Consider the following 67,449-nt stretch of genomic DNA (forward strand, 5'->3'; position numbering starts at 1 on the left):
GGGTTCTCCTGGCCTCAGGGTGGACCTTGCACCCTCGCTCTGTACCTTGTCGCAAATCCCTAAGGCGAGGGCCGCCTCAGGGACAGAGTCTTCAGCCTGAACCCAGGTCCTGGGACAAGGGACGCAGGTGTCCCAAGCCGGCATCTCAAGCCAGCATGTTTCCCGGGCCAGCTGCCGGCCGCCTGTGCCTCCTGAGCCCGCTGTGTGAGCAGAGAGCCCACCACAGCTCTGCTCTCCCTCCCTACCCTTTCTCTCGCCTCCTCTCTGGCTGTAGCCATATTCCTTTTTCTGCCTGTGCCGCTGTGCTGGTACAGAATGAACACTCGGAATCTTAAGGCCCAGGATAAATGCCACTCCTTCCAGGAAGCCCCCTGGGATTTTTTCCAGACCCTTCTTCCTTTTAAGCTCTCAGCCACTTGCTGCCCGTGCCGTGGAACCTTCTAGTGGACGTGGCTGTTCCGTGGCTGTTTCCCTTCCCTTGGGGGAGGGGAGGGTGGTGTCTGATTCGCATCTGAGGCCAGCACAAGGCCCACGACCAGGAAAGAATGGCCGATGGATGTGACTGGCTGCTGCAAGGGCAGTAGGGGGGCTGCTAGCAGGCGGCGGGGGTGGGGGTGGGGGAAGAGTGTGGAGCTCAGAACGGGGCAAACGGCTTCGTCGTCGTATGGGGAAGGGGCCGGGACTGGAGTATGGTGGGACCGTCAGGTGGTACCAGCTGCAGAGGAAAAAGCTGCTGGGCTGTGGCGGCCAGAATCCATCCCATAATCAGACCTGCAACTGCCTGGGGAACCCTCAGCTCGGTCCCTGGGCAAGTGCTGGGGAAGCAGATAAGCCCGCATCAGGCCTGAGTTCCCGAGAAGCTGCGGAGGGGGCTGTGGAGGAAGTGGTTCCCCGGAGTTAGGCCCCCTGCAGCGAGGGAGCAGCGGGGGGGGGGGTGGGGGGGTGGGGGGGTGGGGGGGAGGGCAGCAGCAGAGGACCGACCCCCCGGGTTGGGGAGGCAGGGGTCTGTCAAAGCGGAAAAGCTGGGAGCAGTAGTTGGAAGCCACAGACAGGAACTAACTCCCTGGAGGGCTAGACTGTGGGGGACCCCTCGCAGCCCACTACCCACCGCGGGCCTGCGCTCCTCCACCCGCCCCCTTGGGGGCCTGATCTTAGAGGACCTTGTTCAGACGGGAACCAGGCCCCGTAAACGCAAGGGTCTGGCCCAAGGTCACGCCGCGAGCTAAGGATGCACTTGGCACCTGCAGCACAGACTTGTGCGCTCCCGTTGCTCACTGATCTCCGTGCCATGCGCACTCCCGCTCGCCATCCGCCCCGGGGTCCCCGGGACCCGCGTCACCGCCTCCCCGCACGCTCCCTACCCCGCCCCTCGGGATCCTTTAAGAGGCGGGGTTTGGCCGCCAGCCCCGAGGCCCGGGCAAAAGCCTGGGACTTTACTCCGGCGGCGACGGCGGTGGCGGCGGCGAGCGAGTCCCTGCTCCATCAGCTGCCGCAACCGCCGCGCCCCGAGCCGGAGCCACGATGAGCGGCAGGGTGGGCGATTTGAGCCCCAAACAGCAGGAGGCTCTGGCCAAAGTGAGTCCTCCACCCTGGCCCGGGGCGGGGATGCCGGCCAGCGGGGCAGGGGCTGGGAGCGGGAGGCGGAGGGGGCCGGCAGCCAGGCGAGGGGGGGGCGCACATGGCACCTGGCGCCCTGCCCCGGCCCGCCTAGGGGGCGCCGGGGAAGTTTGGCCGCCCCCGCCCCGGCCCCGGCCCCCCAGCCCCGGGAGCTGCCACCTGGGAAGCAGTGGTTGCTTGGAAGCCCTGGGAGGCAGCTGAGGGCACAAAGGCAACGTTTATCCTCGGGGGGCTGGCAGGGACTCGGGCCCCGGGGGCAGGGGCAGGGCCTCGGCTTCTCTCCCACTTCCGGGAGGTTTTCCTCTTGAGAAGAGGGCCCTGGACAGCTCCTCAGGAGGCCTGCGTAGCTCTTGGTGGGGCACCAGGTGGCTGTGCGTGCGACCTTGGCCAAACCCCTGTCCAGCTCTTTGCATCTTGCCGGCCTGAAAGCCAGGAGGGAGGACCAGGTGATGCTAAAGACAGCGGCTTCACGCGCAAAGTGGAGGATCCCTCCTCCCCCACGCCAGCCCCGTGACTCCCTGGGTTTGGGGTTAGTGGGAGCAGACACCAGCCCTCCCCTGTCTATCTTGCAACTCAGCTCCAGCCTGGCTCAGGACTTACTTGGGTGCACCTGCTGTTGCCTTAGCAGCGCCTTAGCACCTGGGCAGAAATTCTAGGGCTGGCCACCCCGCTCTGCACTGCCTTGAATCTCTCTCTGTCTTTGGGAGAAGGGAGACTGGCCCGTTGTCTGCCCCAGAGTCAACTGGGTCGGGCCCAGGTTCTGGAGGCTCCGTGGCTGGGCAACTTTCCATTGTGGGAAAGGATGGGGGGTGGCGGCGCCGGTGGTGGCGGCTGTCTCCTGCCGTGGCAGCAGTGGGCAGGGCCTGGCCCTGGGAAGGCTTTGTCCCAGGCCAGGCCTCCCCCATGCCAGGGAGGCTGGAAAGGGCGGCCTCAGAGTTTACTGCTGACCCGCAGGGGAAGTCGGGCAGAGAAGGGATTAAGTGGTGATTAAACCGCAAACCAGGGGCCCAGTGGGGTCCTTGGTGCCTGTGGTTTGGATGAAAACTTTTCCCTGGGAGCTGCTTTCCGGGGCCGGGTCCCTGCTGACCTAGGCAAGGGGCAGAGGTGGCCGGTTCCCATTGGTCCCCTCCCGAGCTGTCCTGTAGGTCAGTGACCCGGGAAAGGTGAGTGGCTGGGACATGGAGCCTGCTGCACTACAGGGACGGGGAGAGGCTGGAGGTGGGAGTGGCCGGCCTGCCGGGTCATTGTCCACCTGCCTTGTTTGTCACCACCTGCTTGTGCCTCCTGGGACCGTTCCCTCTCTCTGGACCCCTGGCCTCCCTTCCTTCGCCCACTGCCTGTGAAGTTCTTGGAGCCCACCCTGGAAGCCACTGTGCTATGCAGCCACGCGAGAGCGCCCTCCTCCTGCTTTCTGGTCCCCTCCCCCCGCACACTGGTCACCTGCCAGCCCAGCGGTGTGTGTGTGTGTGTGTGTAAGACCACCGTGAGAAGACCCTGGACTCTGGACTCAGGCAGGCCCCAGTCTGCATCCCAGCTCTGCTGGTTACTGTTCGACCTTGGACTTGTGACTCAGCCTCTCTGAGCTTTCACTCCTTCATGTCTAAAATGGGGACAGGGGTACCCCTAGGGGCTCCGAGTGAGGAGTGAGTCCAGGGCCGAGATCAGCGCTGGGCACGCGGGCAGCGCTTGGAACCCAGAGTGCCTGCTGTGACAGCTGGCTGGCGCGCAGCGGCCTGCCCACTGCACTGGGCTGTGAACGCGCGGGCCACAAGGCAGGAGCAGAGTCTCTCTCCCTTCCCTCCTCTTCTCCAGCGAGATAGGGTGGGCCACGCCACACACGGTGTCTGCAGAGTGGAATCGGGCTGGAGAGGGGTCCAGCCCAGGGGCCCCCGCTCACCCAGCTGCCTCTCCCTACAGTTTCGAGAGAACGTCCAGGATGTGTTGCCCACCCTGCCGAATCCAGATGACTACTTTCTCCTGCGCTGGCTCCGAGGTGAGGGAGGAGGGGCTGCCGGGGGCGGGCTGGGGCGGGGGGCTTGTTCTGGGGCACAGAATGCCACCCCCTGAAGCCCCTGCTCGTGGCGACGTCAGCCCAGGAGGCGTTCAGCAAGAGAAAACCTCAACCCTCTTATTGGAGACTCCGAGAGGTGAAGTGACTTGCTCCAGGTCACACAGCGAGCAAGTCCTTCCTGTCCACTCCAGAAATCTGCTGTGCTGATGGGCTTGGGGGAGCTGGCTGGGGAGTAGCCAGTCCAAGAAAGGCCCCAGCCGTGTGGGAAGTCAGAGCCTGGGAGAGGCCGGCCCTGTGCCTGCCCTGCTGGGGTGGCCACTCCCCTGCGGCCAGCAGCAGCCCACTGGACAAGTGGGCAGTGTGCATAGGGCAGGGGTGGCTCAGGGCGGGCTCAGCCCAGCTTGGGCTGACAAGGCTCTGCCGCCACCAGGCTCCTGGGCCCTGAGCTCTTGTTCCAGCTCTGCACCGGTGTGGCTGTGGCACCCGCTAGGGGCCGGGCTCCTCCCCCGAGAGAGCAGGCTGACACGGGCTGAGAGCTCTGTCTGTGACCGGGAAGCCCACACGTTTCTGTGAGCACCAGGGTCGCGCTCAACCCGGTCCCCCAACTCCTGAAAAACCCTTTCATCCTTTCCCTTCTTCTCTCCGGTGAGTCAAGTCAATGCCAGCCTCCCCGGTTCTTCTGACACACTTTCATTGCTTATTTCCTTTGTAGACGCTTTATTGCCAGGCATCGAAATCCTAAAAAAAATGTCCCTTAGATGAACAGAGCTTTGTAGTGATGTAGAATCCTACCCCCAAACATTAAGGGGTAAATCCTGCTCTTATTAATGATTTACGGACATGGACACACACACACACACATACAACATGCATGCACACACTTACATATACACATGTACTCACACACACTCACTTATACACACATACATGCACACACATATACACACAAACACGCATACACACTCACATTCACACACTCACATATACACACATGCACACATTCACTTATGCACACATACACACATACATTCACAAATACACACATGCACACATTCACATATGCACACATACACGCTCACACACCTGCAAACACACATGCACACACTTACACACTCATATATATACACACATACTCATATACACACATGCACACACTCACATATGCACACATACACACACACCTGCAAACACACATATACACACTCACACACCTGCAAACACACATGCACACACATACACACATATATATACACATACACTCATGTACACACATGCACACATACACACATGCACACATACACACTCACATATACACACACTCATACACATACACACACACACTCACATACACACACATTCACACACATTCACACCCCCCCAGGAGTCTTGGAGCAGGTGACGAGACATGTTTTCTTTCCCGAAACTGAATGCAGATAGCCAGCTCCTGACCGACTGCCAAGAACCACCTGAGGGCTGGCGCCTCTCGGAGAGCCCTGCGGGGCCTCCCGTCCCTCTGAGAGTGTCACTTGTCCTCTTCCTCCTGTTCCCCAGCCCCGCCTGCCCAGCCTGCCCAGCCTGCCCAGCGAGGGGGCGGCCGTGGAGTGGGTCCAGGCGGCAGGCAGTTCTAGCCCAGCATTTGCTGAAGGGCTGGAGCAAGAAGCCAGTGGGTGGAGAGAGGAGGTAGGCCGTGGCCTCCTTAAAGGGCCAGGCGAGATACACACACGCCAGCTAGCAGGATGCTGTCAGGGCAGGCTGTGTGGTCTCAGAGAGCTGATCTACCCCCTAACTCCTGAGTCCTGGGGTCACCCCTCTTTCCATAAGGCTTAATGGTTTACCCAATACACTGGGTATACTCCCAGGAATAGCAAACATCACCCCATTTGTCAGATGAGAAAACTGAGGCCTTGGGCAGGGGGCCTACCTGAAGGCACAGAGTGCCAAGCAGAATCGGGGGTGGGGGAGGTGTGCAGAAAGCCTGGGACTCCCGACTCAGGGGCAGCGTGCCTCCCAGTGGCCCACAGATCCCTCCTGGGAAGCCACGCGGCTCGGCTGCAGACCCAGTCCCCTCTGCATTCATTGGGCTTGTGTCTCAGGTCTCCCGGGCAGGAGCTCAGGCCTGCTCGGCCTTGTGATGAATTTCAATGAGGGTTTCTCTTTTGGTTTTTCAAAGTAGCAACAACAGCCACAGAAACCCTTTTCTGTTACTCTCTGATTCTGGAGGGGTCATTTGCAGATCCCCCGACCTGGGTGGGGACTTGGAGGTTCAGTGGGGTTTTTTTTTGCACTGCCCCCCACACCTCCACTGGGCACTGAGGGTGGGTACCCAAGCCCTCGCTGTCTCTCCCTGGGCCCCCCGGCGAGGAGGATCAGAGAGCAGCAGGATGAAGCAAGCCCGTGGTGGAGATGTGTGGACTTGTGATACTCCACGAGGTGCCTGAGCTGCCCCTGAACGTGGCAGCAGGGGCTCCTGGAGACGCCTGGCTCAGCAGGCACCTGGGGACATGGAGCAGGGTGATGCCAGGAGCAGGTGGCACCTCGGGCTGGCAAGGCAGAGCCCTGTGGATGTTCAGCCCCCGCCCCCCCACACCCCAGCAGATAAAGGTTAACTGGACAGCTTCCCCAAGATAAGAGGGCTCGTAATTCACCACCACTCCTGTTCCCTGGGAAGATAAGGATACTCCTTATGCAAGGGGGTTGCCCCTGGCCCAATGCCCCCACCTTAAGAGCATGCTGCCTTGTGTGCCTAGCTTACTCCATGATTGGCTCAGAGGTGTGCAGCGTCTTGTCCAAGGTCAAACAGAGAAGGTGGGGGAGCCAGGATGCAAACCCAGGTCATGTTCCTCCATAAGCTGCCCCATGCTGGCACGGTGGCTGTGAAGGGTGGTATCAGGAGGAGCTTCCTAAGGCAAGGGCGGCTGCTCAGCTCTGCCAGCCTGGGTCCAGCACCTACGATGGGCATGGCGCGGGTCAAAGCTCTTAATGCGCTCTCCGGTCCCAAGGGAGAAGATCAGATTGCCCGATGGTGGCATCAGGGGACGTGCCCAACCGCTCCTGAGGAGCGATGATCAAAGGACCGGCAACAGTCCGGAGGGCAGTGTGCAGTCTGGCCCGGGTTCCAGGCCTATCAGCAGATCTAGATGTCAATCAGACCCACAGAGGACGTACAGCCGGGAGGGACAGGTCAGAGGGCGGATGACAAATTGGTCAGAATCTAGATCTCCGAATGTCTTGAGAGGGTGGAATGAAACCCTCCTGTAACATGATGAAATTTGATAGGGATGGATGGATGGAGGCTCCCGCCTCCCCAGGTAGGGGCCGGAGGCTTAGCAGCTGCACAGGTGAAAAGGATTTGGGGTTTTTGGTTGACTGTGTTAAGGGTGTGACTGTTGCTAAGAGAGTTCTTGGGCTTTAGTGGCAAAGGCAGGCAGCACCTGGTGCTGGGCGGGGCTCTGCACCACACTCTGCAAGGGGCACTGGCTAACTGGGAACCATCCAGATGGAGGTTGTTTGGAAGGGACGAGAGGGTGGATGGTGGCAAGTGGCTGCAGACTCCAGAGGATGACCTGCACGGTGGGAGGGGAGACTCCCGGTGGCTAAGAATTGGTCCCAGTCGCTGAGGGATTGTAACGTGGCTTAGTATCTCTGGGCGGGGGTGGGGGATCTCAGCTCAATATACCCAATAGAACGGTAAGTGGGGGGCAGGTGTTGTGGCTCAGCCCGCTGTGTTGTTGCATGGGATGCCCGCGTCCCATATTGGAAGGCTAGTTCAAGTCCCACCTGCTCTGCTTCCCAGCCGTCTTCTTGCTCATGCGCCTGGGAAGGCTGCAGATGATGGCTCAAGTACTTAGGTCCCTGCCACCCATGTGGGGCACCTGGATGGAGTTCCTGGCTCAGCCCTGGCTGTTGCTATCATCTGAGGCGTGTATCAGTGGATGGAAGATCTCTCTCTCTGTGCCAGCTGCACCCCGATAACAGGGCAGCCGTGTTCATCTTTGAACTGTGGGTCAGTTTTTTAGGACTGATGTTAGTGCAGGAGATAAAGTTTGGCCGTGTAGTGGGGGATGGCCAAATGATAAGAGGGTCCAGGGTTCGCATTCCCTGAGATGAGATAAGACCCTTCACTTGCCTGTAGCCACTGGGTTGAAGTTACAATGTTGCCTCCAAGCGCCTGGAACCTTGACCTGCTGCACCCACAAAGCCCTGGGCCAGGGGCAGGTCCTCCCATCAGCTCCCACCTGTGGGCTGGTGTGTGTGGCCGGCAGCTCCGGGGACAGGGAGCTCTCCCCACCCTGAGACACTCACCCCACCCCATGCTGGACTTGCCCTGACTATGTTTCCTTGTTTCAGCGAGAGGCTTCGACCTGCAGAAGTCCGAGGCCATGCTGCGGAAGGTGAGCGCCGTGTGTCTGCAGCTCCCACTGTCGGCTCAGTTCCTCCCCGTGAGGATCGCGCCTTGCTTGGACTTCCTGGCCTGCTTCTGCCTACCTTGACCGCAGCCCTTGGCTTATACAACGTGCCTGAGTATTAAGTCACCACTGTTGTGCCTTGCCCCTCTGGGCCCAGGTGCGTTCCCTCCCCTGCAGACACGGAGCTGTCACTGCGCTGGGCCAGCCGGAAGTGATAAGCTCTCAAACCTTCTTCCTGCCTCTCGCCTTCCCGTGAACACGGTGGTCAGGGGCTCTGTCCGTGCTGTCGCTTACGTGCTAGATGCCTGTGGAGGCCCCACCCCTCCTCCTGCTCTTTAAATGTCCCGATGGTGTCTTTGCAGCACGTGGAGTTCCGAAAGCAAAAGGACATTGACAACATCTTTAGCTGGCAGCCTCCAGAGGTGAGGACAAATTCTCCCATCCCCACCCCCGCAACTTGTGTCCACTGGGACCCATGGAGGAAAGGTGTGGCAGTGGTGTCTGAGCCCAGGTGGCTCTCAGAGTGGGTACGCCTGGGCACCCAGGGGAAGGAGAGGATGAGGGGCCTGGAAGAAGGTCCTGTGATCTGGGGAAGGCCTGGATGAGCCGGGCGTGCTGAGCAGGTGCCTCCCCTGCATCTCTGCCCAGGTGGTCCAGCAGTACCTGTCGGGGGGCATGTGTGGCTACGACCTGGAGGGCTGCCCGGTCTGGTACGACATCATCGGCCCTCTGGATGCCAAGGGGCTGCTGTTCTCAGCCACCAAGCAGGACCTGCTCAAGACCAAGATGCGGGACTGCGAGCTGCTTCTGCAGGAGTGCGCCCGCCAGACCACTAAGGTGAGCGCGGCTGGGACTGAGCCACCTGCCCGCCATGGCAGAGGTGATCAGACAAGAGGGGGCTGTCACATGGAGATCCAGCCGATCATTCAGGAGCGGGGCTGTCGTATGGGGATCCAGGGGATCAGACAAGAGGGGGCTGTCACGTGGGGATCCAGCCAATCAGATAGGAGGGGGCTGTCATGTGGGATCCAGCCAATCAGACAGGAGGGGGGCTGTCATGTGGGATCCAGGGGATCAGACAGGAGCGGGGCTGTCACGTGGGATCTAGGCGATCAGACAGGAGGGGGCTGTCACGTGGGGATCCAGGAGATCAGACAGGAGGGGGCTGTCATGTGGGGATCCAGGAGATCAGACAGGAGGGGGCTGTCACGTGGGATCTAGGGGATCAGACAGGAGGGGGCTGTCATGTGGGGATCCAGGAGATCAGACAGGAGGGGGCTGTCACGTGGGGATCCAGGGGGTCAGACAGGAGCAGGACTGTCATGTGGGGATCCAGGAGATCAGACAGGAGGGGGCTGTCACGTGGGATCTAGGGGATCAGACAGGAGGGGGCTGTCATGTGGGGATCCAGGGGATCAGACAGGAGGGGGCTGTCATGTGGGATCTAGGCGATCAGACAGGAGCAGGGCTGTCATGTGGGGATCCAGGAGATCAGACAGGAGGGGGCTGTCACGTGGGATCTAGGCGATCAGACAGGAGCAGGGCTGTCATGTGGGGATCCAGGGGATCAGACAGGAGGGGGCTGTCATGTGGGGATCCAGGGGATCGGACAGGAGCAGGGCTGTCACGTGGGGATCCAGGAGATCAGACAGGAGGGGGCTGTCACGTGGGGATCCAGGGGATCAGACAGGAGCAGGGCTGTCATGTGGGGATCCAGGAGATCAGACAGGAGCAGGGCTGTCATGTGGGGATCCAGGAGATCAGACAGGAGGGGGCTGTCATGTGGGATCCAGGGGATCAGACAGGAGGGGGCTGTCATATGGGGATCCAGGAGATCAGACAGGAGGGGGCTGTCACCTGGGCATCCACGGGATCAGACAAGAGTGGGGCTGTCACGTGGGTATCGAAGCACAGCTGAGGCCCGGGGTTTTTGGGTTTTATAGATCGGGGGCAATTTCAGAGTTTTGGAAGCTGACATCCTGTTGCTAGATTTTTATTTTGCCAAGTAAAGACTTAAAAAATGTTGCTATTTTTACTGTAATTAACACCCAAAATTATAGGAATGGCATTATCTCAGAGTAAAAGGCAGTCCTTAAATTTTTTTTTTTTAAAGATTTTTCATTTACTTGAAAGGCAGAGCGATAGAAAGAGGAAGAGAGATCTTCCACACAAGCTCCCCACATGCCTGCAGTAGCCAGGGCTGGGCCAAGCTGAAGCCAGGAGCCTGGAGCTTCATCTGGATCTCCCACAAGGATGGCAGGGGCCCAAGTATTTGGGCCATTTCCACTGCCTTAGCAGGAAGCTACATGGGAAGCAGAGTAGCTGGGGCTTGAACTTGGTGCTGTGATACGCACCAGTTCCTTCCTCCGCTGAGCCACACACCTGTTCCAAGGCAGTCCTTTGGCTGCAGTACATTGAACTTCATTAAAAAAAAAAAAAAAACTCACTGGGGCCGGCACTCTGGTGCAGTGGGTTGACGCCCTGGCCTGAAGCACCGGCATCCCATATGGGCACCGGTTCTAGTCCTAGCTGCTCCTCTTCCGATCCAGCTCTCTGCTATGGCCTGGGAAAGCAGTAGAAGATGGCCCAAGTCCTTGGGCCCCTCACCCATGTGGGAGACCCGGAAGAATCTCCTGGCTTCTGGCTTTGGATCGGCACCACTCCGGCCGTTGCGGCCATCTGGGGAGTGAACCAGCGGATGGAAGACCTCTCTCTCTGTCTCTACCTCTCTCTGTAACTCTGTCTTTAAAAAAAAAAAAAACTCACTATGTTATTATTACTCCCCTGATTTATCTGGGGCCAGTGTAACGTTTGTCATGGGCCAAGCCATCCTTGGACAAGTGTTTGGGTACCCTTGACGTGGCAAACTCAGATTCCAGGCCACAGAAGTTCAGGACAGCTGGTTCCATGACTGAGACAAAGACCGAGGAGGGAGCTGGAGCTGCCAGCCCGGCCGTCTCTGCTCTCTCCCTTCAGAAGTTGCAAAGATCAAGTGGAAGGATGTGACCAAGTTCAGGAACGTTTCCACAGTGTCGGCGGCAAATGCTCCCAGAGCAGCCACTGCATGCAGATGCCCTGGGCTGGGTGTGTGTGTGTGTGTGTGTGTGTGCAGGAAGCATTGGCATGGCAGCCCCTTTCAGGGCACAGCACCTGAGCGGGATGCGGCTGCACGTGGCTGAGTCCATGGGAGGCCACCAGGCCAACCTGAGGAACGGCAGGGACCTGAGCGGTCACGTGGTTTTCTGGATGAGCACGGGCCAGGCCACGGCTCCAGCCAGGGTGATGATCTTGGTTTGGAAAACCCTAGGCCCAACCCTGGCCACCTCTGGTTGCCCCAAGGGAGCGAGGCACCACCAGCATTCTCCCTGAAACGGGGTGCCCCATGTGACTCCCTCTGCTCTGTGGTCCCGGCAGTTGGGAAGGAAGGTGGAGACCATCACCATGATTTACGACTGCGAGGGGCTCGGCCTCAGGCATCTCTGGAAGCCTGCGGTGGAAGCCTATGGAGAGGTGAGAGAGGGTGAGAGAGGGTGCGGAGGGCGCGGGAGACAGAGCCGAGGGGGAGGGGAGCCGGCCTCCTCCGCAGGGGTGAGGCCAGACGGGGCGGATTCTGGAAGGCGGGGCGGATTCTGGAAGGCGGAGTCCCTAGCATCAGAGCCGTTCCGTTTCCACAGTTCCTCTGCATGTTCGAGGAAAATTATCCTGAGACACTGAAGCGCCTCTTTGTTGTCAAAGGTGGGTCAGGGATGATGTCATGCAGGTCGGGGATGATGTCATGCAGGTGGGGGGGGGAGGCGGGGCCAGACATAGGACTGGGTGGGGCCGATTCGGGAGAGGAGAAGCGAGTGAGCCGGGGAGGGGCCTAAGCGTGTGTCCAGGAAAGGGACCCTTGACACCTGCCAGGAAGGGAGCCCGTAGCTGTCCCACTGCACTGCCTGAGGAGCTGGGCGTCACAGGGGCACACAGCCTGGGCTGCCCATGGGAGCCCCGTGGCGCGCGGGGCCCCACCCAGCTGGGAGTGCTTTGGAGAAGGGGGTCGTGGACCGAACCGTCTGGGCACGCTGAGCACTGACCCTTGGTCTCGGTTCCAGCTCCCAAGCTGTTTCCTGTGGCCTACAACCTCATCAAGCCCTTCCTGAGCGAGGACACTCGCAAGAAGATCATGGTCCTGGGAGGTGAGGGCCGCAGGATGGGGCGGATGCACGTGGGGCTGGCTGCAGAGGCCACGGCCACTGCCTGGCGGCTGCCTCGGCTCATCTGGTGGTGGTGGGCGGGGCTCTGGCCTGGCTGTTTTCCTAGGAACTCTTTCTCTCAGACACTCATTATTTATTTATTTTTTTAAAGACTTATTTATTCATTTAAAAAGCAGAGTGACAGAGAGGGAGAGAGAAACAGAGACAGAGAGAGGGCCACACTGGCCCAGGCTTAAGCCAGGAACCTGGAACTCTGTCTGGGTCTCCCTATGGGTGGCAGGGGCCTGAGCACTTGGGCCATCTTCTGCAGCTTTTCCCAGGTGCATCTGCAGGGAGCTGGATGGGAAGTGGAGCAGCCGGGACTCGAACTGGCACTCACATGGGATGCCGGCATTGGCTTTACCTACTGTGCCACAGTACCAAGCCCCTCTCAGACACACTTGAAGCAATCACTGGGCTCCCCGTGACAGATTCAAAGATGATGGAAACACCCGTCCTTGCCCTCAAAGAGCTTATAGCATTGACAGGGGCGAGAGAAACCACACAGCAAACTAGACGTGGCACAGAGACAAATTGGACATGGCACAGAGAGGTGCCCTAGAGATCAGTCAAAGAACAAGGTTGCTTTAGTTTGGAGGCATGTAGGAGGGGCTACCCTGGACGAGTGCCTGCTGTGGGCCAGGCCCTGCACCGGGAGCCAAGGCTGCAAAGATGAAGACTTGGAGTCCCTGGGGAAGCTCTTGGCCTCTCAGGGGAAGGGAGACACAGAGGGCTGTCTAGCAGCTGGCTATGGTAAGTGCAAGAGAGGGGAGCCCACAAGGGGCCTGGGAGCCCAAGCAGGGGCACCCACCCCCCGTTCCCGACCTGAGCTAGGGAGGTGATGCCTCCCAGAGCTGCCTGCCGCAGAGTGCCAGCCAGCCAGGCAGGTGAGATGGAGCAAGGCAGGAAGCTGCCTGGCAGAAGGAGCAACGTTGAGCCAAGACCTTACCCAGCACGGCACAGGCGGTTGTTACGGAAAGTGAGGCAGGGCATGGCAGGAGACGAGGCTGGGGAGAGGGAGCCAGGGGGGCACGGAACCCTAGACTCCCTGGTGAGGAGCTGGGACATGACTCTGCAGGCCGCCGGGCACCAGGGAGGAGAGCTCTGGGCAGGGGAGCCCCGCGATCAGGTTGTACACTGAGCAACACTGTGTTGGCAGGGTTGGGAAGGGCAGGTGCCAGTGTGCAGACCGTTGCCACAGTTGATGCAAGGGGCATTGTCAGCCTGAACCGGAGCAGTGGCAAAAGGGATTGGGGAGAGGACGGACTTAGCCAGCACTGTGGAGCAGTAGGTGGGGCGCTGCCTGCGACGCCAGCATGTGAGCCCAGGATAAAGCCCTGGCTGCTCCACTTCTGATCCAGCTCCCTGCTAATGTGCCTGGGAAAGCAACAGAGGACAGCCTGAGTGCTTGGGCCCCTGCACCCTCATGGGAAACCAGGATGGAGTTCCTGGCTCGTGGCTTCGACCTGGCCCAGCCCTGGCTATTACGGCCATTTGGGGAGTGAACCAGCAAATGGAAGCTTGCGCTCTCTCTCTCTCTCTCGCTCTCTCTCTCTCTGACTTTACCTTTCAAATAAGTAAGTCAACCTTGTTTATTTGAAAGGCAGAGTTATGGGGTGAGAGTGTGCATGCACATGAGAGAGAAAAACAAATCTTCATCCGCTGGTTCATTCCCCATATGGCTGCAACAGCCAGAGCTGAGCCAGGCTGAAGCCAGGAGTCTCTCCCAGGTCTCCCATGTAGGTGCAGGGGCCCAAGCACTTGGGCCATCCTCTGCTGCTTTTCCAGGCTCATTAGCAGGGAGCTGGATCAGAACTGGAGCAGCCAGGACTCAAACCGGTCCCCATAAGGGATGCTGGCACTGCAGTCAGTGGCTTAACTTGCTGTGCCACTCCACCAGCCCCAATCTTTTTTTTTTTAAAGATTTATTTAGGAAGTAAAATAGCAGAACTCAGTCAACCAGATGTGGAGGGAGAAAGAGAAATCTAGGAGTCCTTGGTGTCTGGCACAAGCGGTTGAGTAGGTGGCGGTGTGGTTAGACACTGGGAAAGACTTGTGGAAGAGTAAACTTGAAGTAAACTTGAAGTTGACTTTGAGGAGTTTGAGATATACAGAGTTTTGGGAACACTTGAGGCAGCAGCTTACGAGAGAATGCCAGCGTGGAGATCACATTTGTCAAAGGCAGCAGCTGAAACCTGGAGAGAGAAGACTGATTGTGGAAGCACAGAGCCTGGACCCCAGGGGCTATCCAAGTTCAAGGGCAGGCGGAGCAAGAGGAGCCCACCGGGGAGTCTGGGAAGTGGTTAGTGAGGCTGGCAGAGTAGCTGTCAGTGGGGATTGGATATGTAGGGGAGCGGGAAGAATGCCAGGCCACGGGGGAAGGTGTGACTCAAAAGGGAGCCACAGGATGTGCAGTACCAAGGCCGGCCCCGGGGCAGGCGGGGAGGAGTTCCATTTTGCTGGGGCAGGAAGTGGAGTGGTAGGAGTAAGGGCTGGAAAAGTAGACAGGGCCAGGTTCCTGCGGGGTTTGATGCCACCTATGGAGTTGAACTTGGGGTGATGAGGACTCGGGAAGCTTCTGAATGACACGCTCCCCACTGTGTGCCAGGGAGACCCTGGGAGTGGAGAGAGGGGTCATCACCAACGCATGGGGCTCCTGGCTTCTAGAAGCTTCTAGAACCAGCTCTGGTGGCAGCAGGTTCTCCTTGCTACCTCAGCTACTCTCTCTGTAAGATGGGAAGAACACTCCTGGCCTTATCCCAAGTCTGCAACTGAGCCAAAGGCGTCTGTGGCTTTTGGTTTTTCTGTGCCTGCCACCCACCACGTGCATGATGGGAGGTTTGGTTGCTGGGCAGCAGAGCTACAGGGGAGGTTCGGTCTGTTCTCCCACCCACACCTAAAAAACTCTTTCAACCAAACCCGCCTCCAGGGAGGTGGGGGGCAGGGAGGTACAGGATCTTCAATGCAGGAGCGAGGAAATTCACTCCAGGCTGATCATTGGCGCTTAGTGGTGCCAGTGAAGTCACCCCAAGACCATAAACACACACTGTGTTCCCAGGAGTCACTTGGTCGCAGGACCATAAAAAAGCAAGGCTGGCACCTTCTGTCTGGGGATGCAGCCAGCCCAGCACAGGACACGGGGTTGCGTCCTGGGGCTCAGAGCCACTGCCTCTAATGGAGCTAAGACGGCCAGTGTGGCAAAGGGAGCTGGTATCAAGATACTGCATTTGGCCGATGTTTCTTTAGGCACCTGGACTGGTGGAGAAGTGGTTCTTGGTTCTCAGCTCTGGCTGTGCCAGAGTCAAACTCTGCTGGTCGGGAAAGAAAAAAGAAAAAAATGAGAGGGACCACAGGAAGCTGAGTGGGACCACAGGAAGCGAAGCGGCTAAAAGCAACAGGGGCAGAAGTAGAAGCTGCGGCCGGGCTGACGCCAAGGGAACCCTTTTAAAGGGTTGCTCTGCAGTGATGCGTTTGCTCAGTAAGTCACAGCTGAGCACGGCCAGGTGTGGGGCAACGTGGGAGTGAGACACACACACAGATTTGGGGCCATTTGTGATGCCGGCATCCCATATCAGGGCGCCTGCTCAGAGTCCTGGCTGCTCCACTTCCCATCCAGCTCCCCACTAACGTGCCTGGGAAAGCAGCGGAGGATGGCCCAAGTGCTTGGGCTCCTGCCACCCATGTGGGAGACCTGGATGGAGTTCCAGGCTCCTGGCTTCGACCTGGCCCAGCCCTGGCTGTTGGGGCCATTTGAGGAGGGAACCAGCAGATAGAAGACCTTTGTCTCTCCCTCTCCCTGTCTCTCTTTCACTCTGCAAAGACAGGCACAGCCCTGCCCTCACCAAGTGCAGCCTAAGCAGGATGGGTGATATTGATTCAGGCCTCTGAACACGCTGTTTCCTCTGCATACTGCCCCCCTCCCCCACTTCTGCTTGTGCTTCTGTATTTGTCTCGCCTTCCTAGGGGACTAAACTCACGCATGCCCGGCCCTTGGCCCTTGGTGACGCCTGCTGCCGTGTACCGAGTTCATGTCACATCCACCATAACCCTCTGGAGCAGGAGGTTCTAGGCTCAGTAGCTCAGCTGGTTGGAGGAATGAGGACAGGAACCCAGACCCCCCTGGTGCTTAGTCTAGGGCAGGGCTGTCCCCTGGGTGGTCTAGGGCAGGGCTGTCCCCTGGGTGATGACGACTCCTGAATTCTCTGCAGCTCTCTCTCATATGCTCCTAATGCTTCTTTTTTGGCAGAGGGGCGTGGGGAGAGGAGCAGGGACAGGTGTTTCTGCCTCGTTAGTGTAGACCAACCGGGGCTGTGCGATCTTGCCTGGCAGTGACACGTGCCTGGCCTTCCCTGTCTTGTCAGCAAACTGGAAGGAGGTTTTACTGAAATACATCAGTCCCGACCAGGTGCCTGTGGAGTACGGGGGCACCATGACCGACCCTGATGGAGACCCCAAGTGCAAGTCCAAGGTAGGGGCTGCCGGGGGGACCAGAGGCGAATGGGGGAGGCCTGGCTCACATGCACCTTCCAACTCACCCCGTTGCGGCTCCTCTCGCAGATCAAGTACGGGGGTGACATCCCCAAGAAATACTACGTGCGCGACCAGGTGAAGCAGCAGTACGAACACAGCGTGCACATTTCCCGCGGCTCCTCCCACCAAGTGGAGTATGAGATCCTCTTTCCCGGCTGTGTGCTCAGGTGAGGGGCCCGGGGGCCCATGCCGGGAGGTGCGAGCCTTCCACTCGCAGGTGCGGGAACATGCACAGGGCACGCCGAGAGAGGAGCCTGCCCGAACAGGTGCATATCCCCTGCAGGTGGCAGTTTATGTCCGAAGGGGCGGATGTTGGTTTTGGGATTTTCCTGAAGACCAAGATGGGGGAGCGGCAGCGAGCCGGGGAGATGACGGAGGTGCTGCCCAACCAGAGGTACAACTCCCACCTGGTGCCTGAGGACGGGACCCTCACCTGCAGCGAGCCCGGCATCTGTAAGTATCCCCCTGTCTGTCTTGGCCGTGCCTTTATGCACCTGTCCTGCTTTCTGCCCCGGAGGCCCTGTCCCTGCGTGGATTTAGACTCTCAGAAGCCGAGCTGCCCAGTGGGGAGACCTAGACTTTGGAGAGGTGGAATGACTTGTTCCAGGTGACCCAGCTGCCTTATGGCAGGATGGGACTCCCAGGTGTCGGTGAGTCCCAGTCCTGAGGCACCGCTGGGGCTCAGAACGTGTGCTTTTCCCAGCCCAGGTGTAACTGGGTCTGTGGCGATGGCCACGTGTGTCTTAGGGACGCTCCTTGTGCATGGGATCAGAGAGGCGGAACTGGCTGGGTGGGGGGCAGGGACCACACTTGGCCCCGCCCCTCTGTGTTTCACCCAGGTCCAGCTTGAGCAGAGAGAATGGGCACATCCTGTGACCGGGCCATTTTATCTCCGGAGAGTGAGAGTGGCAACTAGATATCTGCAGTGGCCTTTGACCTCGGTGGACTTGGCAGTGCCGAGGAAAATTCCCTTTGCCTCAGCAGTTCTCCTTGTGGAAATTTATCCTACAGAAATAGCGACATAGATATGGAAAGCCCGAGGGACACAGGTGTTCCTAACAGCCCGGCGAGCTGGCAGGAAACTACATGGCCATAATAAGGCCTTGTTAAGTGCTTCGGTCATCCATACAAGGGGACATCCTATGCCCATGAAAGAAAATGACATGTAAAGTATCTGACGCGTGTCCAACAAAAGAAACACAAAACATAGGCACTCGCTTTGGTGCAAAAGAGAAAGAAAAAGAATTCTGGGCCCCTGTGCTAGCTGTTACAGTGCTTTATCTCTTGGGTGCTTCTGGAGGGCTTTTATGTTCAACATGATTTCTGGAAATCTATTTTACTGTGATCATGAACTATATTTATACACACACACGCACATGCACACGCGTGCACACACACACACACACTCCTTCCCTGAAATCAAATCTTCAGCTTTCTTTCTATTTGAGCCAAGGGCTTTGTATGGAAAACCAGTGAAAGCAAGCGCCATCTCATCAGATCTCAGGACTTTTTTTTTTCCTTTTCCTTTTGATGATTTCTTTTTGTTTTATTTGAAAGGCAGACAGAGATGGAAAGAGCTTTTGTCTGTGGGTTCATTTCCCAAATGCCTGCAACGGCCAAAGCCAGGGGCCGGGAACTGGATCCAGGTCTCCACGTGGGAAGCAGGGATTTCCGAGGGCTTGAGCCATCACCTGCCGCCTCTCAGGGCGTGCGCTAGGAGGAAGCTGGAACTGGGAAGTGGAGCCGGGACTCAAAGCCAGGCTCTCCGATGTGGGATGTGGGCATTTTAACTGCTGAGCCACACAGCTAACCAGCTGCATGGCTTTAGGCAGCTGACGCCACCTCCCGGAGTTTCAGCTTGCTGATTGCTGGAGCGAGGTAGCCCTGATGGTTTAACGTGATAAGGTCTGTGTGGCCCGTAGCACAATGCCTGGCAGAGAGCAACCGCTGGCTACTTCACGGCCACCACGGTTAGGGCAGGTGGGCGAGAAGCCCCGAGCCCACACTCCCACAGCAGCATCTGCAGGAGATCCAAGGCCGTCTCACAGACGTCTGGGGCTCTGTGAGTGTCCACAGCGTCCCCGCCACCTCCCTCACGTCCCAGGCAGCCTTCAGTCCCTGCTGCCCCCTTCTTACAGACGGGAACTCGTGGTGCCGTATGGCTCCTCGGGGAGGAAAGGGGAGGGGAGGGCAGTATTTTTGTTAGTGAGCAGCCGGGTCCCTGGGGAGAAGGCGTTTGCTGTGAGCTTTGGCAAGAGCCAGGCTTAGCACCAGCCCAGACACTGTCACCCACACAGGAGAATGTGCACTGTACACAGGACCTTGGATTTCTTTGTTTTTTAGACAGGGAAGCTGGAGTTTAGAGCAGGGATGTTATCTTTCAGTGGCTTCTGTAGACATCCCAAGATGGAACACGCCAGAAATTCCTGGAGTCCTGGCCCAGGATCTCTTGGCTGCAGGCTGTCCTAGTGACAATCAGAAAGTCTGTCCTTGATGTGACAGAGGAAAGAGTGGACCCCAGCCCAGGGGAGTCCTGGAGGCAGTCAGGGAGCCCCAGCCCATCTTCCAGCTTCGCCCGTTGAAGGACACAGCCCACAAAGGCGCCGCGAACCTTTTGTCGCGTTTTTTTTTTGTTTTTGTTTTTTTTTTTGACAGGCAGAGTGGACAGTGAGAGAGAGAGACAGAGAAAAAGGTCTTTCTTTGCCGTTGGTTCACCCTCCAATGGCTGCCGTGGTCAGCATGCTGTGGCCGGCACACCGCGCGGATCCAAAGGCAGGATCCAGGTGCTTCTCCTGGTCTCCCATGGGGTGCAGGGCCCAAGGACTTGGGCCATCCTCCACTGCACTCCCTGGCCACAGCAGAGAGCTGGCCTGGAAGAGGGGCAACCGGGACAGAATCTGGTGCCCCAACCGGGATTAGAACCCGGTGTGCCGGCGCCGCAAGGCGGAGGATTAGCCTAGTGAGCCGTGGCGCCGGCTCGGCACCGCGAACCTTTTAGCATCGCCAGGCGTGGGTCTGTAAATCCCACATTAATTTTAGCTCCTCTTGGACCATCCCCTCACCTGCCTGCAGGGCTGTGGCTATGATCTGCTTCTTTCCCATTCCCAGGAGGAACGGGGTCTGGCCATGGTGTCTGATCCCCTTTCCCAGGTGTCAAGACAAAGAGGTGGGATCAGCCGTGGTCTGGGATTGCGGCTCAGGTTCAGAGCCCAGAGAATCCAGCATTAGGTTGCAAGCTCACCTGTGTGAGGGCGGTGCCCTCGGAGAAGCAGGAGACCCGTGGCAAAGAGAAATGTGATCGCCCCGTGGAGGGATTAGACCTCTGGGCCGGTCTCCAATGCCAAGAGCACATGAACCCTCCCTGGGCTCCCCCTGTCCACGTCCAAGGGTACTGAGTCACTGGGGAGGTGGACCAGATTCTGAAACGAAGGAATCAGAGAATAGATCTGCCTTTTGCCCACAGGAGTGACCAAGGTGGAACAGAAGACCTCCACCACCACAGGGAGCTTACACGGGGTGGCCGGCAGTGCAGGGTGGAGAGAGCCCTCCCGGAGTCGGCCGTGCCCGCGTCCTGAGCAAGTGTCTCTACATCTTAGGGTAGGGAATGTCCGGCCCTGCCGAGGCCACCGCCGGCAGGAAGTTCAATAAATCTATAGCAGGCTTATTTTTAAGTTGATCACTTTGCATGGCCCGCAAGTGATGTTATAAATATCCTAACGGCCCTTGGCAGAAAAATGTACCCTGCAGCAAATAATCAGATTTGGCTTTTCTTCTCCTTAAAGGGAAAGAAGAGGAGTAGAGCCTGAGATCCTTTTTTTTTTTTTTTTTCCCCCAAGATTTATTTTTATTTATTGGAAAGGCAGAGTTACAGAGAGAGGGAGAGACAGAGATCTTCCTCCCCTGATTCACTCTCCAAATGGCCTCAATGGCCAGGGCTGGGCCAGACTGAAGCCAGGAGCCAGGAGCTTCTTCCAGGTCTCTTAGCTGGATCACAGGGGCCCAAGCTCTTGGGCCATCCTCCGCTGCTTTCCCAGGTGTATTAGCAGGGAGCTGGATTGGAAGTGGAGGAGCTGGGACTTGAACCAACGCCCACATGGGATGCCAGCATAGCTTTACCTGCTATGCCACAGTGCCAGCCTGAGACAGGACTCTTAATCTGGCATCCACAAAATTCCTAGAGCAGTGGTCTCAACCCTAAATACCAAACGCTCTCCTTTTATAACAAATAGTGTCCAATATCCCCTTTACTGTGCGAGGGGGAATTCACCACAATATAACCCATCTACACACATAATTTCAACGTCAATTATGATTTCTTTGTAATATGAAAGTGAAATTAAGTTGACTGAGAATATATGTTTTTTAGAGATTTACTTATCTGAAAGGCATAGTAACAGAGAGGGAAGACAGAAATCTTTGATCTGTTGGTTCACTCCCTAAATGGCTGTGACAATGGGAGCTGGGCCAGGCCAAAGCCTGGAGCCAGGAGCTTCTTTCCTTTGGATCTTCTACATGGGTGGCGTGGGCCCAAGGGCTTGGGCTACCCTCTGCTGCTTTCCCAGGCACGTTAGCAGGAAGCTGGGGGAGAAACAGAGCAGCTAGAACTTGAATTGGCACTCTAGTACTCTAGTATGGAATGCCGGCATTGTAGGCAGCGGCTTAACCTGCTGGGCCACAATGCCAGCCCCTAGGATATATAAATATATATTTCAATGTATAAAGGAGGGGCTGGGAGAAAATTAAAATTAATAAATATGTTTTTTGAATAAGGGAAAAAATGTATAAAGGAGGGGCGAGATTACAGCAACTCCCCTTCCCCTTCAGAATGGAACCCCGGCCCCAGGGAACCTGACATTGTGTGTTTTGATCATTTCCTCCTGGGAGGCGGTTACCTAACAAGAGGTGAAGGAGCCTACACCTGGGGGTCTCTGGGGGCGCTGAGAGTGGCTGATTAGCATCTGAATGAAGCCTGCAGACCCTGGAGCTGCACGCACCTTGGGCCCGGGCCTCCAACCCAGGGGCAGAGAGCACAGTGGGGGTACTTAGTCCAGGGAGCTCAAGACCTCTCTAGCGGCATGGCGGCCTCTGGCTGCTCAGACCCTGTCATCCAGGGCAGAGGGGACGCCTCACTCTTTCTGGGGGCGCGGGTGGGGGTGGGGGTGGAGGAGCACCCATGAGTCCTGGAAGACTGGGAGAAAACAGGTGACTGATGCTCACTTCCCACCAGGTCTGAAAGATGCATTCTGTCAAGGGACGGGAAAGGAGAGAGGCTATGTTTTAGGATTAAACACAGACTTTTGTGTCCCCACCTCCCCTCTCCCCCGCTGCTGTTGGGGAAAGTGAGAGAATACCAGGCTAAGGAAGGGGCAGAGCTAGGGTTTTTATTTTTTAAGATTTTTTTTTCATTTATTGGAAAGGCAGTTATAGACAGAGAGGTCTTCCATCCCCTGGTTCACTCCCCAAATGGCCACAAAAGCAGCAGGGGCCCAAGGATGTGGGCCATCTTCCACTGCTTTCCCAGGCCATAGCAGGGAGCTGGATTGGAAGTGGAGCAGCCGGGACTCGAACTGGTGCTCTGATATTTTTAGTTTAATTTGACCTCACAGTGAGTTATTAGGGATAGCTCCGCTGTAGTCGAGGGCCATCTGTTTGAGCAATTGTCCTCTGGGGGACATCTGAGTCTCCCTACCCGATCCTTGTCACACACAGGTGCGCTGAGCGTCTTTATCCATTTCTCTTGCTGTGGATAAATTGCTGGCAGACGGAGTCTGCACATTTTATCTTTTGGCAGAGACCGAACAAGGCCAAGCCTTCCATGGCCCAAGTCAGGCTGGCCAGAGGCAGCCATGTGGGCAAGAGGGAAAGCCTAAAATGCCCCACAGGTCCTCACTGCGTGGCCAAACAGCCCTTCTCCTTACAGGCTATAACACAGGACCAGTGTGTGAGGGAACACACACATTACTGTCACAGCGACTACTGCTGCCACTCATTCTTTTTTTTTTTTTTTTTTTAAAGATTTATTTATTTATTTGGAAGTCAGAGTTACACAGAGAAGGAGAGGCAGAGAGAGAGAGAGGTCTTCCATCCGCTGGTTTACTCCCCAGATGGCCCCAACGGCCGGAGCGGCGCCGATCTAAAGCCAGGAGCCAGGAGCTTCTTCTGGGTCGCCCATGTGGGTGCAGAGCCCCAAGGACTTGGGCCATCTTCTACTGCTTTCCCAGGCCACAGCAGAGAGCTGGATCGAAAGTGGAGCAGCATTGGCCCTGCCACTAATTCTTCTTCCCCTCTCAAAGCTCAGCGAAAGCTGCAACTTGTCTGAAGGGCCCTGGTTTTGGTCTATAGGGGCCCCTGTTCTAAGGCAGAGGTGGACATCTGGCCCATGGCCTCCGTATGAGGCTCAAGAAATCATTTGGTCTCAAAATTCAATACATCCGTGTAGCTGGCTAATTTTCAAGTTGATGGTTTTGTACGGCCTGCGGCTGGCGTGATAAATACCCTTATGGCCCTTTGGCGGGGGAATAAAGGATCCCTCACCCCTATAAGCTGTCCCAGATGTGACTGTCACTCATCTGGCTTCCGTTTTCCTTTCCCCGTGGCAAATGTCTCGACCATGCAGCGAGGCTAAGTTACAGAAGGTCAGGGTCTATCACCGACGCTACCTTCACCCCAGTACCCACCACAACTACCGTGCTCAGTGAACAAAAATCAGCAGTGATCACAATAGAAAAAAACATTTAAAAAAGCAATATTGGGGCCGGCTCTGTGGCACAGTGGGTTAAAGTCCTAGCCACCGGTTCGAGTCCCGGCTGCTCCACTTCCCATCTGGCTCTCTGCTATGGCCTGGGAAAGCAGTAGAAGATGGTCCAAGTCTTGGGGCCCTGCACCCACATGGGAGACCTGGAAGAAGCTCCTGGCTCCTGGCTGTGGCTCAGCACAGCTCCCATCATTGCGATCAACTGGGGAGTGAACCAGCGGATGGAAGACCTCTCTCTCTGGCTCTACCTCTCTCTGTCACTCTTTCAAATAAATCTTTTTCTTTTTTTTCGACAGAGTGGACAGTGAGAGAGAGAGAGAGAGAAAGGTCTTCCTTTTGCCATTGGTTCACCCTTCAATGGCCGCTGCGGCCAGTGTGCTGTGGCTGGCGCACCGCGCTGATCCGAAGCCAGGAGCCAGGTGCTTCTCCTGGTCTCCCATGGGGTGCAGGGTCCAAGCACTTGGGCCATCCTCCACTGCACTCCCGGGCCACAGCAGAGAGCTGGCCTGGAAGAAGGGCAACCAGGACAGAATCCGGCACCCCAACCAGGACTAGAACCCAGTGTGCTGGCGCCGCAAGGCGGAGGATTAGCCTAGTGAGCCACGGCGCTGGCCTCAAATAAATCTTAAAATTTAAAAAACCAAAAAAAAAAAAAAAAAAACAAAAAAAAACAAAAAAAGCAATACCCCCCCCAGCCCTGCCCCCGCCCCGCCCAGAAGTGTCTCAATGTCCGGTTTTCTGCCTCCTCAGATGTCCTGCGGTTTGACAACACCTACAGCTTCATCCACGCCAAGAAGGTCAGTTTCACGGTGGAGGTCCTGCTGCCAGACAAAGCCTCCGAGGAGAAGATGAAGCAGCTGGGGGCCGACGGCCCCAACTAACGGCCCCCCACCCCCACCCCCACCCCCGCCAGCGGGCCTGAGCCCCTCGGTGTCTCCCTGTCGGCTTCTTCCTAGCAATCATTCCCGCCGCCACCCTGCAGCCCACAGAACCCGGGCTGCAGGAAAGACTTGCGCGGGGAGCTTCCGTTTCAGAATCAGGAGTGGGGGTGGGGTCTCCTTGCCTCTGATTCCTACGGAGGGAGGCCCCAGGAGCTGGCCCCTCGCCCCGTGATGGGATCTGCCTGTCCTGTCTGTCTGTAAGCTGTGCCAACTGTCACTTGTCCAGTGACGAACTAAGCCAGGGAAAGGGGTACCACGGGGTGGCAGCAGGCTAGGAATCAGCAAAGAGGGGGAGCGATCGAGGTCTCACGCTTGCTCCCAAGCCAACGAGGGAGGAAGCCGAGGTCATTGCCAAGGGTAGGGAGTCCACTGGGGGTTGCTGGAGCCATGGTGGGGGTTCTTGGGAACTTTTTCTCACTTTGGCTTTCCCCAAAAAGAGCACAAAATCTTCCCACCCGCGCACCCGGTGGGACGGACAGGCAGGCAGGCTTCTGTCTCGCCCCGGGGAACTCAGCCACTCCTGGGCTCCCACGGTTGCCTCCTTAATCGATTACTAATGATTGTCAGCGACTTGAGCTTCCTGGGACGTGGGTGGCAAGTCCCGGTTCTCCCGGCGGGCTCGCTGCTCCCCCCACGGAGGGCCAGGGAGGCTGGGGGCTGGGAGCGAGTGCTACAGCAGGGGTCTCCGGGCCCCTTCTCATTGCCACCTGCCTCTCATCACGGACCTTCCATCTGACAAGCGGGATCGCGGCAGTAGCACTCAGAGGGGGCCACGTCCCAGTCGTGCCCGCCGGCGTAGGTAGCCAGGCCGGGAGGTCGCCCGGGCGGCATCTCGCGGGGGCCGGGGGGCCGCCTCGCCTCCCCCAGTCCCTAACCCGACCCCACTCGGCCTGCGAAGGAACGCACACAAGTCGGGAAAGCGGACCCACGTTCCCGCGGGAATGCCAGGCCCTGGCCCGGCCGGCACAGAGCTAGACCGGGCCGGAGGGGACCAAGGCTGAGGCTGCAACAGGACCAGTGGGACCAGTCCGCTCAGGACATGCTGGCCTTGGTTTACAATGCTCTGTTAGGAAATTTAACCAATGAATAAAGCAGCGTTCAGTGCGCAGGGAGTGACACTCAATGACCCCCCCGCCCGGTTCCTCTCTACTTCCCCACTCAGCTGCCTCGGGAGAGTGGCACCTTCCCGCCAATGGGCAAGGCGCATGCGCAGGAATCCTGGCCCGCGTCTCTGAGCGCTTTCCGATAGGGCCAGCTATGCTCTGATTGGTTCATCCCGTAGGTGTTTTTTCCGCCATCTTTGCTGAGGGCACCAATAGGCTCCTTTTCGCCTTCACAGTGAGGGCGTAGGCCCCGCCCTGCTTGGCTGATCACTACGTGCCCGGTGGGTCGTGCGCACCCGGAGCCGGTACGGCCTGGCGCCCGCCGCGGGTTACTGAGAGCCCTGAGAGGGAGGGAGGCTGAGGTCACGTGTTTTTAGGGACCGTCTCCTAATTCCGCGCCAGCACTGCCTGTGTGTCAAGGGCTGGGGACAGCTTTTGTGGTCCCCTTCGTCTGGACTTGAGCCCGAGTCCTCGGGAAGTGACCGCTGACCGGACTGCCCCGTAGGACGCGGCATTGGCGAGAGGGCTGAAACCCAGGGGTTCAGTAGGGAATCCGTGGTGTTCCCCCATCTTTGATTTGATAATAAAAGCTTAATTCTTCGCGAGCGTCAGCGGGTGGGTACCACGCAGCAATCCAGTGCTCACCGCCTGGGGTTGTCGCAAAGATCTGAGGAACTGCACAGCGCTCAGAACCGCCTGGAACTCGCCGGCGCTCAGTAAACATTGGCTGCCCTCATTTTTTTTTTTCCTTTTTTTGCTGGAGCTCAGGGGAAAGCTAACAGCGCGCGGGAAGCACTACTGGGATGCGAGCCCGGGACTGAGGGTCTCCAGTGGCTTCGCTGCTACCCCAAGGGAGTCACAGGTTTAATGCAGTTCACTCACGGCTCCCGTGGGTGCCAGGGTGCAAGGGTTTCCTCCTGTTGCCGGCCACAAGCCCCCTCACTCTGTTCTGTGCCTTCCCCGGAGCTGGTACCCAACCCTCTCTCCCTTTCCCCATTCATTCATTCCTGCCCCCACAGGCTGCTTGGCTGTTAGAGGCCAGTGCTTGAGGGATGACACAAGGGGTTCTGGTGTCGGGGCACCCTCCCCCCACCCAGGGCGGTCAGCACCCAACCCCCCAGCCTCACATCCTGAGCACCCCTTAAAAGAGTGCAGGATGTGGGTTCGGACTCGGACGCCATCTCCCAGCCGCGGTGTGTCCGCAGCAGGTGCCCTGGCTTCTCTGGGCCTCCGGCCGAGGACTCCAGGGAGCAAGCCCTGGAGAGAGCCCTTAGGGAGCTCAGGAAGTGACAACTGCGCAAAGGAACCCCGGCCGCCAGCCCAGGCAGTGGGGGCCCCATCTCAGCCATGAGAAAAGCCAGGCTCAGAGAAGTAGCTTCTTGCCTGGGTCACACAGCTAGGAAGTGTGGCATCCCTTCGCAAAATTAAATTAAATAAATGGAATAGAATGCAATAAATAAAATAAAATAATAAAATAAGTGAAATAAAATAAAATGAAATAAAAATATTACATCCTGTCTCGGGAGAGGCTTGCGCACCTGCTCAGAGGAACCATGGGTAAACCGGTCCTGGGAGAGGGGCTTCGGCGCACAGGGGAATTTGCAGACGCTCCCTGCCGGCGGGGATCGCCCGTCCTGCCCTTCAGCCGCGGACCTTGCCCGGTCCCGCCGCGGTGGACCCGACAGTGCCGGTGGAGTCCGGGGCGGAGGCAGCGGCGGAGGCCTTGCGGGCTGCAGTGGGAGGATCATGTCGGAGCCGCAGCCGCGGGGCGCCGAGCGCGACCTCTACCGGGACACGTGGGTGCGATACTTGGGTGAGTGCGGGGCGGTGGGCGCGGGAGACTAGGGGGGCAGGGGGCGGGGGAGGCCGGATGGCAGCCCAGGGTCTGGAGGGTGCAGGGCAGGGGCTTAGTGCTCATTCTGCTTGGGCCAGAGACGGGGCTCAGAGAGGGCTGGGGACTGGCCCAGTACCTGGCTGCCCAGGTCTGCCCGGGGGTCCCTGCTGGCCCGACCTCCCAGGATGGAAGGGGGAACAGGGCGGGGGGCGGGCTGCGCTCTCCGGCATCAGGGGGTCTGGCTCGCGTGGTGGGCTAAAGGGGTGGTGGAATGAGATAAAGCGTAGAAAGATCTGGAACGTGGTAAACGTGTCTTGTCGGTGGGGCTGCCCTTGACCCACCGCCTCATTAGTGCCGACACTCCTGGAACCCCAGCTGGGGAGAGCCGCGATCATGGTGTCCCGTGCTCAGCCCTCGCACGGTGGTCTCACGGCCTCAGTGGGCACCACCCTACACCCTGGAAACTGAGGTCCCGAGAGGTAAAGTCACCCGTCTAAGGTCACCCGGCTACCTTAGCAGCCTCGGAGTAGCACCTGCTGGCGGGAGCGCCCTCTTGTGGAGCAGCCCATAGATCTTCCAATGACCTGTCTCCCTCCCTAACCTTCCCCAGGCTATGCCAATGAAGTGGGGGAGGCTTTTCGCTCGTTGGTGCCGGCGGCCGTGGTGTGGCTGAGCTATGGGGTGTCCAGCTCCTACGTGCTGGCCGATGCCGTTGACAAAGGCAGGAAGGCGGGAGAGGTGCGTATCAGCCTGCCCTCCAACCCTCACCCCACCCCACCCGCTCCCAGTGTGGTTGAGTGCCCAGCCTTGGGGACGTGCAGCATGCCCGCACGCTGGCCTGGTGCAGCCCCAACTCTGGGCCTGCCTGTAGGGTAGTACACTGCACCCCACACCCTATTTCTGGGTTGAAACCCTAATCCTGCGTGTGGCCCAATCCACCCCCAGCCCTGAATGTGGTACAGTCCGGAACCCAACCCTAGGGCTGTTCCCTCTGCCCCAGTGCCACGCCCCTGGTGGCCACTTCCTCCTCCCCAGGTCTGCTCCTCGTGTGTGCCTTTGGCAGCATTTCCTGCCACCCCACCCCCACCCAGCTTTCTAAGTGTCTCTGTGCCCACCAGGTGCCCAGTCCCGGAGGAGGCCGTGGCACCAGAGTGACCGTAGCCGTAGTGGACACCTTTGTGTGGCAGGCTCTGGCCTCCGTGGCCATCCCTGGCTTCACCATCAACCGTATATGTGCCGCCTCTCTCTACGTCCTGGGCACTGCCACCCGCTGGCCCCTGGCCGTCCGCAAGTGGACCACGACCGCGCTCGGGCTGCTGGCCATCCCTGTTATCATCCACCCCATCGACAGGTGGGTGCCCGCCCTCCTGGCCTCAGGGGCCGTCGGCTCTGCAGGTGGCGTTCGGCTGGGAGAGGCGTGAGAGATGCCCGCTGTGCACATGACAGTGGCAGCAGAGGGCACCGCAGTCCCGTGGGGCTTGGGGGTGCCCTTGGCACATGACCTGGCAGGAAAGGAAGAGGAGCGCCTTGGGGAGATGGGACACAGGGCCAGGAAATTCTCAGAAAGAAGACCTGTGTTGCCAAACAACCCGGGGCAGGCAGGAGCAGGTGCACCCTGCGGGGTGAGGGAGGTGTTGCCACAGATGCATAAAAATCAAAGGTTGTGTTGCTTTCAAGCGTGGCTGGTTCCAGGCACCCAAATGATGTCGGTGAAGACCTGGGTCTTCCCAGCCTGCTGTCCTGTCTCTGCCCTGCCCCTGCCCTTGTTGGCTTCACCCACCCTCCCTGCCTGGGGATGGAGGAATCCCCAGCGGCTTCCAGCCCCCCCCCCCCAGCAGCTTAGCAAGCCCCATCAGAAGCTTTTTGATAATGGCAATAAAAATCTCAAGGAAGGCTGTCATTGGTCTATCCCAGATTGAGTGCCCACCCCCGAGCCAGTTTCTGTTTTCTGATTGGCCAAGGCGTGGGTCACACCTGCCTGCTCTTAGAACCAGAGATGTTGTCAACCCAACCCGCCCAGCACAGAGTGGGAAGAGAAGCCTTTGTCCTTGGGGAAGCATAGCTGACCCTGAACTCCCCCCCACTACCATGAGAGTTCTTCACTGTTAATGTGCCTCAGTTTCCCCACCTGAATAAAGAAGAGGAAGAAGGCTACCCTCCCTGGGGTTTGATTCTGATTTTTCAAGTAGCCCAGGTGAGAGTGGTGGGACTGGGACAAGGACAGGTGTCCCCCCTGGATGGCCCTTGGATCCCAGCCCCAGCCGCATGCCCCTGGTGCCTCCCAGCATGCCTTGGTCACCTGCTCAGCACCCCCCCTCCCTACAGGTCGGTGGACTTCCTGCTGAACTCCAGCCTGCGTAAGCTCTATCCATCCGTGGGGAAGCCCAGCTCCTCCTGAGCCCACCCCGGTACCTGGCCTGCGAGTTGGCTCACTCCCACCATGGGAAGTGGGGGCCAGGCTCCCCGGGGTCTGAGGCCCTGGCACCTGCGTGGATTTGAACTGGATGGAAGCTTAGAGATGGGGGTTTCTGGGAGCAGCAGCTGCAGCGAGTCCCAGGCGGAGGTGGGACCTGACCCCCTGGCTGCCTCCACGGACACTGTGACGGTGGCGGGGAGTGGTGCTGTCTTTGGCAGGGAAGTCACACCCTCCCGCGGGGGATGAGGAGACGGAAGCCCAGGGAGGGAAAGGAATGTGCCCGAGGTCACTCGGCAGCCTGGGCACCGGCTCTCCTGGCGGCTTGGCTGTCACCCCCATGGCGGTGCGGCTGGACAAGGGGCAGCAGACGCTCAGGGAGAAAGGCAGGAGCGGCAGTCCCCAGGACAGCTCAGGACACAGTGTCCTTACAGCCCAGCCCTGGCGCAGGGGCTGCTGGGGCCTGGCCGGGAGCCAGTCATTGGGCAGCCACAGGAAATCTGTAAGAAGCTGAGTTCTCAGGTCAGATGTTATGGCACAGTGGGAAGCCTGCATCCCATGTTGGAGTTTGCTGGGATCCAGGCCTGCCTCTTCTTGTTGTAGTGCACCTGGGAGGCAGCAGGTGGCGCTCAAGTACTTGGGTCCCTGCCACCCAGGTGGGAGACCTGGATGGAGCTCCAGGCTCTTGGCTTTGGCCTGGCCCAGCCCTGGCTGTTGCAGGAATTTGGGAAGTGACTCTGCTGTTGGAAAATCTTCCTTCCTCTGTCTCTCTCTGTTGCTCTGCCTTTCAAATAAAAATAAATAAAACGGACATAAGAGAGGTTGAGTTTTCAATCGGGGATGAGCAGGGATGTGGCGGGGGTGGGTGGGAGGAGCTTCTCCCGTCACACGTAGCTCTCTGCTGCCCGTCTCCGTGGGGACAGGCCTGGCCCTCTTTCTGGAAGCCTCCTGATGCACACACCCCTTGGGGGGCAGCGCTCAGGAGCCCTGGAGAGGAGTGACCAGGGCCCCCCCTTCCCCCCACGATGGAGGAAGCTCTTTTCTTGGGCATCCAAGGGGCAGTGTTGCAGCAGACCCCAGCCCCTCTCCACAGCCCTGCCCTGAGCCATACATGGAGTCCTACCAAGACCCTGGCTCTGGTCCCCAGCGCCCTGCTGGGACTACCTGTACCTGAGCCCCAGGGCTGGCTGGGTGGGGGCTGTGGGGTCATGGCTACTGCCCTGGGCGGTGCCTGCTGCGGCATAGTGCGTCTGATGGTCTCCCCTGGAGCTGGGGGGTCCCTGCAGGGGTGTGGTGGGCCTTCTCACTCCCTTCTCCCCACTCCCTGACAGGTTCTAAGCACCCCTCATGCTCCAGCCCCACGCCCTGGCTGACACCCACATCCGTGTCCTGCCCAGGATTCCCTGTCCTCATCCCCCCTGCTTTCTCACACAGCCACCACCAGGCCACCTGTCGCACTTGCATCCCTTCGACAAGGGGGATCTGCCACCCGTTCCTCGCCCGGGCCAGCTTCAGGCTCTGTGCCCATGGACACAGGGCAAGCTCAGCCCTGCCCCAGCCTGGCCTCTCTCCCCATCCCCTGCCTCCTGGGCCTCTGAGCCCCACCCCGCCCCTTTCCCCTTGGCCTTTGGAGCCAGCTGCCCCCGAGTCATGCACCCCCCTGCCCTTGGCTGCTCCACCAGCAGCCTTGCCTTGTGAACAAGCCCTGTGCTATAAGCTCGCAGGAACCTGGCGCATAGTAGGTGCTCACACAAGGGGCTCTCAGCTACTCGCAGGCCAGGCCTCTGGCATGTGTGTGGACAGCCTGTCCGGGGAGACACCCCGCCCCCGCTCCATCTGGAGATACCATGGATTCAGAGAAGGGGCAAACCGGAGAGATTTCTGGAAGGTTCTGCTGACTGCTCTTTGGCCACGCCAGCCTGGGCCAGGCTGCCAGAGGACAGAAATGTGATCAGAGAGACGTCTGAAGGAGTCCCCGCTCAGTGCCAGCCACCTGCACCCTGACACCTGCTCACCCACCCTCCCTGGTCCTTGTGCCCAGCTATGCTGGTCTTGCCTGCCCCATTCCAGGCTGTTGAATGAGAGGGGGTTGTTGACAGGAGCCTGTGGTGGCTGGAGATGCAGGGGGCTGGGGTCGAGCTGGGGTGTCCGTGCTGAGAGGAGTAGAATCAGAGCACACTGACTCGCTGTGTGGGCTTAGGCAAGTCCCAGCCTCTCTGAACCTCTAAAAAGAAATGCAGAGGCCTGGACAGCTACCCAAGCTGATAGATAACAGTGTGATGGAGACCAGCCAGCAAGGTCAAGGACACAGCCGCCCAGGTGGTAGCCTCCTCCAGGGGTTCTTGAGGCACCCTCTTCAGGTGGGGGAACAAGAACACTTCACCTCTGCAGCCTGTTTGTCCATCTGTGAAATGGGGCTAATACCAGAGCCTTCACGGCACTGCTGTGCAGATTAAATGGGCCAGCACCGGACCCTCAAGCAGCAGCAGATGGCCCAAGTTCTTGGGTTCCTGCCACCCACGTGGGAGACCTGGGTTGAGTTCCAGGTTCCTGGCTTCAGGCTGGCCCAAGTCCAGCCAGGAGCTTCTTCTGGGTCTCCCACGTGGGTGCAGGGGCCCAAGCACTTGGGCCATCTTCCACTGCTTTTCCTGGGTCAGAAGAGGGGCAGCGGAGACACGATCCACGCCTGTATGGAATGCCGATGCCAAAGGCGGAGGCTTAGCCCACTACACCACGGCGCCAGCCCTTGTTGTGGGCCTTCTGCGAGTGAACCAGCAAGTGGGAGATCTCTCTCTCGCTCGCTCGCTCGCTTTCTCTCTCTCTCTTTCTGCTTTCAAAGAGGGCAGTTCTCTGTGAATATCCCCACTTGGTGGGTGGGGAAGCAGGTGCAGAGACCAACCAGACAGGAGGTGTGGCTGCTGTGATGGGAAGTCACTCTCCCATGGTGTGAGGGATGGAGACACCACTAGCAGGGTCGGGGGTCGGGTTGGGGAGCGCCCTCTTCACCTACCCAAGCTTTGTGGCCTTTGTCCTTTTTTTTTTTTTTTTTTTTTTTTTGACAGGCAGAGTGGATAGAGAGAGAGAGAAACAGAGAGAAAGGTCTTCCTTTTTCTGTTGGTTCACCCCCGAATGGCCACTGCGGCCGGCGCACTGCACTGATCCGAAGCCAGCAGCCAGGTGCCTCTCCTGGTCTCCCATGCAGGCGCAGGGCCCAGGGACTTGGACCATCCTCCACTGCCCTCCCTGGCCACAGCAGAGAGCTGGCCTGGAAGAGGGGCAACCGGGACAGAATCCGGTGCCCCAACCGGGACTAGAACCCGGTGTGCCGGCGCCGCAAGGCGGAGGATTAGCCTATGGCCTTAAGTGTTCATAAGTTGGGTAGCCTGATTGACTGGCTTCATGTAATGCTCAGCATGACCACTAGAGGGCAGCACCTGCTAACATAATAAACCAGGCCCTCTGTAGCCAGAGGTTCTCCATGGTTTTGAACCAATCGCTGATAGAAAATATTTGGGAGGAAAAATGGTATATAAACTAAACATGTGAGGGGCCAGCGCTGTGGTTTTGTAGTGGGTAAAGTTGCCGCCTGCAGTGCCAGTATCCCATTTGGGCGCCAGTTCGAGTCCCAGCTGCTCCATTTCCAATCCCGCTCTCTGCTGTGGCCTGGGAAAGCAGTAGAAGATGGCCCAAGTCCTTGGGTCCCTGCACCCATGTGGGAGACCTGGAATAAGCTCCTGGCTCCTGACTTTGGATCGGCGCAGCTCTGGCCTTTGCAGCCATCTGGGGAGTGAACCAGCAGATGGAAGACCTCTCTCTTTCTCTCTCTCTCTGCCTCTCCTTCTCCCTCTGTGTAACTCTGACTTTCAAATAAATAAATCTTTAAACTGAACATGTGCAAGATGTGCCAGCCTTTTCTCTTGTCATTATTTCCTAAACAATACAGCATAGCTACTATTTACATAATATTTGCATCGCATTAGGTATCACAAGTCAGCTTACATACGTTCTATGCAAATACTATGCAGATTTAAAAATATATTTATTTATTTATTTATTTGAAAGGCAGAGTTACAGAGAGGCAGAGGCAGAGGCAGCTGTTAGTGAAGTGTTCCTAGAAACTGTGCCTGGTGCTGCTAAGGCACTTCACGGGTGCCACCCATTGAACCGTACAACCTTGTGCTGTTAGGTCTCTACTCAGAGTTGAGGTCTCCGGGCCAAGCTCACACAGCCCCACACTTCCCGCAGCCCGTGACTGCTCCCGCCCTGCTGCCCTCCAGCCCGTGACCCTCTCTCTCCACGGTCAAGGACAGAGCGCGCTCCCAGGCTGCGTCGCCTTAGGCTCTGAGCCTCGAGGTCCTCCTTATGAAACTCGCACTAACGAACCCAAGTGGTGATTCCAGGAGAAACGGCTCACAGCGGGTTAGCGTTGCGGGGTTGTGACTTCTGATGAGCGACCGGGGGTAAGGACGCCGGCGATGTGGATTCTGCTCCCAGGACTTTTTCAGAGGGACGAGATGCGCTCTAGAATGTTCCATCTGGAGGTCATCGCTGTGGTCGTCTTTGTGTTAATGCCTAACCCAGAAGGGATCCTTTTCCTGATGGGGTCACACTGGGGGCTGAATCTCCCCAGATGCCTTCTGTGGCCCCCGACCCTCCCTGCACCCACGTTCTCACCTCTTCTTGCCATTCTCTGGTGTGCCTGGCACATCTGGTCTCTGTCCCTTTGCTCAGGCAGGAGCGCCCTCCCCACTCCCATGTCCTTCCTTACCCAGCCTTCAAGGTCCAGATGGTCCCAGCTCCATCCCAAGACACAAGTCACCTTGCGCTGTGGCACCTGCCACCATCACACTCCCCCCTCTCCTGGGCCGAGAGAACCCGGATGGAACTCTTGCCTGTGTGTCCAGCCCTGCTCCCAGCATTGCCTAACACTAACCCCTAACAGTCCTGCCCAACAGGTGCCGCCATTACTACCTCCCTGCAGGTGAGAAAGTTAACGTCCACTCTTGCTGTTCTTGGGAGCGCTATGCTAAAAACGGTATGGGAGCTAGCTGGGGGAATGCGGAAGTAATTGGCCTGGGCCCTGCTCTGCCGTGCCCTAGGCTTACCTGTGGGCTCCAGGTGAGGCTTAGTCCTTCCCCAGCTTTCTCTGGGCCAAAGGGAGGAGGCCTGTGGGTGGCCAGTGATGTTTCTTTTCACCATGGCCTCCCTCAGGGGGCGTCTGCCAGTTACTTCCATCTGGCCTTTCGGTAAGGTCTGGGCAAAGGGGCGCCTTTGGGAGTTGGGGGTGGGCACTGGGGCCCCTTCCTCCTGCCCTCCCTGCTCCTAAGTGGAGCCCCTACCTGTCACCTGTGCAATTGGGTGAGTCCCTTGGAAGACAAACACGCCCCAGGCAGCCCGGGGGCATGACAGGAAGAGGTGTCCTTCCAGGGGGCCTGGCCTTTGACCCTCAGCGCCTTCCACTGCATGGCACAGATGTAGACCCCCCCCCCCGAGACGCCACGTGCTGGGGGCGCCCAGGGAAGCATTTAAGGGGCAGGGGCTGGGGCCGAAGGAGCTGCAGCTGGGAACTGCCACAGGTGGCCTGGCCTGAGAGTGCGTGTGGGGCGCCCTGGGCTTTCGGCCTCAGCCGCCAAATGTGAACCCTCCTCATTGGGCAAGAGATGGTGGCAGTTCAGGCCTTTCGTGCCCTCGCTCTGCCCCCGGCACTTCTGGGCTGCTGGAGCTGGAGCCCCGGGTCCCGCCCAGGCCTACCCACACACAGGGAGCCCGCAGGCCCACACCTTCCTGCCCCCGCACTGCCTGCTGGCCACTGCTGAAATGGGGAACCCACTGGCCAAAGATGGAAAGGGAGGGTCTCCTTCCCTCCCCAGTGCCACCCACCTGGGAGACCTGGATGGAGTTCCTGGCTCCTGGCTTCAGCCTGACCCAACCCTGGCTGTTGAAGGCATTTGGGGAGCGAACCAGTGGATGGAAGACTCTCTCTCTCTCTCTCTCTCTCTCTCTCTGTCCCTCTCTTTCTGATACCCTGCATTTCAAATAAATATGTAAATGTATATTACTCTTTTTTCTTTCCAATTGGACAACCCTTCTTCCTCATCTCCTCCCCTCCTGGGAGAGCAGCACTACCTGTCCAGGTGAGTTGTTAGAAGTCACATGGCGTGGGAGGAAGGCGTGGGTTGGGCAGTCTTAGCTCCAGCCCCATTTCTGCCACCCATGGGCCAAGGGAATCCAGTCCCATGGTTTTGGGAGCTCGGCTTCCCATCTGTGTGATGCACAAAACACTCTCCTGAGCCTAGGTGCAGGCGGAAGCGAGCCAACGGGTGCCAAGGATCGGCTCGCTGAGCCCTGGGGTCGTGCGCGTGTTCTCAGGGTGCCCCTCGTGGTCCCCAGCCAGCCGCCCCCTGTTTTCAGGTGTTCTCTGGCCCCTGCTGGCGGGGCTTGGCTCAGGACCTAGAGCTGATGCCAGCAGCTCGGCGTCCCTGACATGGAGCAGGAAGTCGGGAAGGAAACCCTGGAGCCCTGGCCTCTCCCACGGTCAGCCAGGGTCTCGGTGGGTGGCAGGAGGGCCACGTGAGCAGGGGACAGGACGCAGGGCTTGGGAAGCACAAGCCCCACCCCTCTCTGCCAGGGTCTCCTGGGCAAGCAGCTTAGGCACAGGGGGTCTCCATGCTCTGGCTGCCCAGTGGGTCCTGCCCACAAACAGGGATGGAGAGGGTGGTGCCTAGGACACTTCTACAGCAAGATGTGTGACCACCAAGCACTCCTGGTCCCCTTAGGAGCTGCCATTCTGGGGCAAAGAAGAGCAGTAAAATCAAAGCAAACACACACACACAGCTCCTGGGTCCTGGATGTGCCACTGGAGAACTGTGTGGTGCAGTCTGAGGGACTACTTCCCCGAGACTCAGTTTCCTTATCTGTAAAGCCAGTAGGTACCATAAGGAGCCTTGGGAATGGTGTGGGAATGACATGAATAGGGCGGGCATTTGGTGCAGCCATTAAGTTGCTTCTTGGGATGCCCACATCCCACGTAGGAGGGCCTGGGTTCGAGTCCTGGCTCTGCTTCTGACCCAGCTTCCTGCTAACGCACGCCCCAGGAGACAGCAGGTGATGGTGTATGTACTGGGTCACTGCCGCTTGTGGGGGCTCCAGGCTTCAGCTGGGTCCAGCCCTGACTGTTACATACATTTGGGGAATAAACCAGTGGATGGAGGATCTCTTTCTCCTTGCCTTTTTTTTTTTTTGACAGGCAGAGTTAGACAGTGAGAGAGAAACAGAGAGAAAGGTCTTCCTTCCATTGGTTCACCCTCAAAATGGCTGCTACAGCCGGCGCACTGCGCCGATCCGAAGCCAGGAGCCAGGTGCTTCCTCCTGGTCTCCCAGGTGGTTGCAGGGCCCAAGCACTTGGTCCATCCTCCACTGCACTCCCGGGCCACAGCAGAGAGCTGGACTGGAAGAGGAGCAACCGGGACAGAATCTGGCACCCCAACTGGGACTAGAACCTGGGGTGCTGGTGTTGCAGGTGGAGGATCAGCCTAGTGAGCCATGGCACCAACCAATTAGTTAATTTAAAAAGAGAGAGAGAATGAAATGAGGCTCATAAAGCACTTCGTACAAAAATGTGTTTCATGGAGAACACTCATTACATGACAGCGGTGAATTTTTATTATGTCAGGCAGCAGCTGGAGCCAGATGTGGCTTCCTCAGCTTCCAGGAAGCCTCCTTGAATCACTTAAAACCTAAGCTATGAGCTCCAAGGGAAGAGGGTGAGGGTGGGTGTGAGCAGCTTGGGGGAACTGATGGCCCGAGGTGGGCATCTCTGACAGGGGTTGTGTCTGGGTCTCCGGAGAGAAAGCCACTGCCAGGATTCTGGGGGCTGGGAGAATCCAGCCCCCAGACAACATCCATCTCTGCCACATCTCTGCCCACTGTCCAAGGTGCTGAACTTACCGCCGACACCCCAGCTCCTCCTCCTCCTCCTATTCCTCCTCCTCCTCCCCCTCCTCCCCCTCCTCTTCCTCCTCCCTCTCCCCCTCCCTCTGCCCCTCCCCCTCCTCCCCCAAACCCAGGAATCACTTTGCTGGCTACCTTCTGGTCTTCCACTCAACTGCACAATTGAAACATGAACATCTACTATAACGAGAGCTGCACTAAAAAGAACGTGGTGGATACGCCGCCAACCTAAGTTGTTCACGGTTCATAGAAAAAAGGAATTCAAGCACATAAATCGCTTAGGACGGGTGAAGACTAGTTTCCTGTTTCTCGCATTTCAGTGACGTCTGCATCTGGCTTTATCCTGGCATTTTCCTTTTCTGCACCCTTGGTGTTCTCCAAGCCTGAGCCTCCTATGACTTTTCTCTACTCACTAATGTCAGGGATAGAAGTAGGATCATGCATGGAGAGAGAACAGAGGGTGGGGTTCTCTGAGAAGCGAGTGTGTGTGTTTGGGGGAGGGGAGCCTAGACAGGCGTGAGCTCCTCCTCGTATTTCTGCATGCCTTCGTCTGGTAGCAGCACCTCCACGGTGAAGCTGACCTTCTTGGCGTGGACAAAGCTGTAGGTGTTGTCGAAGCGCAGGACATCTGGGGGACAGACAGGGAGGTGGGCAGCCGAGGCTGGCCCCACCTCCAGCATCCCTGCCTCCCAGAGCTTTGTGTGCCAAACCGGGCCAGGTTCCCACCACACCTTTTCCCTTTCCCTGGGAACTCTCACTGCTGAGCAGAGCCTGTAAACGGACCCCCTTTCCTGGCCCGGGTCCAGGCCTGGCTTGAGTTGCAACCACTGGCAATGAGAACAATGGTTGTGGCATCTCATCACCTCCACACCTGGAGAGTCAGGTGATGGACAATGTATGGGGAGAGAACAGGAGGCGTCACAGGCTTCCCTAGATGAAGTGAGGTGCTGGGCTAGGCTGGCTGCACACCTGTGGCCTTCTCACAGACACCCCAAGAGGCGGGGCTTATAGTCTCTGGTTCACAGGTGTGCAAACTCAGGGTCTCTCCCAAGTTGGTGAACCCTCTGCTCAGGGTTAGGCAGGGACCCCAAGGCTGAGATGTGACCCTGACCTTGCACTTAGCTCTGGACTTCTGCCCGAGTTGCTTTACTTCTCAGAGCCCCAGCTTGCTCAGGGGCGGGGGGAAGCTGCACCTGCTCTACTGTCACTTAGCTGCCTCCTGCGGCCTGTGTGCCCTCAACTCCCTCGGGGTTTATTTGACTCTGGTTCTTGGTGCACAGTAGGAGCTCATGAATATGACCTGAGTGTGTGACTGTGTGTGAGTGAACGGCATTGACCTGGGCAGTGTGTCCCTGCTGGGGGTGTGGGAGTCACTGCCTCTCTGTTTCCTTCTCTAAACCACCTGCCAGTAGCTCCATCCTCCTGGGGCCAGGGCCCCAGCCGAGGCAGACTTACAGACTCCGGCCTCCGCGCAGGTGAGGCTCCCGTCCTCAGGCACCATGTGGGCATTGTAGCGCTGGCTGGGCAGCACCTCCGTCATCTCTCCTGCCCGCTGCCGCTCCCCCATCTTGGTCTTGAGGAAGACCCCAAAGCTGATGTCCCCACCGTCCGATAAGAACTGCCACCTGGTGTGGGGGACCAGGTTGCTGCTCAGCCTAATGGGTGCCACAGCGGTTTAGGGCCCAGCCCACAGGTGCGATGGGGGCCTGTGCCTACCTGAGGACACAGCCCGGGAACAGGATCTCGTATTCCACCTGGTGTGAGGAGCCGCGGCTGATCTGCACCGAGTGTTCGTACTGCGTCTTGACCTGGTCCCGCACGTACATGGACTTGGGGATCTCCCCACCATAGTTGATCTGCAGACATAGGCGGGCATGGGCTTGCTGTTTCCTGGATGCTGTTCACGCTCGCCATCTCCTGGGGTGTCCTACTCCACCTGTCCACCCCCAACCGTGGGGTCTTCCCTAACTCAGTAGACTGGGCCAGCACTTCTGAGAGCTTTCCTTCCAGCTCAGCCTCTGGGTCAAACTTCCCACATTTCTCGTTTGCTTGCACAGCTGCCAAGAGCCCCAGAAGGGCAGGGCTGGAGCTGTCCAGCTTAGCATCTAGTCTGTGCTCTTGGGGTTCTCTCTCCAGATGTTTGTGGAATGAGTGGATAGCAAGGGAACCCAGCTCTGCGCTCTGACCCTCCTCTGTTTTAGGGTTCTTTTTACCTTGGTCAAACATTTGGGGTTCCCATCTGGGTCCGTCAGGGTTCCCCCAAAATGAGCAGGCAGTTCCTCAGGACTGATGAGTTTCAGCAACTCTTCCTTCCAGCTCTCTGGGGTCAGGGGATGGAAGAGTGATTATTAGACATGGAAGGGACCAGTCAGCCGTGCACCTGCACCAGGCCAACCTGAACTGGCTTCTCCAAAGCCCTGTGGAGTTAGGCTCCTAGCCCCAGGCTATCAGTGTCTTTCAGCCTTGTGATGTCATGGAAATGTGTTTCCCCTGGTCTGGGGTTGTGTGATTGTCTAAAGGAGATTTTAAAGCCCAATGAGGTCATGAACATTGTTGGGGTCCCTCAGAGAGTAAGTGATGTAACCAGATTGGACTTCTTGGGCCCAGGGCTATGGTGTAGAAGGTTAAGCCTCTGCCTGCAGTGCCAGCATCCCATATGGGCACTGGTTCAAGTCCCATTTACTCCACTTCTTATCCAGCTCCCTGCTAATGCGCCTGGGAAAACAGTGGAAGATGGGCCAAGTCCTTGGGCCCCTGCACCCATATGGGAGACCAGGAAGAAGCTTCTGGCTCATGGCTTTGGCCTGGCCCAGCCCTATCCATTGTGGCCATTTGAGGGGTGAATCAGTGGATGGAAGATTCTCTCTCTCTCTCTCTCTCTCTCTCTCTCTTGCACGCTCTGTGTGTGTGTGTGTGTGTGTCTCTCTCTCTCCCTCTCTCCTTCTCTCTTTAACTCTGCCTTTCAAAAAAATAAATCTTTAAAAAACAAATTTTTCTTCCTGGTGGGGGACAGCCAGCCCTGGGTCTTTGGTGTGACCTCCTGCCTTCCCCCAACAGCTTAATCACAACTTTGGTCACCGTTACTGTTCCTCATACCCTAAGCAAAGCAATGCTCGAAGTGGGTCCTGGGGTGTCACCACGGTCCCATTCCTTTCGCTAATCTCCTTTGCCATGGGATATCCCTTCCCGCTATGGCATAAGGGAGAAGAACACAATGCCTGGCACACCAGGGCCAACTGTGCAGAGCCTTGGGGGGCACCCAATGAGGGCAGAGGCCTTGAACTTGGGGTCTGGAGTGTAGTAGGATTTGGCTCCAGGATATGGCAGGCTTAGAAGGCAGGGGCCTGGAGCCCTCCATCCCAGCTGTCTTGAGGTCCTGTGAGCTCCTCATCCCAATGGACTTGGTTAGAGACAGGAGCTCAGGTATCAGGAAGGGAGAGAAGTGAGTAGGACCCCCCTTCCCCAGCCCTCAGACCCTCAGCTTTCGTGACTCTGTGATTTGACCTTTCTGCTTGGGAGAAGTTTCCTTCCAAGTTCAGGGTTGTTGGTTTGGGTTTAAGAACTATTTCCCTTCTCTCTATCTTTCTCTCATCTTGTCACTCTTTAAAACAATTATTTTTCCATACAATGAATACATATTATCCTCTAAAATTGAGAAAATATAGAGCAATATAAATAAAATTTCAAACCACATGATGTCTCAGCAACAAAGCAATATTTTGCTTTGTCATCTTCCAGAAACGTATATTTGCTTTTATAAAAATAAGATGATGTTACCTATGACTATTTATAATCTGCTTTTTCTTAACTTAGGAATATTTCCTATGACATTAAATGTCCACTTACAACATTATATTTCTTTTTGTAAAGATTTATTTTGTGAGTTGAAAGGCAGAGCACGCAACATTATTTTCCATGGTTGCTCGTATGTAATTCAGCCAATTATTTTCTTACCTACTCCCTTCTTGCCGGGACTCCCTTTTCTGAATCATGGTCACTCTCCTGCTTTTCTTCCTCATCCTCCTTCCCCCAGGCTGCCCTTAAAAGCCCTGAGGTTATGGGTGTTAAAAGGGAACTGAGGTCTGTAGACCAGAGGTTGACCAGCAGCCAAACTGAAACTGATGTGAAGACACGTGTGCAGGCCTCTTTCACTAAAGGGCTGTGGCAAGGAATAAGGTGTGGCAGCCTGGTGGACTCTGTGGGATAAGAGCATCCTCGCTTTCAGAAAGAAGGACTCTGTGGCTCCAGGTGATATGTGGAGTTCTGGGTGGAGTGACGGACCAACCTCACTCCAAAGGTCAGGTGTAGAGTTTAGGGAATGGAACTAGAACTACTTACTTCCCAACACTACAATTTTCCTGCGAGTATCCTCACTCAGGAACGGCTTCATGAGGTTGTAGCCCACAGGGAACAGTTTAGTGGCTGGAGAGACACAAGTAAGGGAAATGGAGAGAAAGTGTCTCAGTGGCCGTAGCCAATGACATAGAGGAGTTACAACCAACCATGGCTGGGTCCAATTTCCAGCACACAACAAAGCATCCAACCCACAGTCAACTAGTCAACAGATAGCCTACTAAGCAATCACCCAATCTATTAACTATTCATCCAACCAACAAATGAGCTAATCCTCCAGACTTCTAATCAGTCGCACACTCAACCAGCTACCCAACAAACCATCCAACATGCCAACAAAATAGCCAATTTACCTTCTTTTTTTTTTTTAGTCATAAAATCATTTGCCAATTTACCTTCTAATAGTCAAATACCTAACAAATCAGTCACCCAGCAAACTAATCAACCAACTGAACTGAATCAGCTAGCCACCTAATCAACTGCTCCTTCCAGCAAGCAGACCATCTGAGATTTAGCCAGAGACCACCCAGCCAACTAATCAATCTCCCATCCATTCACCCAAACAAACATTCAATCAAAATGCCAACCAGCCACTCAATAAAATGAACAGCCAGTCAACCAAGCAGCCAGCCAACTCTCCAACCGACCATACCAGTCAACTAGCCAGGCAGCCAATTGGCAAGTCAATCGGACAACCAACCAACCAACCAACCAACCAACTCATCAACTAGCCATCAAGTATCCATCCACCTTTCCATCTACCCATCCAATAACCACCAAATACCTATTTAAAATGCACCATGCCACCAAGCCTGTTAGGGATACAGCAGAGGTAGAGGATAAGAGTCCCTGCCTTAAAGGGACACGAAACTCAGCCCCCAAAAGAGGGTGGACACATAAGATAGCTGGCATGGAGGGCGAGGTCGCTGTGAGCAGGGATTCCTGGAAGAGCTGAGATTGGGGCTGTCTCTCTTGCAGTTAGGCCAACCACAGGAAATACTGTTTATTGAGCACTTTGTGCCAAGTATTCTCAATGATTTGCATGGAGCCAAGCAATCAACCTGCCTCGACCTGGGACAAAGGCACCATTATCATCTTCAGGGTGCAGGGGAGGAAACGGGGGCCAGGTGAGTGAAGCCACGCGCCACACACCTTTGATGATGAGCATGAACTTCAGGGTCTCTGGGTAATTCTCTTCAAGGAGGCCAAAAAACTGTGGAACCAAGAGAGACCCCATCAGAGCCCACGCCTCATCTCTCACCCCCATCTTCTTTGCAGTCTCCCATCTGGAGGTTTCAGAGGGCTGTGGAGGGTTTTCCTCCACTGGCCCCCCTGGAAGGGACCTTCACTTCCTAATAATAATTCTGTAATAATTTTAGAGCACATGTTATAGTGATGATAGTATAATGGTAAGGATTACTTTTCAATAAATGTTCACTGTTCAACTGCCAACTCCGTTTTGGAAGCAATGGAACTGAGGTGTGGGAAGTGACTTGCTCACGTCACGGAGCAAGGGGTGGAATACTTTGGAGGAGGTGAACTCATGATCTCATTACAGTGTCGTTCCTGAGCCCTGTTCTGTAGGGTCTTCTAGGAAGCGTAGTATGGCCCTTTCTGTCCTGAGTCCTTTGTGATGGAACCCAAGGAGGCAACAGCCTTTTACTAAATCTCTGAGGAAGCAAGGTGGGCATCCAAGCAAGTGGGAGTGCCCAAGGGCCTTCTCCTTACCTCCTGATACACTTCTACCACGGGCTTCCAGAAGTGCTTCAGTCCCAGGCCCTCGCAGTCAAATATCATCACAATGGTCTCAATCTTCCTCCCCAGCTGTGAGGATGAGAAAGGAGCGGTTCTGGGGCTCAGGGTGCAGGCTTGAGAGACCCTACAGTGTTTCCTCCAGCCCCCCACTTAGTCCTCAGAGGAGCAAGAGGTGAAAAAGTGAATGCATTTCCCCATTCATCCATCCATCCAGGCATCCATCAATTCATTTCTTCATCCATCCATACATCAGCTTATGATGGGGTTATCAGAGTATAATCTCATAAACCAAGAAGCATCTGTAGTTGCATTGCTTTCTGTAATCGTTGTAACCAGTATGCATTATTATTCCTGTTTTGCAGGTGGAGAAAATGAGGTTCAGAGGAGTGAGGTGATTTTCCAAAACCATAGCTCGATCCACTCATGGGTCTGTGTACCCTTCCATACATTCATATTGCCAGTCCATCTTTCACCCCTGGTTTGTCCACCTAATAGTTAATAGGTCCTTAGTTTTTGCCAGACCTTGAGTGTAACAAATAATTCTCAATAATTTGCAGTCGAGGAGATGACGAGCAACTGGGCCGCCCCAGGCCCTGGTAACTGCCCCAGGGGAACAGCACGCGACTGTGCGAATACAGAAGATGGGGTTTACCCCAGATGCTGGCTTCAGAGGAGGTGACATTTACGTTTGAGACCAAAAGGATCTGGAGAGTCAAGAGAGGTTGTGGGGAGGGTGTGTGTGTGTGTGTGTGTGTGTGTAGTAGGGTTGCCCAGACAGAAAGCATGATAATACAAAACCTCAAAGGGAATAACAAAACCACCACTGTTGAGACCAGATACAGGCAGTCCTCAACTCACAACGGTTCAACATAGTGATTTTTCGACTTACGTTGGTGAGAAAGCAAAAAAGTATTTAGCAGAAAGCTTATTCTGGGTTTCGACTTTTCCCCCTGGGTTAGTAAAATGTACTACAATACTCTCTTGCGATGTTAAGTGTAGACTAATGTAAGTGTTTTGTGCACGTTAAAGTAGGTTCAGTGTACCACATACATTTTTGACTTTTGATATTTTCAGCTTACGATGGGTTCATTAAGACGTAACCCCATTGGAAGCTGAGAAGTCTGCCACTGCGTTATCTCACTGAATGTTTGCAGCCATTGCTCATCATTAACTGTTTCGTAGGCAAGGAAGCCGAGGCTCAGAGCAGAGGGGTAACTTCCAGCGCCACACAGCTGGCAAGCAGCAGAGCTGGAGTTTGACCCAGTCTGGGACGCAGGTGTGTTCCCGGGCCCACACCTGCCCTGGGCCTCACCCGCTCCGTCTGCAGGTCACACTCATGCAGGATGCGCTCACAGTCCCTCATCTTGGTCTTGAGCAGGTCCTGCTTGGTGACCGAGAAGAGCAGTCCCTTGGGGTCGAGTGGCCCAATGATGTCATACCACACCGGGCAGCCGTCACGGTCATAGCCACACAGCCCGCCAGGCATGTACTTCTGGATCACCTGGGCCAGGGGAAGAAACACAGAACTCGGCACGGCACACCTCTCCAGAGATACCTAAGACCAGGCTGACCTGTGGGACCCAAGCCTACACATACCCGGTACAAAGTAATACCCCTCCTCGCCTGGAGGGCGGCGCTATTGTCCTCATGGGCAAACCGAGGATCACACAGGGCCTTGCTCACAACAGGTAAATGGCAAAGCCAGGTCTCTGGGCTCCTTAGTTCTGCCCCAGCATCTGCGGTGCCCCTCGCCAGGGAGAGGATTTGGTCTTAGTGATGGGGAACATGGATTCTGAAGGTCAGCGGGTCTGGTCCGAGTGCAGACACTGCTGTGTGTCTTTCAGCAGGTGCCAGCATCTCTCTGAGCACCTCTTCTTCTTCTTTAAATGCGTGGATAACCCCTCCCTCCTGGGACTGTTGAGCTAGGTCCCCAAGACACTGTGGCCAGAACACCTGCCCATCAAGGGAAGGCATGAGTCTCACGAAGACGGGAACACAGGTTAACCAAGGTGGTGGAGAGCGCACGGTGAGGGGTAGGCGTTAGGCCCAGCAGTTGGGACGCCTACCTCCCACACCAGAGTACTTGGGTTCAACCCCCAGCTCCACTTCCTGACTCCAGCTTCCTGCTCATGCCCACCAGGAGAGGCAGTGCTGATGGCTCCGGGCATTGGGCCCTGCCACCCAGGTCAGAGTTCAAGCTCCTGGTTCCCAGCTTCAGCCTGGCCATTGCACACATTTAGGGAGCCAACTAGCCAATGGGAGTTCTCTATCTCTCTGTCACTCAAAACAAAACAAAACAAAAAGCACACATTTTAACAGTGTCTGGGTTCTCAGACCTGAGCTCAATGGCCAGCCCCACCTTGGGCAAGCTGCTTAACCTATAGCTGGGCCTCAGTGTTTTCATCTGTGAAAGGGGCAGTGGCACCCATCCCATAGGGTTGTGGCGATCACAAGAGCTTATGCCAGGAAAGCCTTACCCAGGCCTGCACCGTGCAAATACTCCAGAAATACTCATTCGTATCACAGGAGCGTTGCCTGCTGACCCTGGGGAGGGGTTCATCTGGCCTCACAGGCTCGCGGCCTATCACTCATGGTCCCCAGCCACCAAGAAGGCTGGAGGCGTCGGACTGGGAGAGACCAGAGTGTGCGGGCATTGGCTCACCTCGGGGGGCTGCCAGTCTAGGATGTGGTTGATGTCCATGGTCTTCCGGAACTCCATGTACTGAAAGGGAAAGGATGGGTGAGGGTTCCCAGCACCCTTGAAAAGCGGGTGGACCCTTGAGCATGGACGGACCTCCCCTCCCCGCTGTACCCCACAGGCCCCTCCCCGATCTCCATGGGGGGTGGGTTTCACCTTGCGCAACATGGCCTCCGACTTCTGCAGGTCAAAACTCCGGGCTACAGAGGGTGGGAAGGAAAGGAAAGGGTGGGAGGTGGGAGCTAGGTGGCTTACAGCTGCCCAGTCTTGCTCTGGCCAGTGGGAGCTACAGAGGACACCACGGGGCCTGGGTAGGACCTTGGCTCCTTGTCCCTTCCCCTTGGCTGGACTTGAACTTCTGAAGCAAGATGCTGTAGCGGGATCCTGAGAGCCATGGGTTGTTCTGAAGCCGTTGGGACGAGGCCCCTCTTGCTGCCCCCTCGTGTCCACCTCCCCCCATCCCGCCCTCACCTCGGAGCCAGCGCAGAAGGAAGTAGTCATCAGGGTTGGGCAAGGCGGGCAGCACGTCCTGGACGTTTTCTCGGAACTGGGGGAAGAGAGATGTTGGCTAATGCGGGTCCCTCCCACGGTGCCTTGGTCTCCAGGCACAAGAAGGTTCTCATCAACCCCCAGTGTGGTCTGGAAGGAGGAGTTGATGGGCAGATAGAAGGAGAGACGAGCCATTAGGCAGGTGCATGGGTAGGGGAGTCGATGGCTGGGAAGAGGAGTGGCTAGATGGATGAGTGGGTGAGTGGCTGGGATGAAGGTAGGGGAAGGCAATGGGTGGGTGGAAGGAGAGACAGGCAAGTAAACAGACGGAAAGAGAGACTAGTGTGTGGATGGGGAGAAGGGGGTGTGTGGATGGTTGGGGAGGTGGGTGAGGGTTGGCGACCAGATGAATTCTTGTGCTTCTCACCGAGACGTCTGCCTTTTCCCTCCCATCTTCCATGAAGCCATGGTTAGCGACCGTGTGCTGCCTTCCCGTGCACTGTGGAGATGACCCTACACTCCCCTCTGTCCTTCGGGCTCATCCAGGGGTAGAAGGCAGACCAGCAGCAGCCAAGGGGCCCGGGAGGGAGTGGGGGGGAGGCAGCGGCCAGATAAAGCTCTCTGGGTCTGGCTCTCTGGAGAGAAGCACCTACGCCATTGCCTCGAAATGGTGTCCGTCCCCCAACCCCTGCCCTGGCCAGGGCTGATGTCACTGGGCACTGTGGGACTTGACCTTTGACAGACAACAGTGAAGAGACTAAGTGGGGGATGTGGTGGACCAACAGAGCGAGGCAGGGTTCCAGCCTCCCCTCCCACCCCCAGCCCTAGCCCTTTTCCCCGACGGACCCCAGGAAGAGGGGTGCTCACCTTAGCCAGGGCCTCTGCCTGCTTGGGGCTCAGATCCCCAACTCGGCCACTCATGGTGCTGGCGGAGGCTTGAGAGAGGTGGGTGCTACAGGCAGAGTCCCAGCGTGGACTGGCAGCCTCCAACCAGCAGGGGCCTTTTGCCCCCACTCCTGGGCGTGGCTGCTGGCCCCGCGTGCCCTCCTGGGCCAACTGTTTGCATTGCACATTGCATAACTGGGATTAAATGAGGTCCCGTGCTTGGCTCTGGGACAGGTCTGGGGAGGAGGTGGGAGTGGGAGGGTGCGCCAAGGTCGCCTGACAGGAGGAGACAGCTGGGAGGGAAGCAGGCAGCCCCATGGCCTGGGAGCCCAGGGTGGCACCTGTAGAGCCCCCATCAGGGCCTCCCATGACCTCTGCCCTGGAGAAGGGGAGTTTCAAGGGGCAGGAGGAGCACTCCTTGTGGATACCCCATCTCCCTGAGCCTCTGTCTCCCCATCTCCTCAACGAAGAGGCTCCACACTAGGGCTGGTGCTGTCACATAGCAGGTTAAACCTCCACCTGTGGCGCCGGCATCCCATATAAGTTGTGGTTTGAGTCCCAGCTGCTCCCCTTCCAGGGAGCTGCTCCAGCTCTCTGCTAATGCACATGAGAAAGCCACGGGAGATGGCCCAAGTGCTGGGGTCCCTGCCACCGTGTGGGAGACCCGGATGGGGTTCCTGGCTCTTGGCTTCAGCCTGGCCCTGCCCTGGGGAGTGAGCCAGTGGAAGGAAGATCTCTCTCTTTCTCTGCTTTTCAAGTAAATAAATATGTATTTTTAAAAGATTTCACATCCGGGGTTCTCCAGAGACCATCCTCCCCCCAGCTCTGACAGAGGAGGAGTCTGTTGGTCAGGGCAGTAAATGGTTAATTCACAACGCAGCAGGGAAGTGAGGTCCTTCTTTGGTAACAAAAGCCAGGGTCAAGAAGAAGAAGGGTGGGGAGGAAAATGGAGCTCAAAAGGTGGCCTTTGGGACAGTCTGGTGATTCCTCGTGGCTGACGCTCCTCTTCCCTGTGTCTTCCCCGTACCATCCGTTGAGTTGGCCAATGTGGCAAAGACTGAGCCACCCCCAGCCCACTGTCCTTTTTACCCATCGCTTTGGTCTTAGGAGACTTGTCCAGGACCCCTCGATCACTGGCATCCAGTTTAAGGAAGCTCCACTAAGAAAGAAGTGGGGGAGGGTTGGTAGCTTTCAGCGGCCAAGGTGTCGCTTGGGATCATTTAAAAAAATTATTTTAGTTATTTGAAAGGGAGAGAGAGAGAGAGAGAGAGAGAGAGAGAGAGGTCTTCCATCTGCTGGTTCACTCCCCAAATGATCACAATGGCTGGGGCTGGGCCAATCTGAAGCCGGGAGCCAGGAGCTTCTTCCAGGTCTCCCATGCGCGTGCAGGGGCCCAAGCAGTTGGGCCATCCTCCACTGCTTTCCCAGGCCATAGCAGGGAGCTGGATTGGAAATGGATCAGCCGGGACTCGAACTGACGCTCATATGGGATGCTGGCACTGCAGGTGGCAGCTTTACCTGCTACACCACAGCACCAGCCCCAGTCCCTTGGGGTTTACACACCAGGTCAGTGAAGGGTGTGCCCTGAGGAGGGAAGGAGTTAGAGGTGGGGATGCACGTCTAGAAGGTTCCTCCTGGATCCCTGACGACCTGCCTCGCACCGTCAACCAGCTCCCCGCTCCCCTGGAAAACCTCCTCCTTGAGACGGTGGCAGGGGTGTCACTGTCCTGCCCCCTTACACAGCTGCAGGGGAGACCCGATGAGACCTGTCAAGGGCTGGGCGTGTCTGCGAGGTTCCTCTCCTCTGGCTCGCAGAAGCCCTAGGAGGGTAGCGGGACTGTGACTGCAGCTTGAGACCACAGCGATGCCTCCCAGCCACATCTCTGCCTCTCAGGGGATCTTCAAGGGCTGAAACTACCCCTGGGCTAGCCTCCGCTCCACAACTGTGCTAGCCCAAGCCACTCTCTCAGGTCCGCCATCCCTAGGGCATCCTGCTTGAGCTATCACGGGCCTCCATTCTGGGCTATCTCAAGGCCCCTTTAAGCTGATGGATGAATTAATACCTGATACCTTCCTGTCGGCCCTCTTCCTTGTCCCGAGCCCCCGATGGAGTTGGGGGGTCCAGAAGGAGGGGGAGGGGCGTCTCTGGCCATTTGCCTCTGTCTGGGGCACCTGCTGTGTCACTCAGGAGCAGGTTGGTAACTGCACACCCCAGCCCCGCCCCACTTGACATTCCAGCCTCTGTTTCCACAAAGCCCCAACTGCCATCCACACCAGCTTCCTGCCAGACTGGCGACACACGGGAACAGGGTTCCTCTGCTAATCCTTTCTCCCCCTAATCCTGCTAAGGTGAGGTTCCCCAGTTACCTCCGGAGGCGCCTGAGGCTGGGCGGAGAGGGCCAGGTGGAGGGGCTGGGGGCCGGTCCAGGAGCTGAGGGTCCCTTCCTGACCCTCACCACGGACGTGCACCACTCCTTGCTGGGGGCTCTTGGCGTCATCGCCCACAGCGCCAGCTCACAGAACTTCCTGTGACAGTCACCTGTCCCATGGGACACATTTAGTAGCCACATCTGAAATGGGGTTAGTGCCATGGAGCTGGGTCGGAAGCGGAGCAGCAGGGACTCGAACCGGCGCCCATATGGGATGCCAGAGCTGCAGGCTGGGGCTCTAACTCGCTGCACCACACCACCTGTGTTAAGGCCCCTGTTAAGGCCATGTTAGAGATGGAGTCTGGAGAAGTGAAGGCACTTATCAAGGGTTAGGCCTGTGCGATGCGCTGTTCTGCTGTCGCACTGTTAGGCTGTCGCACAGTACCGGCTCCAGTCGCTACCCTAATTAGAGAGGGAACCCCAACAAGCAGCCACCCCACACAGGTGGCCTAGAGCCAGGCCTTGCACCCCGAGGGGCGGGGACAACCTAGGGAAAGGCAGGGAGGTGGGACAGGGAGAAGCAGGTGCAGAACGGGCTGTGGCTATCGCAGCAAAAAGGATGGATGAGGACCCTGCCCGGGGGGAGCTCACGGACCCCCATTTGTTTGAGCATTTCCTCTGTGCTCGGGGCTCCACACGATTCCGACACCATTTCACAGCCAGAGAAAAGTTCAGAGAGGCTGAGAGACTTTCCTGAGGTCACACAGCCAGTCAGTGGGAAGTCAGTTTGAACTCATTCCCCTCTGACTTGGAACTTGCATAGCAAGCCCTGCCTGGCCTTGGGGAGGTTTAACTTTGCCCCTGGAGCATAGTAAGTGCTCAGGACATGATCTACGCCATCCTCACGCGTTAGGAAGCTGGGGTGCACCTTCTTTGGGGCTGGCAGGATTAATTTTCCCTCCCTTGAAACAAAGGCCCTGGGGACAGAGAGCCCCACCCCCACCCTGGGCACGCATCTTCGGCAGGTGAGGCCGGGTTCAGTTTGGCTTCTCATTTGCCACCACGGTTACAACCACAACACAAACAAACAAGAACAAGGTGGGTACCAGGAGCTGCCCACAGGGCACCCGCAAGCCCCTCCTACCAGCCGGCTCCTAAGCAGTGTGAAAGGGCTGCCACATGCCCGAATTCCTGCCCGCCTTCCAGTAGAGGGATCTTTCCAGAACCAGCTGGGTGGGTACAGAGGGGCCCCAGGGGGCAGGAAGCTTGCCACGGGGTGAGCATTGCTGAGCAGTGGGAGTGTGTGTGTGTGTGTATACACGTGTGCACGTGTGCCTGTGAGTGTGTATGTGCAGGTGCACCTGTGTGTGTATGTGTCTGCACATGATGGGGTTCAGACCATGGAAATGTGAAGTGGGTGGTGTTAAGAAAGGATTGGACAGTGCACCTCACCCAAGTCCCAGCTGTGCTCCGGGTGGCTCCATTGTGTTGCAGAAAGCACTCAATTAAAGGTGGAGGTTTAAGATGAATGGGATAATCAAACATCGCCCCTGCATTTAGGGGCAAGCTGTGGCACAGCAGGTTAAGCTGCTGCTTTGATGCGGGCGTCCCGTGTAGGAGTCCCTGGGTTCGCGTCCCAGCTGCTCCACTTCCCATCCAGCTCCCTGCTAATGTGCCTAGGAAAGCAGTGGAGGATGGCCCAAGCACTTGGGCTCCTGCTACTCACGTGGGAGACCTGGATGGAGTTCCAGGCTCCTGGCTTCGACCTGGCCCAGCCCTGGCTGTCGCGGCCATATGAGGAACGAGCTGGCAGATGCAAGATTTCTTTCTCTCTCCAACTTTCCCTCTGTCTGCCACGCTGCCTTTCAAACACATAAATTTTTTTAGAAAGGATGTGGCTTTTTGTGACTGGCTTCTTTCATAGAGCGTACTGTTTCCAAGGCTTACCTATGTTGGTTTTTAGAAACATTTCTTCAATTTATTTTATTTGTTTGAGAGACAGAGAAATCAATCTGTTGGTTCACTCCTGAAATGCCTGCAACAGCCAGGGCTGGGCCAAGCCGAAGGTGGGAGCTGGGAACTTAATCCGGGTCTCTGACGTAGATGGCAGGGGCTCAACCACTTGGGCCAGCACCTGCTGCCTCCCAGGGTGCACGTTAGCAGGAAGCTGGCATCAGAGGCAGAGCCTGGACTTGAACCCAGGCACTCAGTGAGCTTGACAACTGCTGGGTCAAATGTCCACCCCACCCCCACCACGGTTTACAGCCCCAGTCAGTGCCGTGTTATTTATTTATTTATTTATTTATTTATTTATTTATTTTGACAGGCAGAGTTAGACAGTGAGAGAGAGAGAGACAGAGAGAAAGGTCTTCCTTCCATTGGTTCACCCCCCAAATGGCCGCTGTGGCCAGCGCACCATGCTGATCCGAAGCCAGGAGCCAGGTGCTTCTTCCAGTCTCCCATGCGGGTGCAGGGCCCAAGCACTTGGGCCATCCTCCTCTGCCCTCCCGGGCCACAGCAGAGAGCTGGACTGGAAGAGGAGCAACCAGGACAGAATCCAGCGCCCCAACCGGGACTAGAACCCGGGGTACTGGCGCCGCAGGCAGAGGATTAGCCTTGTGAGCCATGGCGCCAGCCCATCGTGTTATTTTTGACAGCTGAATCACATGTCATGGTACGGACATTCCATATCCTGTTATCCACTCACCAGGTAACGGACATTCGAGTCACTTCCACTTCCTGGCTATTGCCCATAATGCTTGTGTGAACATCTTTTGCACACGTCTTAGTGGGAACATGTGTTTTCCGTTCTCTTGGGTATATCCTTAAGAGTGGAACTGCTGGGTCGTATGGTCGCTTTAGGATTAACCTTTGGAGAAAGTACCAAAGTCTGTTCAAGTGGCTATGCTATTTTACACCTCCATGAGCCGTGGATGAGTCTCCAGTGTCTTCGGACCCTCGCCAGCCGGCTTGTGTTTTGTTCTCCTTTTCTTGTCAACCGGGTGGGGGTCAAGGGGTATTTCAGCGTAGATTTGAGCTCCAATAACTAACCATACTCAGCGTTGTCTCTTGGGTCCCTTGGCTACCTGTCTGTCTCCAATGCAGAAATGTTTATTCAAATATTTAAAATATCTTGACCCATTTTTTTAAAAAAGCTTTATTTATTTATTTGAAAGAGTTACACAGAGAGAGAAGGAGAGGCAGAGAGAGAGAGAGAGAGAGGTCTTCCATCCGCTGGTTCACTCTCCAGATGGCTGCAACAGCTGGAGCTATGCTGATCTGAAGCCAGGAGCCAGGAGCTTCTTCCAGGTCTCCCACGCGGGTGCAGGGGCCCAAGCACTTGGGCCATCTTCTACTGCTTTCCCAGGCCATAGCAGAGAGCTGGATTGGAAGTGGAACAGCCGGGACTCAAACCGGCGCCCATATGGGCTGTCAGCACTGCAGGCAGAGGCTTTACCCACTTTGCTACAGCGCTGGCCCCTCGACCCATTTTTTTTTTTTTTTTGACAGGCAGAGTGGACAGTGAGAGAGAGAGACAGAGTGAAAGGTCTTCCTTAGCCGGCGCTGCGGCTCACTAGGCTAATCCTCCGCCTTGCGGCACTGGCACACCGGGTTCTAGTCCCGGTCAGGGCGCCGGATTCTGTCCCAGTTGCCCCCTTCCAGGCCAGCTCTCTGCTGTGGCCAGGGAGTGCAGTGGAGGATGGCCCAAGTACTTGGGTCCTGCACCCCATGGGAGACCAGGATAAGTACCTGGCTCCTGCCATCGGATCAGCGCGGCGCGCCGGCCGCGGCGGCCATTGGAGGGTGAACCAACGGCAAAGGAAGACCTTTCTCTCTGTCTCTCTCTCTCTCTCACTGTCCACTCTGCCTGTCAGAGAGAGAGAGAGAGAGAGAGAGAGAGAGAGAGAGAGAGAGAGAGAGAAAGGTCTTCCTTTTCCGTTGGTTCACCCCTCAATGGCCGCTGCGGCCAGTGCACTGCACTGATCTGATGGCAGGAGCCAGGTGCTTCTCCTGGTCTCCCATGGGGTGCAGGGCCCAAGCACCTGGGCCATCCTCCACTGCACTCCCTGGCCACAGCAGAGGGCTGGCCTGGAAGAGGGGCAACTGGGACAGAATCCGGCGCCCCGACCGGGACTAGAACCCGGTGTGCCGGCGCCACAGGTGGAGGATTAGCCTAGTGAGCAACAGCGCAGGCCCCCCTGGACCCATTTTTAAATTGGGTTGTTTGGGACCAGTGTGGTGTAGGTAGTGGGTTAAGCCACCATTTGCGAAGCCGGTATCCCATATAGGAATCAGTTTGTGTCCTGGCTGCTTCGCTTCTGATTCAGGTCCCTGCTGATGAGCCTGAGAAAGCAGTAGAAGATGACCCAAGAACTTGGGCCCCCACACCCACGTGGGAGGAAGCTCCTGGCTCCTGGCTTCAATCTGGGGTAGCCCCAACCACTAAACCCATCTGGGGAGTGAACCAGCAGATGGAAGATTTCCCTCTCTCTCTTTTTCTCTCTTTCTCCTTCTTTCCTGTAACTCTTTCAAATAAATAAATACATATTTTCAAAAAATTGAGTTATTTGTCTTTTTATGTGGACTTGCAACAGTTCATTATCTATTCTATTAATCCCTTCTCAGTCATAGGATTTGCAAGTTTCCCTCCCATGATTTGTCTTATGTTTTACTTTCTTTAGTGTCCTTGATGCACAGATGTTTTAAATTTTGGTGAAATCCGATTTGTCTACTTTTTCTTTTGTTGTTTGTACTTTTAGTTTCATATCAAAGAAAGCATTGCCAACTCCAAGGTCATGAAGATTCACCCTCTCCATGTCTTCTTTTGAGAGATTTCTCTCTTTGTCTTTTTAAGATTTCATTTATCTATTTGAGAGGCCAAGTTACAGAGAGAGAGATATCCAGGCATCTTAAGAAGTAGCCCAGCCAGGGGCTGGCGCTGTGGCACAGCAGGTAAGGCTGCCACCTGCAGTGACGGCATCCCATATGGGTGCCGGTTCGAGTCCTGGCTGCTCCACTTCTGATCCAGCTCTCTGCTGTGGCCTGGGAAAGCAGTAGAAGATGGCCCAAGTGCTTGGGCCCCTGCACCTGCATGGGAGACCCAGAAAAAGCTCCTGGCTCCTGGCTTCAGATCGGTGTAGCTCCGGCTGTTGCAGCCAACTGAGGAGTGAACCAGTGGATGGAAAACCTCTCTCTCTCTCTCTCTCTCTCTCTCTCTCTCTCTCTCTCTGCCTCTCCTTCTCTCTCTGTGTAACTCTTTCAAATAAATAACTAAACCTTTATTTGCAAGGCAGAGAGGAGCAGAAGATGACGTGGTCGTGTGATGAGCTCAGGTCCAGTTGCTGTGGGAGTGGGGCCTGAGGAAGGGCTCCACCAGCCTCGAGAGTGCACAGGGCAGGGCTGGGGAGGGAGCCGAGGTGCAGGGAGCCGTGTGACCCAGGCAGGGAGGCTGCAAGGAGCTGAATCGGTCACTTCTGGTCGGCAGGTGGAGCTGGGGGGCAGGTGCAGTGGCCAGGTCACAGGGCACCCAGCAAGCCACCGCAGAGACTGGTTTCACCCAGGGGACCGTGGGGAGCCAGGGGAGGGCTTCAGCCAGGAGTGATTCCTTGCTACTCTGTGGCATCTGGACAGGAGCAGGTAGGAATGGACACAAGGAAGGCCCCTTGAATTCCTTTGAATTATCCAAGCTAGAGGCGGTGGAGGGGACACTGGTGGGACAGTGGCCGTGGCCAGCTACACGGAGATCAGCTTACCTTTTCCTCGCCACCCCAGGAGGCCCCAGGCGCCCACCCACAGCCTGGACCTGGCCAACTTCACCTCTTGGGCTTCCGCCTCCCTTCAGCGAGCCCGATGACCAGGGAACCTGCTCGTTCCTGGTGCACAGAGGCGTGGCAGGGCCAGTACGCCCCCTGGTGCTGGGAGGTGGACACCTGCGCACCTGAAGCCACCAAGCCTGTGCCCACCGCCCAGGTGAGCTCACTGCTCTCCCACACTGTCTGGGCAGAGAGAGAGAGGGAGAGACCCAGGTTCATGCTCACCCCTGCCTTAGAGAGGCAGAGATACACACAGATACAGAAAGAGCGCCCATGCACTGGGTCATTCCCCCAGACGCCTGCACAGACCTGGACCGTGCCAGGCGGAAGTTGAGAGATGGGGAACTCAGTTCAGGTCTCTCATGCAGGTGGGAGGAATCCAACTATTCCATCCACCACTGTTGTCTCCCGGGGTCTGCACGAGCAGGAAGCTGGAGTCAGGAGCCAGAGCTGGGAATCAGACATGGGACAGGGGCATCTCAACCGCCAGGCTAAGTGCCCCCTCCCCCCACCCCATCACTTCCTGCTGCCTGGCAGTGCAAGTCACTTCCTGCCCGAGCCTCAGTGTGCTCATCTGTAAAGTGGGCCCAGCACACGGTCAGCACCCAGGTCTGAGCAGCTTTTGCCAGGTTGCACTCCAGGAGCCCCAAACCCCTCTGTCCAGCCTTTCCCGGCAGGGGCCCACACACATCAATCATCTCCTCCTAAGAGGTAGGGCGGGGTCACAGCTGGGTTGGCTGCAGGCTCCAGCCCTGGGCCTTTGGCCCACGCCCTTCTGCTTGCTGAGCAAATGGGGCTATGATCCCCGTCTGCTTCAGGGTTGCATGTAAAGGGGCAGTGCAAACTGTAGAGTGCTGTGCTCTGTTGAAAGCCTGCTTTGGCCACCTGTGAGCTACCTCACAGCAGTGTCCCCTCTGGCCTGGGCTCCTTGGGAGGTGACCTGAGCTGGGGTGGAGATTTGGGGGACGGGTTTAGACCACTGCTTGAGACTCCAGCGTCCCTCAGAGGAGTGCTGGTTCGAGTCCCGGCTGCTCCACTTCTGATCCAGTGCCCTGCTAATGTGCCTGGGAAAAGCAGCAGAAGATGGCCCAAGTGCCTGGGCCCCTGGCAACCCTATGGGAGACCTGGATGAAGCTCCTGGCTCCTGGTTTGACCTGGCCCAGACCTGGCTGTTGCAGCCATTTGCGCAGTGAACCAGCAGGTAGAATATCTCTCTTTAACTCTGCCTTTCAAATAAACAAATAAGTCTTTAAAAAATCGTTTCCCTTCCCACCTCTCCCCAAGGATGACAGTGACTTCCCCAGGAGACGGGCTGAGACGGGCAGGTGCCGCCTCCATTCCTGGGCAAGGCGAGGCTGGACTGTTTCTAATCACCTTATCTCGAGCAAGAGTTGCCGTCTCTGGCCGTCGGCCAAGAACTTGCCATTCCTTCCCAACAAACAGCAAGGCTGTGTTTCGTAAGCTGTGTTATCAAATGGTTTTATGAATACTTTCTTCTGTGTACACAGCTATTCTTGAAGTCACAGCAAACACCGGGCAGTTGTCGCCAAGGAGGGCCCTTCTGCGTCTCGCCTGGCCTCCCACACCCCCTTCCTCAGCCTGGACGGCTCCCCCACACCTGGTCTCCCCCACACCCACTTCAGCCTCCTTTCTGGCTTCACTCCTGTAGGCAGAACCTCTCTGAACTCCCCCACTAATGCCCTTCTCAGCTGCCCCCCGTCCCAGAATCCGGCTCCCGCCCCCACTAGGCACGCACAGTGACAGCCCCCGTGCTTCTGGTCACCGGAGTCACTTCCGCCCCCTGTGACCCGAGCAGACTTCCTGTTAGCGCAGTGGGGACCCTCCTGGTCCCAGGCCCCAGCATTTTCTCCAGGGTGGTCCCAGGGACCCCACAGTGCTGGGCAGGTGTTCAGTGAATCTGCACAAGTGAACAGACTGATAGAGAAACCAGCTTTGGGCGAGGAAGTGCCTCTCCCTGAGTGACTTCTCTCATTTTATTTTTGGTAAAAAAAAGAAAAAAGTGGCAGTGCTGAGCTCAGCCCCCAGTGTGCACCTGCGTACCTGCGCACCTGGCCAGGTAGGAGATTCTGCTGCCACCCCCCTGAGGGACCACGGGGCTCACTGCCCTGGGATTCCAAGCCCCTGACACCTGCAGGTGGGCCCTTGTTACCTGTCCCCACCCGACAGTGTGGATTTGTGATTGAGGCAGAGCACTCTTTGCTACCTGGAGGAGTGGCTGGGGGTGGTTAGGAGGACAGGGTCAGAGTTCAAGTGCAGGAGTGTCTTGTTTTTCCACGGTGGCGGGGGTGGGGAAGAGTTATGAAGGCTGAAGGGAGACACTTTGGTCCCTGTTGTGACAACAGCACAGGGTTCCCCCAACCCTGGTGGGCCACACCCTGGCACAGCCTGCCAAGGAGCATGGGAGAACAGACCCAGGAGGCCATGGGTAGGAGCAACCCCAGGCCATCTCTTTAGAGTCATCTTTTTTTTTTTTTGGCTAGTCTTGTCCAACCCCATTAGACCAGAATGCCTCATGGTGCTGGCTTTAGACATTTGGCTTGTTTGTTAACAGCAGCAGAGGCCCCATTCAGACTTAAGGTATGTGCCCCTGGTGCACCTGCTCCAGCTACAGGGACCGGGAGCCCCTGAGAACCGTAGCCGACCCACCAGGAGACCCTCCCGGTCACAAGCCTTGGCATTCTCTCCTGGGTCACGGAGAAATCTCCTATTAACTGGAGAAAACGAAATCACAGGATCTGACAGCAGGTGCTGGGGCCCGGCTTCTTGCTGGCAAAGTGGAGGGGCAGGCGGTGACTGCCTGAGGCCCGGTCACTGCGAGGGGCTTGGGAGCTACTGCTTCATAGTGAGGACGCCCTTTGCAGGGACATCACTCACCCTGCTCCCGCGCGGTCAGACTCAGAGAGTCAGGGAAAGCTTGTGGGCTCTCCAGGAAGCGAGCCAGAGCCTGGAGCGCTCTGGGGTGGCGGCAGGGCCCTCTCTGCACTTGCTTTGGTCCCGCCTCCTCCCCGCACCCCCAACTTGGAGCCGATTGTGGGCTGGGTTGCAGCAGGTGCGCAGATGGGTCTGGATGCGCTGGGAGAACCGGGGCCGTCCCCGCTGCCCCGTGGCTCCGCCCAGCTGCCTCCAGCCGGCCCTTCTTCTACTTCTCCTACTCTCTGTGCCCCCCTGCAGAACCTGGGCTCTCACAGGCGCATGCGCACAAACCCCCAAGCTGGGCCACCAGGTCCGAGTGAGTTCTCTCTTATTGTTGGGCCCCTGGGCCAGGTGGGCCCGCATCGGGGCAAGGGAGGGGGCTTGACTGGGAAGGCGGGGGTCGGGGAGGCGGAGCGGAAGAGGCGCAGGGCCGCCAGGGGCTTCTCTACTGCGCCGAGGGACTGGAGGCTCTGAGACTCTGCAGCTTCTCCTGGGAGGCCTCGTCCGGGAGAAGCACCTCCACGGTGTAGCTCACCTTCTTGGCGTGGACCAGGCTGTAGGTGTTGTCGAAGCGCAGGACGTCTGCAAGGATGGCAGGGTCATTAGGCGGAGGGAGCCGGGCACACCTGCACGCCGCTGCCCTGGACCGGGCACCAGGGCCCGGGTGCCGGCGGTTGCATAGCCGCCCCCCTCTCCCCGCCCCACACCCCGTCTCCTCAGATGGTGCTTGAGCTACATAAAGGAAGCCAGACAACCACCAGCCTGCCCAAGCCCCCCTTCCAGTGGGGGCTGGCCCAGCACCCCAATGTACCTGGGGAGGCAACTGAAGATGACCCAAGTACTTGAGCCACTGCCACCCATGTGGGAGACCCGGATGTGGGTGCCGGGACCCCATGCATCCACCAGACCCCTCAGGCTCCACTCCCTTAATTCTCCCTTTCTGTGAAGCCCGCCCCAGCAAGGCACGGACTCAAGCAGCAGCCTGATCCACCTACAACCCACCTGCCCCCTTCTCCCGGCTGTTTCCCACAGAGGTCAAAGGTCAGCACCAGTCCTGGGCAACCCTGCTGATCCAGACAGGCCTGGACGTGAAAGGCAAAGGCCTGGAGGAGGCAGGAGTGGAGTGGTCTCCTGGGCGGGAGCCCCAGTGCTAAGCCCTTGCTGCTAACTCACGGGCTCTTAGCCTAAGGAGTGAGCCCCGTGCAGGGGGACTTCCCAGGAGCTGAGCCCATGGCCCTGGGCTCTGGGCTCTGGACCCCGGCCCTGGTGCCCCATGCAGAGGCTACTCCTCTCCTCCTAGACCACAAAGCCAACTTCCCTGGAGCCCGGGGGATCTAAGAGCTGACCCAGCCCTCCCCCCGCCAGCCTCCCTGAGAAATAGATGGACAACAGAGAGGTAGACTGGCAGCCAAGTGAACCCTCCTGCTCTTACACACGCCTGCCTCTGCACAGGTGAGGCTCCCGTCCTCGGGCACCAGGTGGGCGTTGTAGTGCTGGCTGGGCAGCACCTCCGTCATCTCCCCTGCCCGCTGCCGCTCCCCCATCTTGGTCTTGAGGAAGACCCCAAAGCCGATGTCCCCGCCGTCCGATGCAAACTGCCACCTGCAGGCGACGGAGCCCCACTGACGCCCCCCTGCCTGGGGTGCAGCACCCCACCCCCACCCCCACCGCGGGCAGGTGCGCCCACCTCAGCACACAGCCTGGGAAGAGGATCTCGTTCTCCACCTGCTGGGAGGAGCCGCGGCCCACGGACACCGTGTGCTCGTACTGCAGCCTCACCTGCTGGCGCTTGTAGTAGCTCTTGGGCACCTCGCCCCCAGGGTTGATCTGTGGGTGGGGGCAGGTGAGCCATGGACCACGCTGTTTGCCCGCCCGCGCCTGCCCCGTGTCTGGGTCCCTATACCTTGGTCAGGCACTTGGGGTTGCCATCGGGGTCGGTCATGGTCCCCCCAAACACCGCAGGCAACTGGTCGGGGCTGATGAACTTTTGCAGATCCTGCTTCCAGTTGTCTGCATGGGGGGGGGGGGTGACAGAGGAGTCTCCGAGGGGGCTCGGAGGTGGGGGTCGACAGAGGGCGGGGCTGGCTGAGCCGGGAGCTGTCCTGGAGCTGGTGCTGAGCGGGCCACACTTCCAGCGCCCCATTGTCTGGGGAACAGAGGCTGAGTGGCTCTGTGTCTGGTCCCTTGCTGCGCTGGCCGGTTCCTCTGCCCACTCTCCCTGCTCCTCCAGACCCTGCCCCATCCCTGATCCAGTTGTCTGTGTAGGGGGCAGTGGGGGGGTCTCCGAGGTGGCTCAGAAGGCAGGGGTGGCTGATCCCAGGGAGGGGACTGGACTGCGACTCCCAGGAGACCCAAAGAGCTTTCTGTGGGTCTCAGGCTGTGGTCAGGAGCCAGGGGCCTTGCCCTTGTGTGCTGGAGCTGACGGGACCAGAGCACAGAGCGTAAGGCAGGGGGAAACGGGGCCTCGCTGACCTCTGCTTGCCAGGCAGCGCCAGGAGGCCACGTCACTCACCTCCCAGGATCACCATCTTCTTGCGTGTGTCCTCACTCATGAATGACTTGACCAAGTTGAAGGCCACTGGGAACAGCCTGGGGGCTGAAACACAGGAGACCCCTTGGAAGCTGGACCAGAGGGGATGTGGGTGTGTGGAAGCCAAGGCCAAGGGCGTGTGTGTGACAGATCTGGATTCTGCCGTTCCCAGCTGTGTGACTTTCAGCCCGGGACTCACCCTCTCTGTGTCTTAGTGCCGTTGGCTGGGAAACAAGATGGAAGCATGTGTGTGCAACACAGGGCCTCACTCTTAACAAATGGTTCTCTCGCCCTGTGCCCAGTTGTAAGGGGCTGGGCACGAGCTGGTTCCAGCCTCAGCCAACTTGGATCCTGCTGAGACGCCCTGAACTTGATGGCTGAGCTGTCTGTCCCCCAGTGCTCCCTTCCCCAGGAGGGCTCCCAGCCGGGGGCTCACCTCGGATCACAATTAAGTTCTTCAGCGTCTCGGGGTAGTTAGCATCCAGGATGGCGAAAAACTGTGGAGTCAAATCAGCGTGCTGCTGGCCGTGCTTGGTCCCCTCCCGCCCCCGTTTCTGTGCCCACCCCGCGTGGCCCGTGCTGCTGTCCCGTGAGCGTGTTTGCTTCACTGTTACCCTGGCCCCTCCTCATCTCCTCCTGGTATGGGCGTCCCCAGGCCAGCTGCTGGCCCATGGGATGGACGGGGTAGCCGTTCCAGCTCTGTCACAGACCAGAGAAGCTGGTGTGGGCAGTGGGGCACCCCCTCCCCACAACCCCCGTGGGTCTGGGTTGGCCCAGGAGCCGCCGTGTCCCAGCCTGGGGTCAGCTGCCCGCCTCACCTGCTGGTACACCTCCACTCCTGGCTTCCACAGGTGCCTCAGGCTCAGCCCCTCCATGTCAAACACCATCAGCACCATCTCGATCTTTCTGCCCAGCTGCACAGGACAGAGCAGGGCTGGCGGTCAGGCGGCAGCTCCAGCCAGGAGCCCCTGGCCGCAGAGACCCCCTCCCCATTCCCCCTGCTACCCCACATTCTCTCACAGCCCAAAGCGTCTTCCAAACAGATGGACCCCATGTGAGGGCCGAGGAGACTCATCTGAGCCTTGCACAGACTGTGTGTGCATTCGTGGTGTGCACACGTTCTCACTCCACATCACTGCCTTGAGTAGATGAAGTACTGAATTGAAGACTTCACTCGTTAAGCATCTTTTAAAATAATATTACTTGGGGTGGACACTGTGGCTTAATAGGTAAGCTACCACCTGCAGTGTCAGCATCCCATATGGGCGCTGGTTGGAGTCCTGACTGCTCCTCTTCCGATCCAACTCTCTGCTGTGGCCTGGGAAAGCAGTAGAAGATGGCCCAAGTGCTTGGGCCCCTGCACCCGCGTGGGAGACCCAGAAGAAGCTCCTGACTCCTGACCTTGGACCTGCCCAGTTCTGGCTGTTGCAGCCATTTGGGGAGTGAACCAGTGGATGAAGACCTCACTCTGTGTCTTTCTCTCTCTGTCTGTAATTTTGCCTTTATGTAAATAAATAGACTTTAAAAATAAATAAATCTTAATAAAATAAAAAAGAGGTGGGGCCAGGGGTGGGGGAGGTCCCTGGGGGCGCTGTCTTAGGGAGGAATTAAGGATTCTCAGGAGCGCCCAGTTATGAGAGTGAGTTGTTATGAACCAGCGGGCCTGGCCTGGCTCCTGGCTCTCGTTCCTGCTCTGTCTCGCGTGAGCTCCTGCCGTGATGTCATCTACCATGAGGCCAGCGCCATGGCCTCGAACCTCCCAGAACTCTGAGCTAAGTAAACCTCTTTTCTTTGCAAAGTGCCCAGGTGTTAATAAAATACTCAGGTATCTTGTGATAGTAACGGAAAACGGGCTAGCCTGGTATGTGGAGCGCTTCCTGGCTGAGCAGCCCCTGGCCCCATATTCTTGGGCAACTCCCTAGTAGCGTCTAGGGTCTTGCAAGAAATGCACCCAGCTTCAAGGGTCTTTGCTCTCAGGGATGCCCGAAGTAACCGCTCACCCGCCAGGTTTGTGGTTACGTAATTGACGACAAGGGGACAGCTCTTCCCTAAGCAAACTGACTGCCTTGCCCATCCCAGGGTTCCTGGGGGACCAGAGCTGGAACCTTCCCTGTAGCCAAAGTCAGTGTCCCAGAGAGAGGGACAAAGGGCATTGCTGACCCTTGACTCACACCCTCAGACCCTGCAATGCACCTGCTAGATGCCCATGGTGGGTGCTGAGGGCTGGGGCGGGCTGGGGTGGGGCAGGGGGCAGAGGGCAGAGGGCGGCCCTCCCTGGTCCTGGGGTCCCGTTTTAGACACTCAGATCTGCCACACAGCCCCACCCCGCCCCTGCTCCCACCCCCACCCTGCCCCTGCGCTCACCTTCTGGCTCTGCCGCTCGCACTCCTGCCGCAGGAGCTCACAGGCTTTGATGCGCTTGCGCACCAGCTCCTGCTTGGAGGCCGACAGAAGGAGGCCCTTGAGGTCCAGGGTGCCGATGATGTCGAACCACACGGGGCAGCCTTCGTAGTCGTAGCCGCACAGGCCGCCCGAGTCGTAGAGCTGGACCACCTGCGCATGTGCGGGGCGGGGGGCGGGGAGGGGGGGCTGGCTCAAAGCAGCGCCCCCAGGCCGTGTCCCTGCCCCGTCCCGGGGGTGTGTGGCGGGCAGGACGTGGGCATCGGGGGCCTCGGGGATGCCACGGGGCGCTCACCTCCAAGGGCTGCCATGTGAGGATGTTGTCCAGGTCGTGTTGCTTCCGGAACTCCACGTGCTGTGAGACACGGTGCAGGCTGAAGTCTCGGTGGCCTCTGGGGGCACCTGGGTCACCAGGCCAGGTCCTCTGCCCACAGCCACCAAGGTCGCTCCAGCGCCCCCGCCAGGCTCCATCACAGGGCCCGGGGTGGGGAGAGGAGGACGGATGGGAGAGAGAAGCGAGTCTGGGGCAGAAAGGGCTCCACAGGACCCAGCGAGAGCCCCACCCTTTGCCGCTCCTCCCAGGGCCGGCGGGCAGGGGGCAGGACGCCAGGGCGCCGGGGCTCACCTTCCGGAGCATGTCCTGGGATTTCTGCAGGTCGAAGTTTCGGGCTGCAGGAACAAGAGGAGGCCAGGAAGGAGAGGCTGGAGGCCGGCTCTGGGCTGAGCTGTGCCCGGAGCTCAGGAGACGGGAGCGGGGGATCCCAGCCTCCTCCCGCCACGCCGGGAATACGAGGGGGATCTAGAGATACTTCATGAAACCAAGGATCTTGAGTCTTCTAGAAAATTCTGGAGGGGCCTCCATTTTGGTTTCTGGGCCTTTTAAATCCCTTCTAGGAATTGGAGCTGTGGGGTAGTGGGCTAAGCCTCCGCCTGCAATGGCAGCATCCCATATGGGCACTGGTTCAAGTCCCGGCTGCTCCACTTCCAATCCAGCTCTCTGCTATGTCCTGGGAAAGCAGTGGAAGATGGCCCAAGTCCTTGGGCCCCTGCACCCATGTGGGAGACCTGGAAGAAGCTCCTGGCTCCTGGCTTCATCCTGGTCCAACGTTGGATGTTGCAGCCATTTGGGCAGTGAACCAGCGGATAGAAGACCTCTCTCTCATCCTCTCTCTCTCTCTCTCTCTCTCTCTCTCTCTCTCACTACCTTTCTAATTAATAAAATAAACATTACTTTTTTAAAGAAAGAAATGCCATGGTTACTGGATCACTGAGGAGTTTGCCATTCGTGGAGCTGCAGTGAGAGACGCGGTCAGACCTCTCCAAAGGGAATTGCCTGAGACACTCCCCTGATCATGGGTCACCTCCAGGAAGAACCACCAGCTCAGCCTTGATTGTCTCCTGTGATGAGGAGCTCACGACCTCTGCAGGTAACCCACTGCCTTCCTCAGCAGCTTGGACGGAGCCCAAGGCCATCTCATAGTGATGCCAGCCCTGTTGTCAGAGGTCGAGTAAGTACACAGAGCTTCTTGTCATTGAGGGAGCTGTGCAAATATTTGAGGACAAGGCATCAAGTTCACTGGCCTGCTCTTGTCTCCAGTCTACAACACCATCTTCTAGGGACCAGCGTCATAGCACAGAGGGGTAAGACACCACGTGTGTGGAACACCGGTTCAAGTCCTGGCTGCTCCATTTCCAATCCAGCCCCCTGCTAACGTGCCTTGAAAAGCAGCGGAAGATGGCCCTTTGGGCCCCTGCATCCGTATGCGAGACCTACATGGAGTTCATGGCTTCCAGCTTTGCCTGGCCCAGCCCCAGCCATTGTAGCCATTTGGGGAGTGAACCAATGGATGGAAGATGAACCCAGGCACTCTGATATACAACACGAACATCTCAACCAGTGTCTTAACCACTCGGTCAAACACCCAACTCCATTTAGAGATTTTAAGATTCTTGGGCTGGCATTGTGGCGTAGTAGGGTAAACTTCTGCCTGCAGTGCCGACATCCCATATGGGCGCTGGTTCAAGTCCTGGCTGCTCCACTTCCAATGTAGTTCTCTGCTAATGGCCTGGGAAAGCAGCAGAGGATGGCCCAAGTGCTTGGGCCCCTAAACACATGTAGGAGACCTGGAAGAAGCTCCTGTCTCCTGGCTTTGGAACACCCAATTCTGGCTGTTGTGGCTATTTAGAGAGTGAACCAGTGGATGGAAGCTCTCTCTCTCTTTCTGTCTCTCCCTCTCTCTCTGTAACTCTGCCTTTAAATAAATGAATAACCCCCAAAGAAAAGATTCTGTTTTTTTTTCTGTACAATTCTTATGTGTTTAAATTAACATTTTAGGTATTTTATGGGCTTTTCTATTTTTTAATGGTATCTGATTTTTCATTTCATTTCACAGTTAGGTATTATTGCATAGAAAAATATGATTGATTTTTGTATCTGGCAATATTGCTGAATGTTCACTCTCTCTTTTTAAGTTTACTCTAGAAGCTTCCATCCCCCCTTTTTGGGAAGATTTATTTATTGATTTTAAGGATTTATGTATTTTATTTGAAAGGCAGAGTTACAGGGGGTGGAGTGGGGGAGAGAGAGAGAGAGAGATTTCCTCCGCTGGTCCGCTCCCTAGAGGGCCATAGCAGATAAGGCTGGGCCACGCCAAAGCCAGGAGCCAGGAGCTTCAACCAGGGTCTCCCACTTGGGTGTCAGGGGCCCAAGCACTTGGGCTGTCCTCTGCTGCTTTCCCAGGCTCATTCGCAGGGAGCTGGAATGGAAGTGGAGCAGCCGGGACTCGAACCAGCGCTCATGTGGGATTCTGCTGTCACGGGTAGCAGTTTAATCTGCTGTAGCACAGTGCCAGCCCTGTGACGCTGAACTGTTCTTGCAAAGCCAGGATGAACTGTCCTCCTCGGAGGAAGCTCCTGGCTCCTGGTTTCGGCCTGGCCCAGCCCTGGCTGTTGCAGCCATTTGGGGAGTGGACAAGTGAATGGAAGACCTCCCTCCCTCCCTCTCTCTCTCTCTCTGTAACAGCCTTTCAAGTAAGTAGATGAATCTATAACCTTTCTTTGGTTATGCTGTATATTTTAAGTCCTGGTTGGATTCTATTGTGCAATAATATCTTCAGACCCCTTTAGACAAGTAAGTAAAGTGGCCTAGAATATTCTTTTCTTTTTTATTATTATCCTGATCTTGCTTTGGAATCAAACTTGGCCAAGCCTCATAAGTATCAAAATATGTATGTGTCAGCCGGCGCCGTGGCTCACTAGGCTAATCCTCCACCTTGCGGCGCCGGCACACCGGGTTCTAGTCCCGGTTGGGGCGCCGGATTCTGTCCCGGTTGCCCCTCTTCCAGGCCAGCTCTCTGCTATGGCCAGGGAGTGCAGTGGAGGATGGCCCAGGTGCTTGGGCCCTGCACCCCATGGGAGACCAGGAAAAGCACC

General features: G+C 57.2%; 4 protein-coding genes across 5 annotated transcripts in view; 2 read left to right on the forward strand and 2 right to left on the reverse strand.

Moving 5' to 3' along the window:
• The first annotated feature begins 1,446 nt into the window (after positions 1-1,446).
• SEC14L2 (SEC14 like lipid binding 2) lies at positions 1,447-25,595 on the forward strand. The gene is made up of 12 exons (XM_070065814.2): positions 1,447-1,575; positions 3,535-3,610; positions 7,976-8,019; positions 8,397-8,456; positions 8,683-8,871; positions 11,449-11,544; positions 11,709-11,769; positions 12,126-12,209; positions 16,628-16,734; positions 16,824-16,963; positions 17,080-17,249; positions 24,301-25,595. The coding sequence occupies exons 1-12, from the start codon at positions 1,522-1,524 to the stop codon at positions 24,429-24,431; spliced, it is 1,212 nt and encodes a 403-aa protein (XP_069921915.2). The 5' UTR covers positions 1,447-1,521; the 3' UTR covers positions 24,432-25,595.
• A 1,571-nt stretch (positions 25,596-27,166) lies between these two features.
• MTFP1 (mitochondrial fission process 1) lies at positions 27,167-30,652 on the forward strand. 2 transcript variants are annotated; one of them, XM_002719692.6, is made up of 4 exons: positions 27,167-27,407; positions 28,039-28,166; positions 28,547-28,779; positions 29,754-30,652. In XM_002719692.6, the coding sequence occupies exons 1-4, from the start codon at positions 27,341-27,343 to the stop codon at positions 29,824-29,826; spliced, it is 501 nt and encodes a 166-aa protein (XP_002719738.1). In that variant the 5' UTR covers positions 27,167-27,340; the 3' UTR covers positions 29,827-30,652. The 2 variants fall into 2 exon arrangements, with proteins under 2 accessions (XP_002719738.1, XP_008270355.1); XM_008272133.5 differs by having other exon boundaries at positions 27,194-27,407; positions 28,616-28,779.
• Positions 30,653-37,480: 6,828 nt separating this feature from the next.
• SEC14L3 (SEC14 like lipid binding 3) lies at positions 37,481-48,118 on the reverse strand. The gene is made up of 12 exons (XM_008272134.5): positions 47,954-48,118; positions 47,069-47,144; positions 46,754-46,797; positions 46,562-46,621; positions 45,212-45,400; positions 43,873-43,968; positions 43,297-43,357; positions 42,130-42,213; positions 40,005-40,111; positions 39,508-39,647; positions 39,247-39,416; positions 37,481-38,419 (listed from the first exon to the last, which is right to left on the reverse strand). Exons 1-12 carry the CDS (start codon positions 48,005-48,007, stop codon positions 38,298-38,300), a joined length of 1,203 nt encoding a protein of 400 aa, XP_008270356.4. The 5' UTR covers positions 48,008-48,118; the 3' UTR covers positions 37,481-38,297.
• A 10,013-nt stretch (positions 48,119-58,131) lies between these two features.
• Positions 58,132-67,449, reverse strand: part of LOC100358382 (SEC14-like protein 4) — a 14,065-nt gene continuing 4,747 nt past the window's right edge. Inside the window, exons 3-12 of the mRNA XM_002719706.6 lie at positions 64,643-64,686; positions 64,313-64,372; positions 63,982-64,170; positions 62,436-62,531; positions 62,054-62,114; positions 61,600-61,683; positions 60,991-61,097; positions 60,775-60,914; positions 60,520-60,689; positions 58,132-59,669 (exon numbers count right to left, since the gene is read on the reverse strand). Coding sequence (XP_002719752.3) covers positions 59,533-59,669; positions 60,520-60,689; positions 60,775-60,914; positions 60,991-61,097; positions 61,600-61,683; positions 62,054-62,114; positions 62,436-62,531; positions 63,982-64,170; positions 64,313-64,372; positions 64,643-64,686 — 1,088 coding nt within the window. The 3' untranslated portion in view covers positions 58,132-59,532. The remainder of the gene's footprint in view (positions 59,670-60,519; positions 60,690-60,774; positions 60,915-60,990; positions 61,098-61,599; positions 61,684-62,053; positions 62,115-62,435; positions 62,532-63,981; positions 64,171-64,312; positions 64,373-64,642; positions 64,687-67,449) is intronic.

This window comes from Oryctolagus cuniculus, chromosome 21 (genome assembly GCF_051225735.1).
Source record: "Oryctolagus cuniculus isolate XC-2025 breed Fujian yellow rabbit chromosome 21, ASM5122573v1, whole genome shotgun sequence".
NCBI classification, from domain to species: Eukaryota; Metazoa; Chordata; class Mammalia; order Lagomorpha; family Leporidae; genus Oryctolagus; species Oryctolagus cuniculus.

Bases quoted from the DNA above. Each gene is read 5' to 3' on its own strand.
- SEC14L3 (XM_008272134.5), bottom strand. From the start codon at position 48,007: ATGAGTGGCCGAGTTGGGGATCTGAGCCCCAAGCAGGCAGAGGCCCTG. The intron at 46,622-46,753 runs GTGAAACCCACC...TTTCCCTTTCAG, and splicing joins CGGAGGCCATGTTGCGCAAG to TACATGGAGTTCCGGAAGAC. The intron at 43,969-45,211 runs GTGAGGCCCAGG...TCATCCTCACAG, and splicing joins GTGACCTGCAGACGGAGCGG to CTGGGGAGGAAGATTGAGAC.
- SEC14L2 (XM_070065814.2), top strand. From the start codon at position 1,522: ATGAGCGGCAGGGTGGGCGATTTGAGCCCCAAACAGCAGGAGGCTCTG. The intron at 16,735-16,823 runs GTAGGGGCTGCC...CTCCTCTCGCAG, and splicing joins ACCCCAAGTGCAAGTCCAAG to ATCAAGTACGGGGGTGACAT. The intron at 16,964-17,079 runs GTGAGGGGCCCG...TATCCCCTGCAG, and splicing joins TTTCCCGGCTGTGTGCTCAG to GTGGCAGTTTATGTCCGAAG.
- MTFP1 (XM_002719692.6), top strand. From the start codon at position 27,341: ATGTCGGAGCCGCAGCCGCGGGGCGCCGAGCGCGACCTCTACCGGGAC. The intron at 27,408-28,038 runs GTGAGTGCGGGG...AACCTTCCCCAG, and splicing joins CACGTGGGTGCGATACTTGG to GCTATGCCAATGAAGTGGGG. The intron at 28,167-28,546 runs GTGCGTATCAGC...TGTGCCCACCAG, and splicing joins AAGGCAGGAAGGCGGGAGAG to GTGCCCAGTCCCGGAGGAGG.